This window comes from Hermetia illucens, chromosome 4 (genome assembly GCF_905115235.1).
Source record: "Hermetia illucens chromosome 4, iHerIll2.2.curated.20191125, whole genome shotgun sequence".
NCBI lineage: Eukaryota > Metazoa > Arthropoda > Insecta > Diptera > Stratiomyidae > Hermetia > Hermetia illucens.
In genome coordinates, this window is record NC_051852.1 from 127008267 (window position 1) to 127070395 (window position 62129).

At 43.0% G+C, this 62129-nt stretch overlaps 4 protein-coding genes across 4 annotated transcripts; 3 read left to right on the top strand and 1 right to left on the bottom strand.

The window, feature by feature from the left end:
* The first annotated feature begins 14108 nt into the window (after positions 1-14108).
* Positions 14109-14631, top strand: LOC119654713 (lysozyme 2-like). Its single transcript, XM_038060231.1, has one exon. The coding sequence runs from the start codon at positions 14163-14165 to the stop codon at positions 14583-14585; it is 423 nt and encodes a 140-aa protein (XP_037916159.1). The 5' UTR covers positions 14109-14162; the 3' UTR covers positions 14586-14631.
* An 8198-nt stretch (positions 14632-22829) lies between these two features.
* LOC119654070 (lysozyme 2-like) lies at positions 22830-23252 on the top strand. The gene has a single exon (XM_038059233.1). The coding sequence runs from the start codon at positions 22830-22832 to the stop codon at positions 23250-23252; it is 423 nt and encodes a 140-aa protein (XP_037915161.1).
* Positions 23253-40096: 16844 nt separating this feature from the next.
* LOC119655024 (lysozyme 2-like) lies at positions 40097-40636 on the top strand. The gene has a single exon (XM_038060699.1). It carries the CDS (start codon positions 40145-40147, stop codon positions 40565-40567), a length of 423 nt encoding a protein of 140 aa, XP_037916627.1. The 5' UTR covers positions 40097-40144; the 3' UTR covers positions 40568-40636.
* Positions 40637-47496: 6860 nt separating this feature from the next.
* On the bottom strand, positions 47497-47980 carry LOC119655160 (lysozyme c-1-like). The gene has a single exon (XM_038060908.1). It carries the CDS (start codon positions 47955-47957, stop codon positions 47538-47540), a length of 420 nt encoding a protein of 139 aa, XP_037916836.1. The 5' UTR covers positions 47958-47980; the 3' UTR covers positions 47497-47537.
* Positions 47981-62129: the final 14149 nt, after the last annotated feature.

The following is a 62129-nucleotide window of genomic DNA, read 5'->3' on the forward strand; positions in this document are numbered from 1 at the left end:
CTGCACTTGCGAGGTAAGTTTAGAAATATAAGCCTCATCAACGTTCACGCCCCTACAGACTGCAGAGTCGGAGAAGGATACCTTCTGCGAGGCAGTAGAACGAACCCTCGAAGCCTGTCCCAGATATGATATCAAAATCATACTTGGGAATTTTAACAGCCAAGTAGGGAAGGAGCCCGTATTCAGGCGATACGTTGGCTACCATAGCTTACACGAAAAAACAAATGATAACGGACTGCGGACTATTCAATTAGCAGGGTCACACGAAATGGTTGTTGGAAGTACCTGGTTTGCGCGGAAAGCGGTCCACAAACATACGTGGGCCTCTCCAGACGGGATCACTTTCAACCAAATTGACCACGTGTTGATCGAACGCTGTCACCTCTCAGCCTTGATGAATGTCAGAACATATAGGGGGGCCAATATAGACTCGGATCACTATCTCGTTGGCATGGTGCTCCGAGCTCGAACAACAATACCACCTAGAATCCCCTCTGACAATCAGGTGAGAGTGAACACTGAAGCCATCCACAACACAACCCTCCGCGACACCTATAAGAGGGAAATGGATGCCGCAATAACCGCAGTCAACAGAGGACCTGGAGATGAAGCAACAACAAATGATTTTCACAATCACCTGAAGAACGTTATCATAGATACGGCCACAAACATACTTGGCCCCAGCCGCAAAAGAAGTCGGAACGGCTGGTTTGATGATGAATGTAAGCTAGCAACGGAACGGAAGAATGCCGCATACCGAGTAATGTTGCATTCTCAAAGAACGGGGGCACGCGCAGAGACTTATCACGAACGTCGTCGAGCGGAGAAGCGACTTCACAGACGTAAAAAGGAAGCCTGGAGAACCAACAAGTCTGTGAACTAGAAAAGTACAGGGAGCAACCGCACCAGGCGCGGAAGTCTTACCAACAAGTCAGCAGGATGAAACCTTATACACCTCGATGCTCATCCTGTCGAGACAAAGAGGGAAATATGATTTTCGACAGAATGGGCATATTCGAGCGATGGGTTGAGTACTTTGGTGAGCTACTGAACAACCAGAACATCGGCGAGTTGGAGGTCCAGCCAACTGAAGACGACGGACAAATACTGACACCACCAGTTTAGGAGAAACAGTCCGTGAAATTCCTCGGCTAAAAAATCATAAGTCGCCAGGAGCTGATGGAATTACAGCCGAATTGGTTAAATATGGAGGCGACCAGTTACACCAAGTGGTTCATCAACTTGTGCTCAAGGTATGGGACAGCGAATCAATGCCTGACGATTGGCAAAGAGGCATTATCTGTCTCATACATAAAAATGGAGATATCACACAGTGCAGCAATTATAGAGGTATTACGTTGCTGTGTACCATCTATAAGATATTCTCCACTATTTTGCTAGGCCGGATAGCCCCATACGCCCAGAACATCATTGGCCCATACTAAAGAGGCTTCACTCCAGTCAAATCAGTAACAAATCAGATTTTCTCTATGTGGCAAGCGATGGAAAAACTGTTGGAATATGGACAACAGTTGCACCATCTGTTCATCGACTTTAAAGCCGCCTATGATAGCATAGCCAGGGTAAAACTGTACCGGCCATGAGAGAATTCGGTATCCCGACGAAATTAATAAGACTGACTAGGCTGACCCTGACCAATGTGTGAGGCCAGATAAAAGCAGCAGGATCACTCTCAACACCATTCGACATCAACAACGGTCTACGACAAGGGGATGCGCTATCATGCGTCCTCTTTAACCTGGCCCTCGAGAAAGTGATCCGTGATGCCGAGGTAAATGCAAGAGGTGCGATCCTCTGGAGTTCCTTATTAAGGCAGACCTAGACCGGATACCGGTTGTTGCGCCGTTGATGATGATGAATAATTCCAGCTAAGGAAATTGCACACCACACTGTGACTTTGGGTGAATGCAAAGGCTTTTGATGCAATTCTCGAGGGTTGGTGTCAGCCCAGTAGCGCATGTTTTGTTTGTTAACCGACCCACACAAATGAAAATGGGCTTCATCGCTAAAAAAAACAATAGCATCCTCGGGAACGAGATCAAGAAGAAGCTCACACTCGTTCATCCGAGAATTGAAGTCACGTTCTGAAAGTTCCTGCACTATCGAAGAATTCTTCTCACAGAACGATCGGATAGTCCAAGGGCAGATGCATGTTTGCGCGCAGAACGCCGTGGCGATCGCAACATTGACGCTCTCACTGCTTCAATGTTCTCAGGTGATCTAATGGGACGAGGGACTCCAGTTCTTCCTTTTGTCGCACTTGAAGTTTGTCTGAATGTAGTGACCTATGTAACAATTGATTTGCGGTCTGGGACGGGAGCCAACGGGGCTAAATTAAAGCGACTCCGAAATGCAAGCTGTGTTGCAATAACCGAACATCCACTTGAAAAATAAACCTCAACGGCAAAGGCACGCTCCTCACTATTCCAACGCATGATGGCGACTGAACCGTGTCGGGACAAAACTTTACAGTATCCCCTCTTGAACGAGACCACTGGCGCTCCGCTATGACATCAACTAACTGAGTGGCGCGCATTTTAAAAAAGGAAGTTATGCTGCCGCACCCTGTATAAAAACGAGCATTGTCAACCTGATGCAACTTTCGGTCACGGTGCTCCGAGGGCAGAGATTAGGTGGCATCTGATGAGTTGCCTCTACCCTGAATGAAACCGTCAGTTGTTTTTTTTTTGGCCCCCGTACAGTTTTCACAACGCGGACGATCACACTTTTTGTATACTGAATAAAGTACACTTTTCCTCGAGTCATCAGGTATTTGCTTGGTTGTCCAGGTTCTGTCCATTAGTTTATAGATTCGACTAGCGAGCTCTGTACTCCTTTCTTTTAAGAACTCGCCTTGAATGCCATCGATTCCGGGAACTTCATGTGATTTTTATTTAAACAAAGCTGCCTCTCCTTCATACAAAGCCAGTTGCATGGGTACTTGGTCTCCGTTTGGGTCATCAAAAATGACAGAGGAGTGGAGATGTGTTGTCATTGGATTCAAGAGGTATTGAAAATGCCGCACCCATCTTGCTTTTATTTGATTCGCGTCGCTGATGATATTGCCATTCCGATCTCTACAGAGTGTTCTTCGCAATTTAAAACCTATCTTTATCTGTTTGACTGTGCTAAATGCTACTCATATATCGTTCTTCTTCAAACTATTGTCAGGTTGGTCTTTCGATTAGTTGGCTCCCATTGCCAACATCAAAACACCCAACGATAATGGACTGCGGATTATTCAATCAGGCGTATCTCAGCCGGAAGTATCCAGTTTGCACGGAAAGCGGTCTACAAACAAACGCGGGCTTCTCCAGACGGGACTACATTCAATCAAATTGACCACACCTTAATTGACCGCTGCCATCTCTGAGCGTTGATGAATGTCAGAACATATATGGAGACCAAAGTAGATTTGGGTCATTATCTTGTTGGCATAGTGCTTCGGGCTGAAATTACAACACCGCCTTGAATCCCTTATGGCAATCAGATTAGAGTGAATATTGATGACATACACAACGAAACCCTCCGTAATACCTATAAGAGGAAAATGGATGCCACATCAATTGCAGTTAACAGAAGTCCTGGAGATGAAGCATCGACAACTGATTTCTAAATTTATCTGAAAAGGTCGGAATGGCTGGTTCAACGATGAATGCAAACTTGCAACGGCTCGAAAGAATGCTGCACATGAGGCAACGCTGCAATCTCAGAAAAGAAAAGGAAAGTCTGTACGAGCCAACTGATCTGTGAACTTGAAAAGTACCACACCAGGCGCGAAGTTTTACCAACAAGTGAGCAGGATGAAGACACATACACCTCGATTTTTATCAAGTGCAGGAAAAGATGCAAAACTGGTTTTCGACCACATGGGCATATTGGAGCGATGAGCTCCATGAACTGCTCCACAACCAAAATGTCAGTGAGTTGGATGTCCCGCCAATAGAAGACGACGGGTAAATGCCACTGTCAAGCATGGAAGAAGGATCAGCTCAACAACGCAAGGCTTGTTGTGCGATATGGAGAAATTAGTTTTGATGGATCATTTTACATATAACATTATGCCTGTTCGTGTACTGCACAGGTGCCATAAAAGAGCAACTAGAAATTATATAGTCCAAAATCTCTAATGCCGTACCATACATTCTGCACTGATCGTTGCTCAGTCGTTCTTTAGCAGCTCGTCTCAGGAAAGAGCTAATAGGCTCTGAGTTATTGGTACCCGCAGATCAATGGCATGATTTGCGCACAAAGTTTTATTGGTTTCGGATCAATGCGATATAGATGTAGGACACGATTATCCAAGTGTACACGACGTTGTCAAAAGCGATAGCGTTATCGCTTTGGGCTCTAGCTGCCTCTCCTACAACTACCGAGTCGATAACGAGTTGCTCTTTGCTCTTGATCCAAATCGACAGTTGTTGGTCTTGAGGTGTCCATTGATACTCCCACTAATGACGGCCGTTATAAACTTGGGGAGGGTTGGTAAGCAAGTAACCGATCTTATGCTTGAGGGCCCAACACTATGTCCTTTTTAGGGACAAGGTAGGTAATTACCGCAGTGTCTTGGAAATTTTTCTGGCCGACTAATGACCTGATTTCTGCTGTGTGCTTGCTGACAATATTTCCTTTTTAAACCAGGAATTTGGGGCCTTTCCAGTTAATGTAGCTCTTTAAGGCTCGTCGAACTTTCTCTTCGGTAACATACACCATAGTAATAATGTAGGTGCCTTCGACGATAATCCACGCATTACATGTATTGTATGTATTCTGGACACGTATGAGGTGACTTTCGCCATGTCGCCGCAATCGATTGCATACATCAGAAAATTTCTGCTTGAGTGTGAACAGGACTTGAACTTGAACTTGAAGGGGATACTCCCGGTAAACTCTCTGAGTCAGTCTAGCAATGTCCTGCCTGGTTGTTTAAGCTTCTCTTTTTCCCTTTCTGATGGATTTGTATTTTATACCTAACTGGTAACTTGGTGATAGCTTCCTCAGTGAGCACTCTGCAAGAATGTAAAGTTCCTGCACTTTCTTCGCTTACCCCCTCAGATGCAGTGGTGGCGTATAATCATTCAGACTGAAGCTCCCATCCCTTTGCCTTTCACAACCGGGCTTTGGACAGCAATTATGGTAATGTGGGATGTTAAATGGAAAGGTTCAATTAGTACTTTCCGAAAATGGCATTGTTTCTGATATTGGGTGAAATGCAGAGAAGTGAGGACTCAAAGTGTGTGCCCCGAAAAGTGATGTATGTCTCGATCTCAGAACCTATTCAAATAGCATATTACTCCATGTTTTACCGGAAATCCCCCTTAAGTTCATTCTAGAAGTACAAAATAAGATCAGTATAAGTGATAATATTAGACATGATTCCGAAAAGTTTGAAGGCGATCCAACTATTATTAACAAAGTTATGGAAGGTCAAAGTTTTGCATTTCACGTGAATTTATTGCTCTTTAAGCCATGGAGACATATCAAGGCATATTTTGATTTTTTGGCTGCTTATGAGTGTTAAAATATCCATAGATAATTTTTAACACAACTTTTTTACCCAAAGTGTCCAGTTTCCGGCTCCCCGACTTGTTTTTTTTTTTAATCTGGATGGATTACGCCTTGGCATCAAATAAAAGAAATTGGGATCATCAGCCGATCCGCCAAAAGAAAAGTCTCCCCGTCCTCAAGAGTACGATATAGATTCATTCTTTTATTCATTTGTTCGATTCCGTTGATTATCAAAAGTAAGTACTATATACTTTCTGTTCACTTACCCTACCAGGTACTTGCTCTCACTTATTCGTAGTAGATGTCCTCCTCGCGACCTAATATTCCTCTTATGTTTTCTTTTCTTACCTCTCTATGCTCGCACACCGAGTTCTCAGAAACTTCCTCCATGACGGCTTCAAATGTCTATACTCAAATGGTAAATCATCCAGGTTCAAAGCTGGTTCCCTTTACTAAGTGAACCTCACAACTCATCAAATGACTCTCCCCAAAATTTCTTTTCTAAACTCCGCCCTCTTACCTATCGCCCAACTATCTTGCTGTCGATCAGGCGGATCGTACAAGACAAAGAAACGTTTCTCTTCGCTCGCCTCTCGGGTAGTCTATATTTTACAGTTCATCAACATTATGGGAAACAAAGAATATTGCGACTCTAGCACGTAACTGCAACAAGTAGACGCTTGTACCTGCCTCATGTAAATATTGCCATGCATATCCGCAGCTTCGCACTGAAGACGACGGACAAATACTGCCACCACCAAGTTTAGGAGAAACAATCCGTGCAATTCATCGGCTAAAAAATCATAAGTCGCCAGGAGCTGATGGAATTACAGCCGAATTAGTTAAATATGGAGGCGACCAGTTACACCAAGTGGTTCATCAACTTGTGCTCAAGGTATGGGACAGCGAATCAATGCCTGACGATTGGCAACGAGGGATTATCTGTCTCATACATAAAAATGGAGATATCACACAGTGCAGCAATTATAGAGGTATCACGTTGCTGAGTACCATCTATAAGATATTCTCCACTATTTTGCTAGGCCGGATAGCCCCATACGCCCAGAACATCATTGGCCCATACTAAAGAGGCTTCACTCCAGTCAAATCAGTAACAGATCAGATTTTCTCTCTGCGGCAAGCAATAGAAAAACTGTTGGAATATGGACAACAGTTGCACCATCTGTTCATCGACTTTAAAGCCGCCTATGATAGCATAGCCAGGGTAAAACTGTACATGGCCATGAGAGAATTCGGTATCCCGACGAAATTAATAAGACTGACTAGGCTGACCCTGACAATCAACAACGGTCTACGACAAGGGGATGCCCTATCATGCGTCCTCTTTAACCTGGCCCTCGAGAAAGTGATCTGTGATGGCGAGGTAAATGCAAGAGGTACGATCCTCTGCAAGCCCACCCAACTACTGGCCTATGCTGACGATATCGACATCATGGGAAGAACCACCCGAGATGTACAAACTGCCTTCATCCAGATCGAGCAGGCGGCAATTGGCGCGAGATCTTGGGCTGCACATCAATGAAGGCAAGACAAAATATATGGTGGCAACGTCAGCACCGAAGACGAATCAACCAACAACATCAAACCGCACTGGTCAAATACAAACACGAAGAAGAATAAGGATAGGAGAACACAATTTTGAGACCGTTGACAATTTCTCCTATCTAGGGTCGAAAATCACAACCGATAACAACTACGATGATGAAATCCGCGCACGGTTGTTGTAAGCCAACAGAGCCTATTTCAGCTTACAAAGACTGTTCCGCTCGAAACGTCTCACCATAGGGTCAAAGCTCTTACTGTACAAGACTATGATCTTGCCAGTCCTCATGTATTCCTCGGAAACTTGGGTTCTTAGCAAGAAAAATTGCGAACTCTTGGCCGCGTTCGAGATAAGAATCCTCCGAAGAATTTTTGGCCCCCTACATGAGGATGGACGATTCCGTAGCCTACACAATGACGAAATCTATGAGCGATACCATGACCGTCTGGTTGTGGATAAAATCCGGCTCAATAGGTTACGGTGGGCGGGTCACTTAATCCGTATGGCTGAGGATGATCCCACCCGAAAAGTCTATAAGGGCAAGATCTATGGTAGAAAAAGAAGACAAGGCAGACCCTGCCTAAGATGGAGCGATGGCGTGGGTCAGAACGCCAGACAGCTTTTAGTGATATCGAATTGGTGGACCTCGGCGCAAAACCGGGATGTCTGTAGTTCCTTATTAAGGCAGGCCTAGACCGGATACCGGTTGTTGCGCCGTTGTTGATGATGATGATATTCGCAGCTTCACCACAATGTAACATATAAATAAATATTTCCCCATTGCCGGCATCCCATTGTTAGGCAAAATACAGTTAATTGCACTCTGATATGGGCACATACATAGCATTATGATGCTGACTATTAGAAAAAGTGGTGAATGATCATTGCTGGTTTGATATATAATATAATGACTTGATTGCTAAATAGGATTTATGGTTTCAGGAGATTTGAACGTTAGCGGTGTTTTAGTTAAAAATTTCGAAGCAAGCTGACTAGTGGCAAACTTCCTATCCAGTCTTAAGTAAACCTTGAATTAATCTGGAAAATAAAATTTCAATAGAACTCGAAGGGTCAATTTTTAAAGCTTGCTGAGGCTTAGCATAGCGCCTAGATATATAACGATAGACATATGTATGTATTTATAGATTCAAGCTTGACAAATAAATTGCAAAACAATACTAATCATTGACTTGGAGATAGATTGATTGTTATTTTCTGTCAATCAATGTTACTAAAAAAGTGTGTCCAGTTGCAATGTCTTCCGATATTGTCGCAAATGGACAATTGACATTTATGATAACAGCACTATCTTTTGTTACTGCATACCCAGGTGTTTCTATATATATTTCCACACGTTTTTAAAAATATCGATTAATGATTAGTTTGCCAGATCAATTAATTATCCAGCAAAAAATCCAAAACTTCAAAATATCTATAAAAAGATTCACAATTCTTGTTCATTGAATTATGAACATTGCTGTTTTCCCTAATTTCTTAGAAACTTCCTCTTGTAGCTTCATAATAAGTACGAAACCCCAAACTTTGAGTTTCAGGTATGAAAGTATTTGCGAATATTTTATGTGAGAATTTTTGGATGGCTTTGTTTATATTTATCATCAAGCGCATACGCCTTTATTACGACGGATTATTCACTTTAATGTGATACTGACGTGTTATTTTTAGGATGCAACATGTTCGTTAGAAAGAAGCAACTTCGAACTAACATAACTTTGTCGATTGTAGAAGGATTGCTCCCTACTAGCTCCTATTTAGCTATATTTAACTTAACTGTATCTAACTTAACTATACAAGGAGTATCGGGAAGAGAAAAAATACATATAGGATCTAGGCCACTCAAGATGAGGATTAAATTTTAGGAATCCACTAAGTTTTACTCTTAAGAATTGGATAAATTGTTATTTGTTTGAGGGCCAAGCTATACCCTCCCTTGTTGACAGATGTAAAAGCAAAGTATCTTGGTTTTCACCGAAAAGTCCATCTGTAGTATTATTTTCAGAGATCCACCAAAAGGGTCGGGGCATCAGCCTTAAAAATAATTTACGAGGTTGAACCGGAAGCGAATCCTTGTAGTACTCCCAAATTTACTACAAATAATTGGAAATTTATTCTCTCACGCTTGGAAAAAGTGTCCATCATTAAAGAATCTTGTCATAAGTCTAATCATCGGTAAAAGCAAACTTAGTTTCCATTAATTTATAGATAGTGTGTATCCATTTGGGATTAGTTGAGCAGAATAAATTGATGCGGAATATGGAGCTTCGAGAGTGAACTTATCTCTCTATGGATGATATGTGGCTTTCCAGGAGCTAAGCCTCTCGTCTGCCGAGACCGTCAGTGCGTGCCAATAGCTACTCCTTGTACAAAGTGGTCCTAACGTTGCAAGATGCTATGGATTTTGAGGTCTTTACTTAGTGAGCTTAACCTTACCATACTACGTGAAGGTTACAGCACAGCGGACTTCCTAACCCCCATACTTGTGGGAACCAAATAATTACACCAGTAGAAAAGAATCAAAATAAAAAAAAACTAACAACAAACAAGCGGGACCTCGCAACGCACACAAACTGGAGCATAAAGTGCTTGCAGCCAAGAAGGGAGAAATGGGGAAGTCGAGCAGTGGAGCTAACATCAACATTGGACTACTATGACAATTGCAATTAACAAAGGTCCTTGTTGGGAATGTTGGAACGTCTGAAGTCAGTATATTTGATGTCAGGAAAGAGACAATCCTCGGTGGCACATTTACTAAACGGTGTATGCATTCTCTGATAAAAGGCTTGGAATCAGAAAAGGCCTTCAAGAATGCTTAGGACAGAGCTTAACTTTCAACAACGGAATTAAAGGGAGGGTAACAGCGGAAATCAGCACACAAGAGGGAAATGCTTCCGAGAAACCCAAATCCGAACCCGAGAGAGAAGCAATCCTGGGTAAGTCAGGGATGCAGAGCATTCGGCTGGCTATACTAGCAAAACTATTTCCGGAGTAAATACTCACTCGTGAGGAGTAAGTAATAATCGTAGATCTCATCGTCATGCAGATGTGGAAGGATGGAGTGCGGAGCTCGTGATTATAAGCATATGCTTTCAACTAGGTCTTATAATGGTAGACAGTGTGACGGTTGAAACGGTGTATTGACATAGGATTATAACCCCTAAATTGTCAAGCCGGAAGGAAGCAGCACGTGTGTTGCTGGTGATATACCAGGAAAATACATGATCACAGCCCGAAGTTCTATTCCATGTTATAGTTAACCAGTAAAGTTGCATAGTAGTTCTTCGCTGTGGTATTTCCTTTCGCAGCATTATTATTATTATCAGATAAGTCTGTTTGTCAACATACAATCACTCAAAACTTTTTCTTGCTCTAATGTATATGGTGCGGTTGGTTATTGTTGGTGTTAAACCGGGTGGTCACGATATCACGAAAGTACTTCTGAAAGTGCAGTCAGTTTAACCGAGAACCCCAACAGTCGCAGGGCACCGAAAATTTATGCTCCATCAAAAAGTTTTCCCAAGACTGATAGACTGGAAATGAGCCTACTGTTTTTTGGTTCGTTAAGGATACCCTTTCTTCTGAATCGAGGAGGGAAAACAATAATTATTTGTGCAGTTACTAAAAAAAATAAACATGATTGAAGTTGTGAGAAGATTCCTGACAACGAATTTCAAAACTTCATTAGGCGCAACTTTTTGACATTCAGCTTTTTGGTTAGAACACTCAGAAAATTTCCCAGGACTTTTTTTTTTATTTTAAGGGTTCCTATGAGAGAAACTGGTGGGTCTCTGGGTTTTTAAAAACCTTAACAGGCACTCTGCCTTAAAATAACTGCATGTATTATTAAAATTATGCACGAGTTGTCACAATTTCAGCAGATGCCGGATTTTACGTAATACTAGCACTAAGGCATTTAGGCTCAGCCGATCCTACCTACTTAAAAGAGGAAGGGGCGCTGGTGGTGGTGGTCGGTGGTAGGTTAGTGGGAGAATCCGTCGAGAACTTCCCGCAGCGTCGAGCGCGTATGCAGAATGGTACATTTCTGAATGGTTTAAAACAGACTGTGTGAGAGACTTAGGACATCAAGGGAAGCCGCTCGATTGACCAGGAATTGGGTATAGACCGTAAAACCGTTTGGAACCATTTGCAGTAGATTGGATTCCAAAAAAAGCTGGATGTTTAGGTGCCACACGAGTTACCGCAAAAAATCTCTTGACCCAATTAGACCCATTTTTGAAGCGGATGGTGGCTGGTGATGAAAAGTGGATCACGTAGGACCTCAAGCGAAAAAGATCCTGGTGGAAGCCAAGCCTGGACTAACGACCGGGAAGGTTTTGCTGTGTGTTTGGTGGGATTGTAAGGGAATCATCCACTATGAGCTGCTCAACTATGGCCAGACACTCCATTTGGTCCTCTGCTGTGAGCAACTCGACCGTTTGAAGCAGGCGATTGATCAGAAGCGGCCAGAATTGGTCAATAGGAATGGTGTTGTGTTCCACCAGAACAACGCTCGGCCTCACACATCTTTGATGATCCACGAGAAGCTGCGGGAGTTCGAATGGGATGTCCTATCGCACCCATCATATAGTGCGGACCTGGCACCAAGTTATTACCATCTTTTCCGGTCCATGCAAAACGCTCTTGGTGCTACTAAGTTCGCCTCAAAAGAGGCTTGAGAAAACTGGCTGTCTGAGTTTTTTGCAAATAAGGGGGGGGGATAACAAAGTTGCCTTCTAAATGGCAACAAGTTTGCGAACAAAACGGCGTATATTTGACTTAAATCGGATAATTCTAAGTATGTTGAATAAAGCGTCAAATTTTCGATCACAAATGCGGCATTACTTTTTCCCCATCCTAATTGCAAAACTGTACCTTCTACCATCATTCAGTAGCCATGAAAGTGGGTTCAGTGCCATGCAAAACTGAAGAGGACTCAACGAATCCCTTTTTGACTAATAATGGACGTTATGAATTTGTAGAGGGTTGGTAAGCAAGCAATCGGTCTTGAGTCTACAGGGTCCCGCACCGTGTTCTTTTTAGGGATAAGGTACTTAATTTCCGCAGTGAGGAAGTGTGGAAATTCCTCTGGCCGACTAATAACCTGAATCACCCGTACCAACCGACTGTGTATGCTGTTAAATTTCTTATACCAGAAATTCTGCACTGGATCCAGATCAAGGCTCGTCCAGTTCTTCGAGCCGTTTATGGCTCGCCGAACTGCTTCTTCGGTAACATCCGCAAAATTCATGCTAGGCGTAGCGGCAAGGCGGGTACCTTCAGCGGTGATCCACTCAACATGCTAGGTGGGTAACCTCCAAAGCTCACCTCAATATTCTAACGCTTCCGTCAGAGAAAACTGTGCAGTCTGGACGTTCTGTTGGGATTTGTTGATTGATCTGAAAAAAATTCTGCTGGTTTCTGGCGGAAGTTGCATTCTGAATACATCTGGAGTGACTTTCGTCATACCGTCGTAAGTGGTTGCCTATGACAGAAAGTTTCTGCTCTAATGTGTCCAGAATTTGAACAACGGATGTTTCACTGCGGATGACGTAGTTCCTGCACTTTATTCCTCACCCGTCTGCTGGTATTGCCAGTGCTGATCTGAATCAGCCTAGCAATATCTTGCCTTAGTGAGTCCCGCCGACTTTCCAGACGAATTTTCCATACGGATTTCTTCGGTCGCTCAAGCCAATAACGCGAAAGCGAATCTTCTGACCGGGCAATCTGACAGCCGTAACCGCGCCAAAATACACAGGTGATTGTAGCTGCAGCAGCGACATATCAGCACACAGTCGAGATTAAATCTCATCATTGATTTGAGATAGAATTGTCGGAGTTGTTGGAGATACATAACGCTTGGGAATACCCGGTCTATGGAAAGGATCTATTTCCAAGAATTCTACACACGCTCTTTGGAATTTGTCCTGAACGTCAGCGGAAATCTCAGCTAGACGGTCGAGAAGGGTGCTTCGGCGAGTATTGAAACTATTGCCTGCAGTACAGTGTGGTGCCCCGATTGGATGAAGGCTACGGGCAGAGTCATTGCCTCGGCAGTGTTTCAAAATAGTTTGACAACTGGCTTACTTACCTTGAATTATTGAATTCACACGCATATTTACATTTGCACCATGAAACATTTCCCTTTCGACAAATCGCCAGGGAAGAGAATGGTTCGTATCAATGTCTGATACCGGTTAATAAAATGTTTATCTAAAATCAACTGATTACCGGTAATGGATGGCGGAATGTAATAATACAAGCTCAAATATGCATGGCATAGACGTTAAAATTACCAAAAAGGCTTGGAAAACCCGTTTCTTGTCTCTAAAGGAGGTCGAATATCAGCAAGGATTTTAAGGAATGATTATTTGCAGCTAGCCTTAAGTAAAGGTGTCGAGTAAAAGTTCAAGTCTGGAATTCACAAGGACTTTTCAGTGTAATACGGTAATCAATGTAAGGGGAATTAGTGGCCATAAATACTTTTTGTCTCTGTTTCTAATCTAGAAGAAAAACTTTTGAAAACGCTCTTCAATGACGATTGTAGGCAACAATCAATGACGGTCAAAGGCAGTCATCAACCCGTCGTGGTCCAGATTACATCGTTGGGGCAATAAAGGATCCACCAGCCGTAATGATGTGGTACTGCATCTCAGCTGATGAACCTGGAGCAGTATATTTTATAGAAAGTATTAAGAATGGTACCAATATCACGAAATTTCATTTTATTTTTACCACTACCTTTACGCATGACGGCTCTGGAGGACAAGAAAAATTCTTAGTAGTGTTAATTCAGTGAACACAGACTGTACCCACATACCTATCTTATCCGGAAGAAAAAAATTGTCTAACAATACAAAAATTAAATAACACTTTATTAGTATCAGTATTCGTAACTACTAAGAACTGAATTGCGCTTTCAGATGACATCTTAGATAAAATTTTGAAACAATGGATTAACAATTTTTTTTTGAGTTTCAATCGGGTATAAAAGAAATGGGAATTGAATGAATTTTCATCAGTTCCTAGAGTTTTCCGGAGAACCGAACTATTCACAATGAAAGCCATCGCAGTTATTGCCCTGCTCGTTCTTGTTGCCTGTGCCCAAGGCAAGGTTTACACCCGTTGCGAAATGGCTCGCATCCTCTACCACGACCATGGTGTAAAGAATCTTACCACCCTTGCCAATTGGGTTTGTTTGATTGAACACGAATCAGGATTCAACGATGAAGCCGTGGGTGCCCTCAACTCCAACGGAACCCGTGACTACGGTCTCTTCCAAATCAACAACAAATACTGGTGCAAAGGAAACGTTGCTTCCAGTGACAGCTGTAAAATTGCCTGTACCGCTCTTCTCGGAAACGTTGATGCCTCCTGGAAGTGTGCTCAACTCGTGTACAAGGAACAAGGATTCAAGGCCTGGTACGGATGGCTCGACCATTGTAATGGAACTGCTCCAAGTGTTGCTAGCTGCATTTAAACTTTTCTTCAAACGTGTTAATAAAGAATGAACTTCTTCAGCAATATCTGTACTTCTTTTACTTTCACCTTTCAATAGCAAATTCGTCATTTATCTTTGTCATAGGCTTGGTCCCCAAGAAGCTGTCAAAGCATCATCTAGCGTTTTAAACCACTACAGTTCCGCCGACCTTCTGGTTGTTTCCCATTAATTTTAATGTTGAGCCCCATCTTAGCTACTATGTTTTCGTCAACGTTAGTCACATGACTTTGCCTCTCACAATTGGGTGCAACTTCATATTAACCGAATGTGATCATAGCATGTTACGTCACTGCTCTAATGCAGGTTCAGCTCAACTCTGGGAAAGTCACTACCGCTGACAATGATAGGGTCTGTTTCATTGATAGACCAGTAGCTTACTCCAAACTACAATTGTATTTAATTATGTATATATATATTTCGGGAGCAACTTTCTCCCTTCATCAGTACAAAGCTGAATGCCCCGAGCACTATTCAATGGCTAGTCCGCAAAAAGTATTTTCAGTACCCTGGTGTCCGTGCTAGCATCCGTATGGATATATTAAGAAGGCTTGCATGTTTGCCCCTGGAGAAGACACCTCAGCGATATCTTGACAGAATCCTAAAGGGCTGCCCAATTATGTTTTTCATTGGCTTTCTACTTCACATTTCCCCAAGGTCTTTTGCAGTGCGAGTAATTATCGGCGAAAATGCGTTCGTCCCGTTTGGTTAGGTGTGATTAATATCAAATGTTGCTTCAACTTGGAGGGACCATAATGTCATGTCGTCGTCAAAGAAGAGGGGTAGGGTTTGGAAGCCCCAGCGTTTACAATCTCCTAATTCATCTCCTAATCGTTGTTAACACATTCATCATCATCAACGGCGCAACAATCAGTATCCGGTCTAGACCTGCCTTAATAAGGAACTGCAGACATCCCGGTTTTGCGCCGAGGTCCACCAATTCGATATCCCCGAAAGCTGTCTGGCGTCCTGGCCTACGCCATCGCTTCATCTTAGGCAGGGTCTGCCTCGTCTTCTTTTTCTACCATAGATATTGCCCTTATAGACTTTCCGGGTGGGATCATCCTCATCCATACGGATTAAGTGACCCGCCCACCGTAACCTATTGAGCTGGATTTTATCCACAACCGGACGGTCATGGTATCGCTCATAGATTTCGTCATCGTGTAGGCTACGGAATCGTTTATCCTCATGTAGGGGGCCAAAAATTCTTCGGAGGACTCTTCTCTCGAACGCGGCCAAGAGTTCGCAATTTTTCTTCCTAAGAACCCAAGTTTCCGAGGAATACATGAGAACTGGCAAGATCATAGTCTTGTACAGTAAGAGCTTTGACCCTATGGTGAGACGTTTCGAGCGGAACAGTCTTTGTAAGCTGAAATAGGCTCTGTTGGCTGACAACAACCGTGCGCGGATTTCATCACCGTAGTTGTTGTCGGTTGTGATTTTCGACCCTAGATAGGAGAAATTGTCAACGGTCTCAAAGTTGTATTCTCTTATCCTTATTCTTCTTCGTGTTTGACCAGTGCGGTTTGATGTTGTTGGTTGATTCGTCTTCGGTGCTGACGTGGCCACCATATATTTTGTCTTGCTTTCATTGATGTGCAGCCCAAGATCTCGCGCCGCCTGCTCGATCTGGATGAAGTCAGTTTGTACGTCTCGGGTGGTTCTTCCCATGATGTCGATATCGTCAGCATAGGCCAGTAATTGGGTGGACTTGAAGAGGATCGTACCTCTTGCATTTACCTCAGCATCACGGATCACTTTCTCGAGGGCCAGGTTAAAGAGGACGCATGATAGCGCATCCCCTTGTCGTAGACCGTTGTTGATGTCGAATGGTCTTGAGAGTGATCCTGCTGCTTTTACCTGGCCTCGCACATTGTTAACACATTGTTCTGCATTAAACCTGTGACGTTGACATCGAACGTCTGAGAACCACCTAGGGAAATATTTGATCTTTAAAAGTTGGAACAAGAAGAGAGTGAAAAATTGCTAAATCGATGACTCGCATGATTTGTCTGCTGACTTAATTTCTCTAATACTCTACGCCTAGTGAAATGAGGAAAAGGATCAGTTCGGCCAATAAGCCGGTCAAGTGCTCTAAGAGAAAGCCGAGTTCATCGAGAGCTCTCTCCCCTTTGGGGGTGATACAGTATTAAGTGTATTTTTTATATTTCTTTGAAATGTCAGCATGTCATAGATCCGGCGCTCATCTTGCAGAATTGTATGAATAGCCAAAAGTCACAGAGGACCATGCTTGACTAATAGAAGCATCTAGAAGATAGAGGATGGAACTCTCAAGGGTGCGAACGCAATGGAGGTCTTCGTGGACATTGAAGGGGCGTTTGACGGTGCGCCTTTTCAAATACTTTATGATGCTGCCAGGCGCATGGTGTTCGTGGTACTTTAGTTAAGTGGATCTATACTATGCCAACGCAGAGATTGCTGCGTGCTGAAGTGGGTGTCCATCGCTGCCTAACAGCAGGAGCAATGAGATGTTCTCCTTAAGGAGGTGTGCTGTCGCCACTTCTGTAGAGTATGCTGGTCGACTCACTACGATGCGAACTGTAAAATTTGACAATACACGCCCAAATTTATGCTGATGACGTGACTGTGCTTGCTGTTGATCGGGATATTGGAACGGTATGTAGAAATATACTACGTGCCGTTGATCTGATAGACAGTTGGTACTTCCGGCAAGGACTTTCAATTAATCAAAATAAAACCACAAGGGTATTATTTACAAAAAGGAAAAACCTGAATGGACTTTGACTTGCAGAAATGAGAGGCACAACCGTTCAACTCTCTGGAGTCTACCTCTCGAATGAAAACGAGAAGTGGGTTTTTCCTTTGGGATAATATGCAAGGGGTTTTCAAGCGAAAGTATATGCGATCCTCAGAGCGGCAAACTGGGTGATTGACGATTGCGGTTGAAGGGCAGGCGCATCGCAATCTGCAGTGATAGTCAGGCTGCATTGAGTGCCTTGAGTAGTCCTTTGATCACCGAAATCGTTCAGGAATGCAGAAACCATTTGAACTCTATCTTTAGTTTCAATACGGTGGAATTACGCTGAGTACCTCATCACTTTGGCGTAGAGGGCAATTAAATCTCAGGGTTCAATCTTCCCCATGCCCGGACCGGAACCAGCAATTGACGTATCAGTAGCATTGGCTAATCCCCCACGTACGGACGCATCACATATCAGATTTCGGTGCGGATATTCTCCAGTTTCGACGGGTAGCATCACATCCAGCGGAAATCCTGCGATACTTTAATGAATCCGAGATATTCAGTGAGACGGGGGTGTCGAGTACAATGGGCCACCACGGTCTGAGTGCTCAGAAGCTATAGCTTCCTCCACACTACATACACACAATAGAAGCCTGACGAAGTTATGTGATATGGTGCTGTGCCTAATCCATTGCAACAACATCATCATATCCAGGAAGCCAGTCAAAAAGGGGCCTTTTTGACTGGCACACAGTATGAACAGTATGAATATTATTTTTATTCTATGAAAAGATTGTATGACGTCTTTTCATAGGATGCAGTTGATATTCCTAATTTTTATCAGGCATGCCATTCCCAAAGCATATTCAAGATGTAAAATACCAATGTGCGACTGTCAACAAAAGTACGGCCCTCTTTAACTGGGGACAAAACGTGGTGAGCAAACGCCCTACTCTAAAGTTGAGGAATTTGAATTGGCTTCTCTTTCATCATACCATTATTCAGTCAAACACTTCGTGGAATTCTTTACCCCTTACTCATCGATTTCTAATACCTTTCAATTTTTCTAAGCATAATGGGGAATGACTGGGGATGCTCACCATGTTTTTACAGTAGTTGAATGATGGCTGAAGTATCATTTTATGCTTTTGAAAGATTTCAATAGCAGCCAGATTGCTCAAGTCACATGCCCACGGCTCTTGTTGCAAATAATTACAGCTCTTTTCCCGCAGCAGGAGCAGGATGAAAGAGAGCCCCAACTGGCAGCTCAGCAGGACGGTTTCTCGATCCCTGTTGCTACCGAAGAGGAAATTTGGGAAATCTGCAGATGTATTGGGGACATCAAGGCTCCGGGATTGGACGGAATTCTGAGCAGGGCTCTGAAGGTGGCGGTCAAGGCCAGACCAAGGGGGTTCGCAAGCACATTCGAATCGTGTATGGCGGAAGGAGTGTTTCCCGCCCAGTGGAAGAGTCAGAAACTGGTGTTGCTACCGAAGCCCCGAAAACCACCCGGCGTGCCCTCTTCATATCGCCCTATTTGTCTCTTAGACACCATGGGGAAGATGTTGGAGAGGGTGATATACAACAGGCTGGAATTGGGTCGAAATGCAATGGCCATGGGCAAGTGCTGTGCTCTGATGACGCTGGACGTCAAAAATGCTTTTAACTCAGCCAACTGGGGCTGGATTAAGGGCGCTTTGGCCTAACTGGGTGTTCCCAGCTACTTGGCTCGACTCATCGAGAGTTACTTTTCGGATAGACTTCTCTGGTACGAGACGGACGACGGGCCGAAGGAGTACATTGTGACAGCAGGTGTGCCTCAAGGTTCTGTATTGGGACCGCTGCTGTGGAACATAATGTACGACGGAGTGCTTGGCCTTCGCGTGCCGGAGGAGACAACGCTGATTGGTTTTGCGGACGACTTGGCGGTAGTTGCAATTGCAAAGCACCGCGAGGACGTGGAGCTTTATGCAAATGAAGCCATTCATACCATCAAGTCATGGTTACGAATGACCAAGCTGGACCTGGCGGACGAAAAGACTTGCATCGGTTCGAGTTGGACGAGTCTCCCAACTGTCCTGAATGCGGTGCTACACTCGAGGACCCGGAGCACGTTATGTTCTATTGTCCCAGATTTCTGCAGTAGAAAAGGAGATTGAACAGCATCTTAGGGGCGGACATCGAGCCCTCCAACCTGGTGGAAGAGATGTTGAAGTCGGAGGAAAACTGGATGGCGGTAAATGAGGCAGTAGCCGTGGTGCAGACAAAACTCCTGGAGTTGGATCGAGTTCGGAAGGCGGCGCGACGGAGACGTGACATGGACGAGGTGGTATAGCGAACCAGAGCCTCCCCCGCGAAGTAATACTTCACGGTGGTCCCGCGGGGAGGGGTGGAAGAGTGGGGGTGGTTTTAGTGGGTGTGAATCCCACACCCTGCTGCAACCTGGTGCAGCAGCGTCTTACTAAGATTTCCACCTCCATCCATAAAAAAACAAAAAAACAAAAAAAAAAAAAGATAAGTCTGTTTGTCAACATACAATCACTCTAATGTATATGATGCGGTTGGTTTATTGCTGATGTTAAGCCAGGTGGTCACGATATCACGAAAGTACTTCTGAAAGTGCAGTCAGTTTAACTGAGAACCCCAACAGTCGCAGGGCACCGAAAATTTATGCTCCATCAAAAAGTTTTCTGAAGACTGATAGACTGCGCAATGAGCTTAACGTTTTTTGGTTCGTTAAGGATACCCTTTCTTCTGAATCGACGAGGTAAAATAATAATTATTTGTGCAGTTACAAAAAAAGAAACATGACTGAAGTCGTGAGAAGGTTCCTGATAATGAAGTTCAAAACTTCATTAGGCGCAACTTTTTGACATTCAGCTTTTTGGTTAGAACACTTAGAAAATTTCCCAGGACTTTTTTTTTTACTTTAAGGGTTCCTATGAGAGAAACTAGTGGGTCTCTGGGTTTTTAAAAACCTTAACAGGCACTTTGCCTTAAAATAACTGCATGTATTATTAAAATTATGCACGAGTTGTCACAATCTCAGCAGATGCCGGATTTTACGTAATACTAGCACTAAGGCATTTAGGCTCAGACGATCCATGCAAAACGCTCTTGGTGCTACTAAGTTGGCCTCAAAAGAGGCTTCCGAAAACTGGCTGTCTGAGTTTTTCTGCAAATAAGGGGGGGGGGGTAATGAAGTTGCCTTCTAAATGGCAACAAGTTTGCGAACAAAACGGCGTATATTTGACTTAAATCGGATAATTATAATTATGTTAAATAAAGCGTCAAATTTTGATCACAAATGCAACATTACTTTTCCCCAACCCAATATTATGATATTGCAAAATTGTGCCTTCTACCATCATTCAGTAGCTATGAAAGTTTCAGTGCTATGGGAAACCGAAGGGGACTCAACGAATCCCTCTTTCACTAATAATGGACGTTATGCATTTGTAGAGGGTTTGTAAGCAAGCAATCGGTCTTGAGTTTGTGTATTCTTTTTTGGGATAAGGTAGTTATCATAATTTCCGCAGTGTGGAAGAGTGGAAATTCCTCCGGTCGACTAATCATCTGATTTAAGCTGTGTGCCAGACTGTATACTGTTAAATTTCTTATACTAGAGATTCTGCACCCGATCAAGATCAGGGCCTGTCTAGTTCTTCGAACTGTTTATGGCTCGCCGAACTTCCTCTTCGGTAACATACGCAAAATTCATGCTAGGCGTAGCGGCAAGGTGGGTGCCTTCGGCGGTGATCCACTCAACACGCTTCCGTCAGAGAAAACTGTGCGGTCTGGACGTTCTGTTGGGATTTGTTGAGTGATCTGAAAAGAATTCTGCTGGTTTCTGTCGTAAGTTGCATTCTGAATACATCTGGAGTGACTTTCGTCATACCGTCGTAAGTGGTTGCATATGACAGAAAGTTTCTGCTTTAATGTGTCCAGAATTTGAACAACGGATGTTTCACTGCGGATGACGTAGTTCCTGCACTTTATTCCTCACCCGTCTGCTGGTATTGCCAGTGCTGATCTGAATCAGCCTAGCAATATCTTGCCTTAGTGAGTCCCGCCGACTTTCCAGACGAATTTTCCGTGCGGATCTCTTCGGTCGCTCAAGCCAATAACGCGAAAGCGAATCTTCTGACCGGCCAATCTGGCAGCCGTAACTGCGTCAAAATACACAAGTGATTGTAGTTGCAGCAGCGACATATCAGCACACAGTCGAGATGAAATCTCATCATTGATTTGAGATAGAATTGTCGGAGTTGTTGGAGATACATACTGCTTGGGAATACCCGGTCTATGGAAAGGATCCATTCCCAAGAATTCTACACACGCTCTTTGGAATTCGTCCTGAACGTCAGCGGAAACCTCAGCTGGACGGTGGAGAAGGGTGCTTCGGCGAGTATTGAAACTGTTGCCTGCAGTACAGCGTGGTGCCCCGATTGGATGAATGCTACCGGGAGAGTCATTGCCTCGGCAGTGTTTCAAAATAGTTTGACAACTGGCTTACTTACTTTGAATTATTGAATTCATACGCATATTAACATTTGCACCTTGAAACATTTCCCTTTCGACAAATCGCCAGGGAAGAGAATGGTTCGCATCAACGTCTGATACCGGTTAATAAAATGTTTATCTAAAATCAACTGATTACCGGTAATGGACGGCGGAATGTAATAATACAAGTTCAAATATGCATGGCATAGACGTTAAAATTATTAAAAAGGCTTGGAAAACCCGTTTCTTGTCTCTAAAGACGAAAGGACGTCGAATATCTGCAAGGATTTTAAGGAATGATTATTTGCAGCTAGCCTTAAGTAAAGGTGTCGAGTAAAAGTTCAAGTCTGGAATTCGCAAGGACTTTTAAGTGTAATACGGTAATCAATGTTAAGGGAATTAGTGGCCATAAATACTTTTTGTCTCTGGTTTTAATCTAGAAGAAAAACGTTTGCAAACGCTTTTCAATGACGATTGTAGGCAACAATCAATGACGGTCAAAGGCAGCCATCAGCCCGTCGTGGTCCAGATTACGTCGTTGGGGCAATAAAGGATCCACCAGCCGTAATGATGTGGTACTGCATCTCAGCTGATGAACCTGGAGCAGTATATTTTATAGAAAGTATTAAGAATGGTACCAATATCACGAAATTTCATTTTATTTTGAACTTGTCACTACCTTTACGCATGACGACTCTGGAGGACAAGAAAAATTCTTAGTAGTGTTAATTCAGTGAACACAGACTGTACCCACACACCTATCTTATCCGGAAGAAAAAAATTGTCTAACAATACAAAAATTAAATAATACTTTATTAGTATCAGTATTCGTAACTACTAAGAACTGAATTGCGCTTTCAGATGACATCTTAGATAAAATTTTGAAACAATAGGTTAACAATTTTTTTTTGAGTTTCAATCGGGTATAAAAGAAATGGGAATTGAATGAATTTTCATCAGTTCCTAGAGTTTTCCGGAGAACCGAACTATTCACAATGAAAGCCATCGCAGTTATTGCCCTGCTCGTTCTTGTTGCCTGTGCCCAAGGCAAGGTTTACACCCGTTGTGAAATGGCACGTATCCTCTATCACGACCATGGTGTAAAAAATCTAACCACCCTTGCCAACTGGGTTTGTTTGATTGAACACGAATCAGGATTCAACGATGAAGCCGTGGGTGCCCTCAACTCCAACGGAACCCGTGACTACGGTCTCTTCCAAATCAACAACAAATACTGGTGCAAAGGAAACGTTGCCTCCAGTGACAGCTGTAAAATTGCCTGTACCGCTCTCCTCGGAAATGTTGATGCCTCCTGGAAGTGTGCTCAACTCGTGTACAAGGAACAAGGATTCAAGGCCTGGTACGGATGGCTCGACCATTGTAATGGAACTGCTCCAAGTGTTGCTAGCTGCATTTAAACTTTTCTTGAAACGTGTAAAGAATAAACTTGTTCAGCATTATCTGTACTTCTTTTACTTTGACCTTTCAATATCAAATTCGTCATTTATCTTTGTCATAGGCTTGGTCCCCAAGAAGCTGTCGAAGCATCATCTAGCGTTTCAAACCACTACAGTTCCGCCGACCTTCTGGTTGTTTCCCATTGATTTTAATGTTGAGCCCCATCTTGGCTACTATGTTTTCGTCAACGTTAGTCACATGACTTTGCCTCTCACAATTGGGTGCAACTTCATATTAACCGAATGTGATCATAGCATGTTGTGCTCTAATGCACGCTCAGCTCAACTCTGGGCAAGTCACCACCGCTGACAATGATAGGGCCTGTTTCATTGATAGACCAGTAGCTTACTCCAAACTACAATTTTATTTAATTATGTATATATATGATATATTTCGGGAGAAACTTACTCCCTTCATCAGTACGAAGCTGAATGCTCCGAGCACTATTCAATGGCTAGTCCGCAAAAAGTATTTTCAGTACCCTGGTGTTCGTGCTAGCATCCGTATGGATATATTAAGAAGGCTTGCATGTTTGCCCCTGGAGAAGACACCTCAGCGATATCTTGACAGAATCCTAAAGGGCAGCCCAAATTATGTTTTTGATTGGCTTTCTACTTCACATTTCCCCGAGGTCTTTTGCAGTGCGAGTAATTATCGGTGAAAGTGCTTTCTTCCCGTTGGTAACGTGCGATTAATATCAAATGTTGCTTCAACTTGCAGGGACCATAATGCCATGTTGTCGTCAAAGAAGAGGGGTAGGGTTTGGAAGCCCCAGCGTTTACAATCACCTAACCATTCATCTCCTAATCGTCGTTAACGCATTAAACCGGGAACGTTGACATCGAACGTCTGAGACCCACCTAGGGAAAGATTTGATCTTTAAAAGTTGGAACAAGAAGAGAGTGAATAATTACCAAATCGATGACTCTCGTGATTTGTCTGCTGACTTAATTTCTCTAATACTCTACGCCTAGTGAAATGAGGAAAAAAATCAGTTCGGACAATAAGCCGGTCAAGTGCTCTAAGAGAAAGCCGAGTTCATCGAGAGCTCTCTCCCCCTTTGGGGGTGATACAGCATTAAGTGTATTTGTTATATTTCTTTGAAATGTCAGCATGCCATAGATAAGGCGTTCATCTAGCAGAATTGTATGAGTAGCCAAAAGTCGCAGAGGAGCATGCTTGACTAATAGAAGCATCTAGAAGATAGAGGATGGAACTCTCAAGGGTGCGAACGCAATGGAGGTCTTCGTGGACATTGAAGGGGCGTTTGACGGTGCGCCTTTTCAAATACTTTATGATGCTGCCAGGCGCATGGTGTTCGTGGTACTTTAGTTAAGTGGATCTATACTATGCCAACGCAGAGATTGCTGCGTGCTGAAGTGGGTGTCCATCGCTGCCTAACAGCAGGAGCAATGAGATGTTCTCCTTAAGGAGGTGTGCTGTCGCCACTTCTGTAGAGTATGCTGGTCGACTCACTACGATGCGAACTGTAAAATTTGACAATACACGCCCAAATTTATGCTGATGACGTGACTGTGCTTGCTGTTGATCGGGATATTGGAACGGTATGTAGAAATATACTACGTGCCGTTGATCTGATAGACAGTTGGTACTTCCGGCAAGGACTTTCAATTAATCAAAATAAAACCACAAGGGTATTATTTACAAAAAGGAAAAACCTGGATGGACTTTGACTTGCAGAGATGGGAGGTACAACCGTTCAACTCTCTGGAGTCTACCTCTCGAATGAAAACGAGAAGTGTCCTAAGAGCGGCAAACTGGGTGATTGACGGTTGCGGTTGAAGGGCAGGCGCATCGCAATCTGCAGTGATAGTCAGGCTGCATTGAGTGCCTTGAGTAGTCCTTTGATCACCGAAATCGTTCAGGAATGCAGAAACCATTTGAACTCTATCTTTAGTTTCAATACGGTGGAATTACGCTGAGTACATCACTTTGGCGTAGAGGGCAATTAAATCTCAGGGTTCAATCTTCCCCATGCCCGGACCGGAACCAGCAATTGACGTATCAGTAGCATTGGCTAATCCCCCACGTACGGACGCATCACATATCAGATTTCGGTGCGGATATTCTCCAGTTTCGACGGGTAGCATCACATCCAGCGGAAATCCTGCGATACTTTAATGAATCCGAGATATTCAGTTAGACGGGGATGTCGAGTACAATGGGCCACCACGGTCTGAGTGCTCAGAAGCTATAGCTTCCTCCACACTACATACACACAATAGAAGCCTGACGAAGTTATGTGATATGGTGCTGTGCCTAATCCATTGGAACAACATCATCATATCCAGGAAGCCATTCAAAAAGGGGCCTTTTTGACTAGCACACAGTATGAACAATATGAATATTATTTTTATTCTATGAAAAGATTGTATGACGTCTTTCCATAGGATGCAGTTGATATTCCTAATTTTTATCAGGCATGCCATTACCAAAGCATATTCAAGATGTAAAATACCAATGTGCGACTGTCAACAAAAGTACGGCCCTCTTTAACTGGGGACAAAACGTGGTGAGCAAACGCCCTACTCTAAAGTAGAGGAATTTGAATTGGCTTCTCTTTCATCATACCATTATTCAGTCAAACACTTCGTGGAATTCTTTACCCCTTACTCATCGATTTCTAATACCTTTCAATTTTTCTAAGCATAATGGGGAATGACTGCGGATGCTCACCATGTTTTTACAGTAGTTGAATGATGGCTGCAGTATCATTTTATGCTTTTGAAAGATCTCAATAGCAGCCAGATTGCTCAAGTCACATGCCCACGGCTCTTGTTGCAAATAATTACAGCCCTTTTCCCGCAGCAGGAGCAGGACGAAAGAGAACCCCATCTGGCAGCTCAGCAGGACGGCTTCTCGATCCCTGTTGTTGCCGAAGAGGAAATTTGGGAAATCTGCAGACGTATTGGGGACAGCAAGGCTCCGGGATTGGACGGAATTCCGAGCAGGGCTCTGAAGGTGGCGGTCAAGGCCAGACCAAGGCGGTTCGCAAGCACATTCGAATCGTGCATGGCGGAAGGAGTGTTTCCCGCCCAGTGGAAGAGGCAGAAGGTGGTGTTGCTACCGAAGTCCCGAAAACCACCCGGCGTGCCCTCTTCATATCGCCCTATTTGTCTCTTAGACACCATGGGGAAGATGTTGGAGAGGCTGATATACAACAGGCTGCTCCCGTTCATTGAGCTTGCGGGTGGTCTTTCGGAGCGGCAATATGGGTTTCGGCGAGCCCGTTCTACGGTTGATGCAGTAGCAAAGGTCGTGGAATTGGCTCGAAATGCAATGGCCATGGGCAAATGCTGTGCTCTGGTGACGCTAGACGTCAAAAATGCTTTTAACTCAGCCAACTGGGGCTGGATTAAGGGCGCTTTGGCCAAACTGGGTGTTCCTAGCTACTTGGCTCGGCTCGTCGAGAGTTACCTTTCGGACAGACTTCTCTGATATGAGACGGACGACGGGCCGAAGGAGTACATTGTGACAGCAGGTGTGCCTCAATGTTCTGTATTGGGACCGCTGCTGTGGAACATAATGTACGACGGAGTGCTTGGCCTTTGCATGCCGGAGGAGACAACGCTGATTGGTTTTGCGGACGACCTGGCGGTATTCGCAATTGCAAAGCATCCCGAGGACGTGGAGCTTTATGCAAATTAAGCCATTCATACCATCAAGTCATGGTTACGAATGGCCAAGCTGGACCTGGCGAACGAGAAGACGGAGGCGATCCTCATTACCAACCGTAGGAAGAACAACACGGTTACCATCCGGGTTGGTAATCGTGAGGTCGTCTCAAAATCGGTTGTTAAATATGTGGGGGTGATGATCGATGCCAAGCTGAGTTGTAAGGGACACTTGGATTATGCGCGAGAGAAGGCAGCAAATGCCAGGCAGCAGGCTACTCATCGCGGGAGTGGTGAGGTCGATCCTGCTATACGCGGCCCCTGTCTGGGCGGGAGCGTTGAACCACGCTGTCAACCGGAGGAAGATAAGTTTGGCATGCCGGCCAATTGCGCTAAGGGTGTGCAGCGCATTTAGGACGGCGTCGACGGAGGCAGTGTGTGTCACACTGGCTCCACGAAAAACGGAAAGTAAATCCAGCCGAGGTGAATGCGGATTTCCGAAAAGCCATCAGGAGAGAGTTGTGTGGCAAGTGGCAACAACGATGGGATAACTCCGACAAGGGCCGGTGGACCCATACATTGATCCCGTGTATCGAGAAATGGGTCAACCGAAAGCACGGAGAATTGAATTACCACCTGACACAGTTCCTTACGGGACACGGCTATAGGAAGTACTTGCATCGCTTCGAGTTGGATGAGTCTCCCAACTGTCCTGAATGCGGTGCTACACCCGAGGACCCGGAGCACGTTGTGTTCCATTGTCCCAGATTTCTGTAGCAGAAAAGGAGGTTGAACAGCATCTTAGGGGCGGCTATCGAGCCCTCGAACCTGGTTGATGAGATGCTGAAGTCGGAGGAAAACTGGATGGCGGTAAATGAGGGAGTAGCCGTGGTGCAGACAAAACTCCTGGAGTTGGATCGAGCTCGTCACGTCTCCGTCGGCGCGACGGAGACGTGACATGGACCAGCTGCTATAGCGAACCAGAGCCTCCCCCACGAAGTAATTCTTCACGGTGGTCCCGCGGGGAGGGGCAGAAGAGTGGGGGTGGTTTTAGTGGGTGCGAATCCCACAGACTGCTGCAACCTGGCGCAGCAGCCTCTTTCTAAGATTTCCACCTCCATCCATAAAAAAAAAAGAAAAAATAGCAGCCAGATTGAGATGGCATGTTATACTCAAGGAATATTTATGTTAAAAAGGATAAAATTACTGCTACAAGAATTAAGCACTTCATATGAACATAAGAAAAGCAAAATGTAATTTCGAGCTATTGACGGTTTTGATCATACAAGCGGGAGCAGTAAGTATCAAGAACACTAGTTCAAAGCCTACAGGTTCGTCAAATCCAATACGTAAAGGGTCCAGTTACGAGTATGATTTATAATAGCGGGGAAGTGCCGGATTTGTAAGGATTTTCACAAACTTACTCCATACCGGATCCTCCTGTTTTTGGATTGGAAGAAGCTATGGCGAATGGTGAATGAGTACCTGAGTCAAATCAGTGTAATAATCTCGGGCGAGCGCAATGCTGACCACATTGCCTCCTATAGGTTACTATAATCCTGTAGTGTCCCATTGCGGTCTTTAATAAAGTGCTCTAACACACTTCAAGGCCCTGATCCAATTGGATTGTTGCGCCAACTATTATTATTATAAAAGCTATAGCGAAGGATTTTCCCATATCTAACTTTGCGTGTACTTTGGAGGATCATCAAATTAAAGGTTGAAGTCACAAGAAGTACGCAGGACGGCGTAGGGGATTCTAATTCGGCTTTTTCTGAAACAGGTTAAGTTTACTCGACGGCACCCTCCGATGACAGAGTGGGGATGTTTCAACTAATTTTTAATTTTTGGCTAGGTTTTATATTTGTCTGCTTTCAAGGATACTATCTTTTAGATGAAGTATAGGTAGAATGAGGCGACCTTTTGTCATAAGGCCAGTTGGATTTAAACTGATCCACTCCGTACGAGCAATCAGATTGACCATTTTATAATCAGCAGTAGATTTAGGATAAGTCTTGTGGATGTACGTCGAAAGGGACGTTTTCCTGCATTTACGTGCTGCGTCTACTATTTCTCGCAGGATGGGGGAGGTACCTCCCAAAGTTCAAGACTGGGCGCTTATATGACCCAGCTGTCGCTCGACAGTTGGAAATTTGCCGATCGGATGGCGGATAGACTGTGCAACCCCATCATCATCAAGGTACTTAACGGTATCACAGCGTGTAAAGATCTTCCTCTTGCGGATGAAATGGCTAGCAACCGTAACATGCGGTTACGGATTGTTCCCCCAAACAGAAGAAACATCATCTCGACCATCAATGCACTGAAATGGAATACAGCCGCTGGATGTGATGGTCGCCCTGCTAAGTTATTTCTTCCCATACCTACAGTTACTATAAATCGTTGAGATTCCAAAGAAGGAATTGAAATAATTAGATGGTGTTTGCTGATGAAGGGTGCGAGTGGTCCTTGTAATATAGGTATTTACGAATAAACTAAAAAAGTCTAGCGAAAAAGCAAAAACCGTTTAATTATTTCAAGTAACTTAATTGCAGGAAACACCGGAAAATCACAGTTAGATCCAAAAAAGGACACCCGTATTGAGTGTGACAATTGGAGGGTTAATCCTGGGATGCAAAAATGAAAGGCGATTAGTGTACGACAATCGGAATGGCAAATCCTCTTTGAACTTGACAGAAACCATTTGACCCTCAAAGATATGGCATAGATTTATTCGTTCGAATCTGGTGATAATAAAAAGTAATAAGTACACAGATTTCTCGAAAATTCCTCCACAGTGTCTTCAAACATTTATATTAAATACTCAAATTGCAAACTGTCCCAATTAATTCAGAATTTGTCTCCCGTTCCGAATTCAAGTGACTCTCCTCCTTTCCTTTCTCCTCTTACCAATCATCCAACTGCCACCCTGTCAATTAAGTAACCAGGGTCGTCTCAAAAAAAAGAACTCGTTTCTTTTTGTTTCGTCTTACGGCTAACCTGCATTCCAGCAAGTCATCAATGTGATGGGAAACAACTTGTGCCTGCCTCTGCGCAAATATTAAAACCCATTTCCAAAAAGGACGACTGGCGGTTTTGTGGAGGGCAGAGAATACGGACTTAGGACTCCTCTTCCTATGCTGAAATAAAATAGTCTCGCTTCGCCCTCGTTTAGGTCTGGATATAAAGTGGTTTCCCCGTGGATATAATTTGCATTAACGTCATGTTGCCACTTTCGTCCAATCCCAAAAAAGGACCTCAACCCACTTAATCCTGATAGCTACAGGTCTATCTCAAACCTGTCTTCTTGCACCAAAATTTTCGAGCGAATCATTAAATCTCATATAACCGAGCACTGTGATTCCAACAACACTCTTCACGAGTTCCAATTGGCCAACCGAACTAAACACTCGGTTGAGCACGCACTTTTTGTCATCAAGGCTGATATTCTTCTAGGTATGAATCGGAGAACATCCATCATAGCTTTGTCTCCTTGATCTAAGGGAAGCTTTCGACTCCGTATGGCGCGATACGGACTCGCGTGTAAGCTTTCTGAAATCCTCAATTTCCATCCGCACCTTTCTAGACGGGGGAAATCCATAGTCAATATCCAACAGTACCTTTCTTCGCCTTATACTTGTCCCGGCGGCATTCCTCAGGTTTTAGTCCTTTCTGCAAACCAAACGAATCCTACACCGGTGTCCTATCCGAATCCTTTAATACGTAGACGACCTCATCTTTTATACTTCCACGGTGAAGCTCGTCTCCTACGGTGAAGCTCGTCTGAATTCTTATTTAGATGAGCTTGACCATTATTTCACTCGTTGGAAACTTTTCTTAAATATCGGCAAATTCGAAACCATCGTTTTTTCTGGAAACATGAGAATGATGCCGAAAGCGTTGTCACTTAAAATTCACGACGATCCTATCCCCTTCCCCTAAATGGAGCGACTCTCCCTTAAAAAGCGTAGAATCTTTCGCCACTGCATCAACAATTTCAACAAGTCGGGAAACCGGAAGCTAGGCGCTTCAGGTATGAAACGTTTTGTTTGCTTCTTCTGTGAGTATATTTAAGTGTATTCCATTTGGACGTACACCTTTATGTACATGCATTTAGCATGTCTGACTAGCTAGTTACTGTAACTTTGTTACTAATAGTATGATTTTGATCAAACTTGGGGACAATATGCTTCATATTATATTTTATACTACTATCTACTTTTATCACTCTGGGATGCCCTTAATGGTAATATACTATTATTAACTTAATTTGAACGGATATCGATTTGGAGAGTATTTTGAGGCCTGGGAACCATATAGAGCCAGCTTCATGATTTTTTCAAATTTTTCGTTTGAGTAGGTTCTGAGAATAGGTCCATTAAAGAAATCATCACTTTCGACCCCTCCCACTCCTCGCCTTTCTAATAAATCTGGAAACTAAGACTGGCTTCGAAAAGTACTAATCGGGACCTTTCATTTGATACCCCACATGACTATATTCGGGGAAAAAAAATTTACACCTCCCTTTTACATGTAAATCTCAACGTAGAAGGATATCACTCACTGCATGTCTGGGCGTCTACAGTTCTCATCCTCTCACCAAATTTCGTACTAATCGGTATAGCTGTTTCTGAGAAAAGTGCGTGTGACAGACATACAGACAGACAGACAGGCTATTCCCCTAGCAAGAGGAGGGCATAGACAACTTCCAGCGACCTCTGAACGACGGCAATATCGTCAGTCACCAGTGACGAGCTGCTGGAGATCTGCGCTAGGATAGGAGATAACAAAGCTCCGGGTCTGGAAGGCGTGCGAATAAGGGTCCTTAAGCTTGCGTGAAATCCAGATCGGACATGTTCGCTGAGTTGTTCGAAGCGTGCATGTCCGAGGAGATATTTCCTGCATCATGGAAACGACAGAAGTTGGTGCTACTGCCTTAGGCTGGCAAACCCCCAGGTAAACCAACCTCCTACAGACCTATTTGTCTTTTGAACACTGTGGGGAAAATGCTAGAGCGAGTAATCTATAATAGATTACTCCCGGTTGTTGAGAGCCAGGGAGGTCTTTCAGATTGGCAGTATGGGTTCCGTAAAGCCAGATCAGCCTTTGATACGATCAAAATGGTTACTGGCTTGGCCGAAGATGCAATCCACGGAAAGGGCAGTACTAGCAAATATTGCATAGTAGTGACCCTGGATGTGAGAAATGCATTCAATTCGGCCAATTGGAATCTAATACGGGAATCGCTGGCGAAGATTGGTAGTCCCGCTCATCTTGCAGCTATTATCAACAGCTATTTACAAGAACGGAGGCTTTGGTATGACACTGATGACGGACCCCAGGAGTAGGTTGTCTGCGCGGATGTCCCACTAGGCTCCGTACTAGGCCCACTGCTGTGGAACATCATGTACAACGATTTTCTTAATCTGCCCCTTCCGGAGGAAGCCACGGTGGTGGGCTACGCCGATGATATAGCGCTGGTTGTTGTCGCAAAGCATCTCGAAGATGCTGTTGCTGTTAAAAGTTGGCTAGAGAGTTCTGGTCTGACACTTGTGGAAGAAAAAAACGGAAGCGGTCCTCATCACCAAGCGGCGTAAAAGAAATTTTGCCCTTATTCAAATTGGGAATCATATCATCATTTCTAAGCCTGCAATCAAATACTTGGGAGTGATTATAGACAGGAAGCTTAGCTATAAGCCACACGTGCAGTATGTCTATGACAAAGCATCCATTGCGAGTGTGACCCTGGCAAAAATGATGCCGAACGTGGGAGAGCCACGGCATGCTTCCAGGTTGCTTATAGCTAGGATAGTGAGTTCGATCCTGCTCTATGCAGCTCCAGTTTGGAGAAAGGCATTGCAGGTTACCTTTAACGCTAACAAACTGAGTTCAGTCTACAGAAGAACAGCCCTAAGGGTGTGCTCGGCATTCAGGACTGTCTCAGATGATGCCGCGTTCGTCATTTGTGGAATGATGCCCATTGACATCTTGGCAGATGAGATGATGAATATATATAATGCGAAATCTATCTCTCTCTTATCGCAGACGAAGAACGCCGAAAGGGGGCGATCGCTAAATAGATGGCAAAAGCGATCGCTAATAAATGGCACGCTCGGAAAAGGGTCGGTGGGCACACAGGCTCATCTCTGCCATCAAGGAGTGGTTGAAGAGACGGCACGGAGAGATTAATTATAATCTTACTCAGTTTCTCACGGGGCATGGAGGATATCGCCAGTACCTGTTCAGGTTTAGACAAGATACCTCACCCGATTGTCCAAACTGCGATGGAGTCCCAGAGGACCCAAAGCATGTATTCTTCCACTGTTCAAGGTTTGTGGATGAAAGGGAGAACCTAGAGGAGACTCTAGAAGAGGTGCTCGTATCAGAGAATCTGGTGCGAAGAATGCTAGCATGTCAGGAAGACTGGGATGCGATCAACTCAATGGTCGTATCTATCCAGAGCAAACTGCGAAAATGCAGAGGGGAGCAAAAAGGCGCGGTTACGTACGCCGCGTAGAGACGAAAGGGGACCAAGCTAAAATGAGCTGACTCCGCCTTGTGATGTAATACCGTACGGTGGTTCCACGGGGCTTGGGAGGGAGTCGGGGGTGGTTTTAGTGGGTAAGAATCCCACACGCTGGCACCTCCAGGCTAGTGTCTTTTGAAGATTTCCACCTCCTCAAAAAAAAACAAGTCGGAATACCGGAAGCTCGTGCTTCGGGTATAAAGGTTTTGTGTTCATCTTATCTAAGAAATTTCAACGCATATTTTTCTACCCGTATACAGCTACAAAATTACGAAACATACGTACATATTACGAAATTCACAAAAAATTGTAAAGTTTTACCCCCTATAACTTTGTTAATAATAGTTGGATTTTCTTTAAACTTGACCAAATTGTGCATTATGTTCTTCATTATAGGTATGCCAAATTTTGTACTTCTGGGATGAACATAAGGGGGGTGCCGGGTTAATTTCTAAAATGTAGAAATATACTATTATTAACTTTATTTGTGCAGATATCGGAACCGGATATATTTTGAGGCCTAGATTTCGTAGAGATGCACTACTGAGATTTTTTTCAGATTTTTCGGTTGGATAGGTTCTGAGAACGAGACCTGTTACACTTTTTGGGTGTCATATTTTGAGCCCTCACTCCCCTATGTTTCACCCAATATCAAATATTGAACCAGTTTCAAAAAGTACTAATTGAGACCTTTCATTTGATACCCCACATGGCCACATTTTATGAAAAAAAAAATTGCACCCTCCTTTCATATGTATGGGGAGCCCCCCCTTACACTTAACACAAAATGGCGTCAGTTGCTGCATGTAAAGGGAACGGTAGATCACATACTCCTGCCAATTTTCGTGACAATCGGTTCAGCCGTTTCCGAATAAATCGGCTGTGACAGACAGACAGACAGACAGACAGACAGACAGACGGACAGACAGACATCGAATCGATTCTAATAAGGTTTTGTTTCACACAAAACCTTAAAAAGGCAGATAGACAGGCAGACAGACAGACAGACATTGAACCGATTTTAATAATAATCTTAAGACCGAAGACCGCTCTAAACACATCTCCAACCTGCTCGCATGCAGTGTCTGGGAAATTGCATCCGCTGCGGACAAAACTGATAGTCGCCCTTATTGTCGTGCATATTCGGCGCTTCACAACAATATATAAGAAAATATTTGCCCAATTAGGGCATCTAGTTGTTAAGTAAAATACACTTAATTGCATGTTGGCAAGTACATAACATTGTGTTTATTTGAAATAGGGGTCAACGATAATTTTTTAATATGTGTAATGATTCCATTATAAAATTGGATTCAACCAAAAGACTTTTTCCACTAACTCGACACCAGAAAATGGCCAATCAAAATTATTACATGACGTGAAACTACTGGTACCACAAATTGTGAAGTAAAGTGCTGCTTATGGTTTTGGGAGCGGAGCTCTGCTTTCTAAACAGTCTCAAAGATTCCTTGAAATGGAGATCGAATTAGCCACATTTTCACTAACACTGAAGATCCAACTTGACGTGACCCGTAGGCATATAATGATCCTTGATATATTTATAAGTTTGAAATTGATAAATAACTCTCAACACAATACCAATTAGTTTTGCATGTTCCAGAAAATCACTTTTTGGAAGATAGATTGATAGATTGTTATTTTCTGTCAATCAATGTTATTAAAAAAGTGCGTTTAGATGCAGTAGTCTTCCGATACTGTCGCAAGTGAGGAGTTGACGGTAATGATAGCAACACTATCTTTTTTATTGCATACCTCGGCGCTTCTATATATATATTTCAAAATTTAATTTGACTTTCTGAAAAATCATGATTAGTAACAGATTAGTTTGCCAAATCAAGTAATTATTCAGCCAAAAATCAAAATATCTATAAAAAGATTTACAGTCACTGTTTGTTGAATTAGGACCAATGATGTCTTTCCTCATTTTATTAAGTTTCCACCTATAGCTTGACATCAAATGGGGAATTGGAAATTTGTGGCTTCAGGTATGAAAAGGTTTGTGGATGTTTTATTTAAGAATATTTGTTGCAAGATGGTCCTGTTCGTAAATAGTTTGTAGTACATTGAGTATGAAGGACTATTCGCTTTAATGTGGTACTGACATTTTACGTTTTAAATGCAGAAATAGACATTGAGGGGAGGAAATTTAAGTATTTCCCTCCGCTTAGTTATATTTAGCTATATCTAACGCGATTCGATTTAATCCACCGAGAGGATTAGTAAGACATAATTGGGCGTATGAGATATTTGGGTTTTGAAGCTAAAACTCTAATGATGACGATATAATAGTTTACATAGATGCTATTCAATGCGCAGCATACTGTACTAATAACGAATTCAAAATGAGAACCGAATTTTAGGAATTAATTTAATAGTCTAACTCTAAATAGGGAAAACCACTATAGAGCCGTAGGGAAATTTATTTTTTTCTTTAGTTACTATACTTTAATGTCTTAAGAATCATATAGCAGAGCTTCACTCAGGAAAGAAAACCGAAATAGGTCGAATTGCGCAATTCCTTTCATTGCTGCATATGAGAGCAATTTAGGTGCTTAAACGCCTTTTTCTGAAAACAACAAATTGGGCGAACCGATACTTCGAACAATTTCCGCTCAATTGGCTTCAATTTTCTCTGTATATTCAGGATAATTTGTTCCTTAACATTCCGTAGGATTTTTTCTTTATATTTTTTTTCAACGTTTTTTAGTGAAAACACGTCATTTTTGCAAAAATTAATTTAGTATCGAAGCTGCTATGATAGATGTCGTCGAAATGTCATGGAAAACATTGAAGCACACGAATGATCATTTTATCTATTCGAAATAAAAAAAAACTTTCTTAAAGCTGCAATGGGAGGGCCACGGAGTTCATCTTCATTAAGAGAATGTTCCTGGTTGGTTACACTTTTCTTTTTCTATTGAATCCGGTCACTTTTTGCAGCCTCACTAACTCCACGCTCGTAGTGGTCTATCCGTTTCTCGCTGAGCAGAGCCGCATGCATTTGCGCCAAAGTAATCCCCAACACATCCACGACTTGCAAAATGGATGAAAATCCATCGTTCAAAATGATGACTGCTATGTGGGTCGCAATTTCAACCATCTGTTTGCCTGAGAGCAAATGTTTTGGGCGCCACATTCCCTTGAGGTATTCGATGTCAGCACCTAATAAGCTACCAGAAAACAGACTCTCTTCTATTGGTTTCATCAACTGTGCAATCTTAGGATCGATGGGAATTCTATCATGATGAAAACTTGTCAAAACCCTTGCGCCTTAGCCTGACGCCACGGTGGACGGGTGACAAGTGCTGAGAGATTTCTCGGCAAATGATCTCCAATACATTGGGTTCCACGTAGTTGACGCTACTTGCTGACGTGAACCAACTCGGCGCTCTCCGTGCGTGTAAGATGTCGCGAGGGTGAACATCAAGTTTGTCGAAGCCCTTGGGACAGACAGTGTCACTTTGGAGGACGTTTCGGAGTGTGGTAGCGTTGCAGCTGATACTGTCGGAAAACTAAGTGATCAGCCTGATAACTACAATGTGTGAGGCTTCCATGCCCCGGAGGGGTCCCAGACACGACAAGCCTTCTATGTACTGGTGGACGGCAGAAATTGCTGTCCTATGGAGGAGTGAGCTCCGCCGTTTGGCACAAAGTTTATGCGCCAACAAGGAGGCATGCACTGTCTTTCTATCTTGCCACAGTTTAAATCAGGAAAAAGGAGACTCCGCAGTGCGATAAAAAAAACAAAGCTCGTGACTGGCAGAACCTGGTAAATGAGGTGAATGTGGACCCGTGGGGACTTGTCTATAAACTTGTCATTTGGAAAATCAGGGTTCTGCGGAAGCCCTTCTTACCAAGTACCGACCAGATGGACCGCATTGTACGAGCGTAATTCCCTAGACATCATTAATGGATTGATGTCGTTAGAGCGTAAAGCGCTGGAAAGTGGCCAGACTCGCGCTGATCAGCAAGGGTAAAGGAGACCCGGAGCTGCCGTCTTCATACCGACCGCTGTTTATGCTTGACACGGCCGGAAAGTACTCGAAAAGCTTATCAGGAGTATACTCGCTGAAGCAATTCGTGCTGTCGGGGACTTATCCAGATCCACAGATCCACAGTGGATGCAATAATCGAGGCCTTGGATGCAGTTTATCGAGCCAAGACACACAGCCGTTGATCTCAGCGGATAGCGCTCCTAAAACGCTTGATGTCAGAAATGCCTTCAATTGCGAAAGATATTAAAGGCAATGATCAGAAACACTCCAATTACATATTGTCGCCAGAAGAAGGAGAAAGGAGGAGGAGCACGTATAAGAATTTAGCGTACCAGGTTGTGATGTGTCATAGGAACGACATAGCCACGGATTCGGGGAGTGGATATAAACAAATCCAACTCTACGAATGACACTTCGAAAGTTCCGGCGTTGCGAGTCCTAAACCAAGTCAGAAAATGTGGGGCAGTCCATTAGGCCAGTAGAAAGATATAGAAAGGGGAAGCTCATTTCAAAGAAGGTTTGGCGTAATTTCAAGTAAAGTATAAATAATATAGTGGAATCGAGTAAGACGGTCCACAAGAGGGAAGTTCTTCTCAAAAAGAGGAATCGGGTAAAATTGGGTTGGACCACGTTTCCAGCAGGTGAATCGCAGTTGCAGATGGTGGAGCAATATTGAAGGATGCTATGTACGGGGTTGTTGAAAAGCAGGAGATAAGTAATATGAAGCCATAAATTTTGGAAGCGCAATTGGAAACATCTAGGTAGTTTTGTTACGCCGAGGTTTCTGATGCGGCTCCGACACGATACAGGGTGGTCGTCGAAAGATTAAGAAATCTGAATGGGAGAGGATTTCAGACAGTAGCACAACGAATCGCATTTGATAATTTTAATCCCTATTTATTTGTAGAATATCATTGAAGCTGCAGATAAAAAAACATAAAGCCACTGACATAAAGCAAGCAAGGGACCGTGAGGAAAAAGGGAAGGTCGTTAATTAAAGCAGTAACAGTAATGGACTCAGAATGGAATGCTCAGAAACGCTAGGAGAAGGGTAAAGGAGCGGGATATGCAACCATTGAGAAAACTGGCGGAGAAGCGGTTAGATAGATAGCAGGCGAGCCATGTAATGAGTGGTAGGGGATGTTAAAAGAGGCTAGTTTGGGAAAAAGTACCATGTGAATAACAGAGCAAAGGCCTTAGAATGGAGATGTGTGCACTTCTTCAGACATTTGGCTTCGAAATTGGCGAAGTCTAGTACGTTAGTAATGCTGGACCAACGTTTTACAAAGCCGTGTTACTCTTTTGCTATAAGTGTACAGTTAACCATTTGTCAATAGAAAGGAGTGGAATGGAATTGGTTTTTAGCAAAAACTAGTTAGGAAAGTTGTCAGGACGGTCAAGGCTACCAAACGTACCGAAACTGGGAAAATATATTTACATAGGAAACAACAAATGACAATGCGTAGGGTAATACAGTACTAAGAAGATGATCACGAGGAAAAAATAGGTTAAAAACGGAAGAAAGACTTAAAAACGATTAGGAGGCATTTCTTGTCACAGATGTTATTTGTTCTAGTTGTTGGTGACGTTCTTTACGCTGTCTTGGCTGGAGGACATGGAGGGCTTCCAGGATCATGAAATATTTCCTCAAAAGTTTCGACGACGCTGACGACATTTGTATTATATATTCTCTCACCGGGTCATGGATTTTGGCCAAATGGATCTTGTTGGAAGAAGGTACAAGTCGAGTCGGACAGAAGATAAACACAAACAAAATCAAATCTGACGGGTCCTCGCAATTTGCCTATCTGTTAGTTCAGATCAGAGCATCGAAGGCGGCGTGGCTTCTGCCAACGGTAGCACCGAACTGGATATCGTTTGAACGCATCAACAGTGCCAGGTCTGCTTCCGCTGGTTCGTCTACAATCTAGAAATACAGTTCTCTGAACATCTGGATCAAGTTGAGACTGTTCTGTGCTAATGTACCTTCTCTGTTGGCATATGGGAGTGGCCCATGAGAAGTAACCATCACTATTACTTAAAAGCTCGAAATTTTCGTGCACTCTTATCTGCAAAACGTCATCGGGGTACGCTGGCCTGACACAACACTATTCTTGATCGGCCCACAGATCAGTCGCCCATGGACATGTTGATGAGTAAGCGAAAGTGGCAATGGATAGTTCATTCAGGGAGCGCCTGCACTGCCTCGAGAAATCCTGGAGGCAGCAGAAGCACACTTTGGAAAAGGGAGAACGATGGCGCGTGGGTGTGGACGCTCTATGCTCCATGAAGGCATAAACGAGCACAATGTAAAAACGATCATTTTAATTTTTTTCGGGATTCGCAGGGCAAAAAAATACATAAAATTTTTTGACAGTTCTAATTCAATGAACAGAGACTGTACGTACATTCCTCTCGAGCCTATCTTATCCCAAAGAAACAAAAAGTTGGCTAATAATGAAAAGCAAATTAATAAGATTCAATGCATGCCACTGTTAAATTAAGTTACTACTATATTAAGAACTGAATCGACGCAAAAGTTGGTGATAACTAAGATAAATTTTAATACAATAGGTTAATAATTATTTTTGAAATTCCAACCGCCTATAAAAGAAATGGGTGTGGACTGAATTTTCATCAGTTCCTTGAGTTTACCCAAGAACAGACTATCCAAAATGAAGGCCATCGCAGTTATTGCTCTCCTCGTCCTCGTTGCCTGTGCCCAGGCCAAGGTTTACACCCGTTGTGAAATGGCACGTATCCTCTACCACGATCATGGCGTAAAGAATCTAACCACCCTTGCCAACTGGATTTGTTTAATTGAACACGAATCAGGATTCAACGATGAAGCCGTCGGTGCTCTCAACTCCAACGGAACCCGAGATTACGGTCTCTTCCAAATCAACAACCAATACTGGTGCAAAGGAAACGTTGCCTCCAGTGACAGTTGCAAAATTGCTTGTACCGCTCTCCTCGGAAACCTTGATGCCTCCTGGAAGTGTGCTCAACTCGTCTACAAGGAACAAGGATTCAAGGCCTGGTACGGATGGCTCTACCATTGTAATGGAACTGCTCCAAGTGTTGCTAGCTGCATCTAAACTTCTCTTGAAACGTTTCAATAAAGAGATGGGCTGAAGAATAAACTTCTTCAACTCTATGCATATCTTCCTATTCTTCTTTAACTTTTGTCCCATTTGGAAGTGGGGTCCAGGTGGAGTCGAGAAACTCTAAAATCAGCATCTTTGGTATGGGGACATCATTATTTCCGTAGACCTTAATCATTTTCCATCGACTTCGATATTCAGGTCAGTTATAGCTGCCATGCCATCGAAAACGCCCCCTTCACAATATTTCAGAAGGGATGCAAACCTAACATATATGTCGTTTTACGCCACTGCTCGTCTCCATTATCGCAAGGTGGCGTTCATTATCTTTGATAATCGACCACCAATCTAAACCGTTGAGATGTTCGTTGACCCGTCAAATGCAAGGAACACCAGCTGTGAAATGTCATTTCATCCAAGTTGCGTAGATCTGAGTTGCTTTGCCAAAATTTAACTTAGCTGATTTTCGGACATGGTTGCATTTAGGCCGATAGAGTTCTGCTTCAGATTCAAGCGTGGGATGGTGAGCGTCAATTTTGAGAAATGGGGATGCATAAGAGATTAAGGAGAGGTAGCACTCGAGTAGGCTGGAACGTGGAAGATTGCGGTTGAAGCGGTTTTTAGTGGTTTAGAAGAAGGGAAAGTTATGTATTCATAAATGAAGAGAGTAAGATTGAAGAGTGGAAGTGGAAGAGTTGTTGGAAAGCTAGCAGTTGAAGATGGGGATGTAAAAATCCCCGGAGACGGCAAAAAGTAATAAGGGAACCGGACAGTAAGAAGTTTGAACTGGCTGGTAAATAATTTCTCATAGAGGCGAGAGGGACAAGTAGAAGGGGAGAATTTGATAGATATAATGATTGCAGACCTTTTCAGAATAATTTCATTGGCTCCAGCATACTAGGCAGTGGGAGCTAGAATTGTAAAAAGCGCTAATTAAAAAAAGGGAAAGAAGGGCCTCTGTAGATGGCATATATAACGTAAAATATCGTATATTGGAGAGCACAGTGCTATTTTGCCCAGCAAATGTGCATTCAAATGTTAAGGTAATCGGCCCGTGGCAACAACGCAACACGACAGAATATTGCCTGCTGTATTTGCCAGGTATATATATTATGAACACTAATATTAACGCATATTTGGCATTGGCATGGTCTGCCTCATGGCATGGTCTGCCTCAGACGAATGTTTGTGACTGTTTCGGCTTTGGTTGTGCTTTGGGTAAATATCTGTTTTAGAAAAACCTCTGTGTCTGCCAAATATCTGTATTTGAATTAGACAAACGTCTGCGTCTACCTCAGATATCGTGATGATGATAATAGTAGTGCTCATAATACAATATATATATTTTACAAATACATCAGGCAATATTCTGGCGTATCGTGTCCTTCCCAGTGCACTTTAACCAATCCGTTGTGCCGTGTCTTACCGTGTCGTTCCCAGTAGGCGCGTTCCTTACACGGCCGAAAGCACTAGTATAATAACACACGCCTGAAGGTAGGCAAACAATTGGGCCAACGGAAAATAAGCACGGAAAAATAATTGGAATTAATCAAAGAAAAGTTTGCACAAGGAGTATACAGTAATACCCAAGGCCAGCAAAGGTCAGTGATCGGTAATGGTATCACTAATATTATAGTTGATTAAGTCACTGCATGCAATATGGCTTGGTTAAAAATGAACAAGTCGGGAAACCGGATGCTAGACGCTTCAGGTAAGAAAGGTTTTGTGCATTTCTTTTACAAAGAGATTTGAGTGTGCATTTGCCCCATTAGTACGCAGCGCGTAATATATGGATATATTATGTGAAAGTACCCAGTTTCCACTGATATTGACATTCAAAGTCTTGAATTTATAAAGAAGCGACAACTTTGACCAGTTATTATTTTGTTAGGAATAGTGCGATTTTGACCAAATTTGGTAGGATCTATGCTGTAGTCTACATTGCTGCAAAATTTCGTGATTCTAGGATGCACTCAGGGGAGGTTTCCCTTTCAATTACTAAAAATTATAGTAATGTGCTATTACTAACTGTATTTGAAAGGATATCGGTATGGAGGGTATTTCGGAGCCTAGGCGCCATATAGTGGCAGTCTCTTGATTTTTTTCAGATTTTTCGGTTGGGTTGGGTTTCTGAGAACGGATCCGTTAAAGACATGATCACTTTCAACCCCCGCACTCCCCACCTCTCCAACAAATGTCAAAACTAAGGCCGACTTCGGAAAGCACTAATCGAGACCTTTCATTTGATACCCCACATGACTATATTTAAATTGCATGTATGGGGACTCCCCCTTAAATTCGACGTAAAAGGATGTATCTCACTATATGCGTGAGCGTTCACAGTTCCCACCTTTTCATCAAATTTGGTGTCAATCGCTATAACCGTCTCTGAGAAATGTGCATGTAACGGTCAGATGAGTGGCTCAGGGTACAGAAAACCTTAAAAACGAACGCGACAAAAGATCAAGTAAAAAGTCTACAAGGTTGAAAGGAATTAATCAAGTCTTGGTGAAAGTAGTAAAATACACTGCAAAACTGTAACTACAAATCTGCTAAATGAACAGTTTTGAAGTAATGAAGTAATGCCGATGCCATATTGAGTGTTATAGCTTTTGGCGCCGCATCATTGACAACGCCCCGCCTAATTTCTGGAATGTTCGCATGCAACTCGATAACAGTATCGAGTCCCTTCTTGGGGCTATGTGCTTCTGTACTCTGGAAAGCCAAATTGTAGCAACTTTGAATCCGATGTCGGATGGATGCTGACAGGTACGACGAAGGGCGCTCTCTGGATTTGAGAGCCCGTTTCTTACAAGATTTTGACTGTGAGATTACGCTCCAGGTGAAGGGGCATCATAATTGTACAATGCTATGTACCAACGCAGATTTCCGATATAGTGGAGAAGGATGCTGATGGGAGATTTGCAGATTTCTGCCGTTTCTGCTGCCTCGTCGTTTGTACCACATTGTTCGAACACAGAGCATAAGGTCTGTTTGGTTTCACCTGACTGACACCTTAGGAGCAATTAGATTGGCCACTTTGTGATCACTAGGGATTGCCTTTTGGATGTGCGAAACAAGAGATGCGTAAACGCCAGAGTTGAGAAGGATCACCATCTGATGATCGCTTTCCTTCGTTTTCGTGTTACGTTGACGGTTTTCCGTAAGATTGGAGAGTTCCGATCTCCAAAGTTCAACATCAACCATTTATATGATCCAGTTGGTGTTCAACAGTGGTGACTGGACTCTTGTTATCTTGAGGAATCTATCTAAAAATATGATGAGGAGAGGAGAGGATGAGAATTGGGCCGCCTCTTTCCTCGGGTGTTACACATTTTCGATCTGGTTCGGCGAAATGGATTAACAAACGAATGGGGAGTGAATGGTCCATTGATCGGTGCGAGTAATGGCCAGCGTGACGTGTTCGTAATGAATCATTGAACGTCTAACACCGTGTGCACCCTGGCAAAGGGGATTTATTACGCTAATCAAGGAAGCTTCACGAAGGAACTTGTTTGTGGTCCCCAATTTCTCGATGATGGCGAGCGGCCGAATAGTTGGAATTTACATCCGGTGAAGTCCCACCACTTCTGGATGAAATGGCGAGCCATTGTAACATACCTGCTGCTCCTGCATAATAGAAATGAAACCATTTCGGTCGTCAATGCACCCAAACGGAGTAAATTCGCTAGGCTTGGCCTCTCTCCATAGAAACATTGATCGCTGTTCCAGCTTAGTCGGCTGGCTTCCGTCATTTAGTCATTTAGGAAGACTCAACCACTGGCGAAATAGTGCATTGGCTACCCAGCCAGACGAACAGTTCTGAGAAGGGTAGGTAGGTTCGATCAAAAGGCATGCCTATAAATAAAGCCGCAAAATCTTGAACAAGCCACCCAGCGTAACAAGAGAGAATAGTTTAAGAAAGTCTGTCCGGAGGGGGAAATAAACCCGAGAAGAAGCGCCTACTGAATCGTAAGGAGACGATTTAGAGACCGTTAATTTACGCTGATAATACCCTCTATCCTCCGGTTGAAAATAATCCAAGGGATATCACTGCAGGAAATGGGGACAGTGACACCTTTCAGCGACTTCTGAATGTAACACCAATCCCGGTAATCACGATAGACGAGCTTCTGAAGACCTGCGGTATTATAGGCGACAGTAAAGTCTTTGGTCTGGACGGGATAATGAATAAAGGCATGAAATCTAGATTGGAAATGTTCTCTAGATTGTACGAAGCGTGTACGTCCGAGGGGAAAGGTCCCCGCACAGCAGCATCGGCATCTGGCTTGGCCGGAAATCCAATTCACGGACAGAGTAATAGCACAAAATATTGCATGACAATGACCACGGGCGTGAGGAATGCAATCACTTCTGCCAATTAGAGCCTGATATGAAAGTCTTTGGAAACGTTGGGCGTTCCCACCTCGTTTTGTCAATAGCTGCCTACCAGAACGGAGGCTCTGTTGTGACACCTTTGTGGGGCCCAAGGAGTACGTTGTCTACACGGGACTGTGAAACATCATGCACAGTGATGTACTTAATCTTCTGGTTCCAGAGAAGGCCATGCTGGTTGGTTACGCCGGCGACATAGCACTGTTTGTGGTCGAAAAATAACCGAAAATGCTGAGATAAACTCATGCGAAGTCAGTACTGGCATGAGAATGCTTGACTAGCACTTGCGGACACGTCCTGGTGGGTTTACGTGAGCAATTGGCAATTAGATCTAACCTCACGGTCTTTTTAAGAAGCGTATTGATTTTGTGACCATAATCAGAATCCCACTGTATTAAACAACAACGGTAGCAGTTCATACTGAGTGCATGACTTAACATTCATACTCGTGGATGCAGGATCTGTCTAGATATCTACTGAAGTTTGGAATACGACACCCGAGTTATAAACGCAACTCCGCATTTGAGGCCTGAAGGTGTTTTGTCCGCTGGGACGTGAGCAGAACCTCCATCAAACTTTACTAGGGGATCAAACGCAGAGACCGGGCTGAGAATACGTTAAACGGGAATTCTCCTGAGATATATGGACTTGGAAGGCTATTCCGGTTCCATGATACTAAATAGCCTGGTGAGGATTCGTGGCCGAAGTCACTTCAGGTGAGTCCCTATGCAGATTCGGTCTTTATCGCCCTAATTAAGGTTTGGAGCATTTTTCACACACTAACGACTAGGAATTCAAAGTAAATACGGCACTTCCTGATGCCACCACTGGGTTTTGCCTCGGCCGGCAGGGCAACTGCCCCGTCTTCCTTCTCGTTACCGTAGAGCACTTGTCACTTGCGGACAAGAATACGGAAGCGGTCCATATCACCAAGATCCGTAGGAGACACCACGTTTACCCAGCGTATGCAGTACGATCTGCAGAAGAACAGCCCTAAAGATGTATTCTGTCTTCAGGACCGTTTCAGATGAATCATGAATGTTCATCATCTCGAAAATGATGTGGATGGACATTTTAGGAGACGAGATGACGAATATACATATATAACATCAGGTCTGTCTTTCTTTAATAGCAGGTAAAAAAAGGTGAAAGGGGTTAGTTCCATAAGTAGACACAACAACGAGAGGACAACTCAAAAAAGGTTCTTTGGGCATACATGTTGATCCCTAACAACGTGAAATGGCTAAAGAGATAGCATGGGGTCATCAATTATAATCTTACCCAGTTTCTCGCCGGCCGTGGAGGATGCCATTAATACCTTTACAGGTTTAGATTGGACACCTCACCTGATTCGCCAAACCATGATGAGATCCCGGAAGACCGTATTCTTCGAATGTACAAGATTGATGAATGCAAAAGAGAAACTTTGGGGAAATGCTATCATTGGAAAATTTTATTCATAGACTGTAATCATGCCTGGAGGATTGAGGTGTTATCAACTCCATGAACCGCGAAAGGCGAAAGAAGTCAGGACAATGTGACTACGAATGCCATATCCACTTCGATCGGTGATGTAATAAGTAATAGCGGTTCTATGGAGCAACATGGAGCTATCTTACTGGACTGGATAGCCCAATCGTCTAAACCATCACAGGCAGTTCGGCAAGAACATTTTCTCTGTGCAGCAATCGATGACTGTTTGAATATGACCATCTATTCATCGACTTCAAAGTCGATTATGATTATACAGTCAGGTTAAAATTGCACAGTGAGCGAGGCCAGATAGTAGAAACAGCATCATTCTTGAGATTTTCTCCCATCAACAACGATCTAAGACAAATAGATACTCTATCATACATTTTTTTAACCTGGTGTAAATGCCAGGGGTGCTACCTTCTACAAGTACAACCAACTACCATATTGGCCTGTGCTGATGATATCGACCCACAACACAGAATAAACAAACTGTTTCATTAATATCGAGGAAGCTACGCGAGATCTTGGATTGTACATTAATAACGGCAGGATGAAATATAACAAAGGTAACAATATAGCATTGGTCGACACAAACAATAAAATTAGGACAAGCGAGAAGCGTTGAAAATCACAACGATAATAACGATATCAGCGAAATCCATGCACAGTTGCTAGTAGCTTTTCAGGATACGAAAGCTAATCCGTTCGAAGCGTCGCAGTATAGGGTCAAACCTCTCACTCAACAAGATCATCTTGCCAGTCCTCATGTATTTCTCGGAGACTTGGGTTCTTAATGGGAAAAATTGCGAAGTCCTAGCCGCGTTCAAGAGACGAATCGTCCGGAAAATTTCCAGCCACTTCCCCCATGCTAGAAGATCGTTATTAAGGCTGATCTAGACCGGACGCTGGTTGTTACGTCGTTGATCATGATGATGAAGCCGACAGCTAAAGACAGCGTAAATAGAAAGGGAAAGACGACTGGCGTATCGATCAGGCGTTGACTTTAGACCTTGTTTTCTCTGCTATAAGATATACTTATGTAAAGACGTTCATTCCTCAGCAAATCTCTTTATTGAAACTTGTTACAAGAAGCTTAGATACAGCTTGCGACACTTGGAGCAGTTCCATTACAATGGTTGAGCCATCCGTACCAGGCCTTGAATCCTTGTTCCTTGTAAATGAGTTGAGCACACTTCCAGGATGCATCAAGATTTCCCAGGAGAGCGGTACAGGCGATTTTACAGCTATTGCTGGAAGCGACGTTTCCTTGGCACCAATATTTGTTGTTGATTTGGAAGAGACCATAGTCACGGGTTCCGTTGGAGTTGAGGGCACCGACGACTTGATCGTTAAAGGATGATTCGTGTTCAATCAAACAAACCCAATTGGCAAGGGTGGTAAGATTCTTTACACCATGGTCGTTGTACAGGATACGTGCCATTTCACAACGGGTGTAAACCTTGGCCTGGGCACAGGCAACGAGGACGAGGAGGGCAACTGCGATGGCTTTCATTTTAGGTATTCGGTTCTTTAGTATACTCAAGGAACTGATGAAAATTTGTTGAAGTCCCCCGGCTTTTATACCCGATGGAAATCCAAAAAGAAAATAATGTACCTATTGACTGCGCTTTATCGCGGATATGATCAAGCAAGTCAATTCAATTTTTAATAGTCATTAATTAAACACTGATACTCATAGAGCCTTATTTAATTTTTGGACAATTTTACTTTGATCTGATAAGATAGGCATTAGAAGCATCCATACAGATATTTTGAATTGTTTGATTTTTTGGTGAATAACGACTTGATTTGGTACACTAATCTATTATTAATCATGATTTTTAAAATATTTGTAGTTGAATAAGATAACACTGACGGTATGTTATAACGGGACAGTGTTGCTTATACTAACGTCAACTGTCCATTTACCACAACAACGGAAGACACTGCAGGAAAACACAGTTTTTGTTAACATTGATTAAGAGATGATAACAATCGATATTACCTCCAAACTTTCGGGAATATTCAAACGTAATTAGTATTGTTTTGTAAGTTCTTCTTACTTCTTCACGAAAATATGTCTATCAGAATATTTCTAGGAGTTTTGTAAACCGCAGAAAATTTTAAGAAGTTTGATGTTCGGATGTTCTCTTGGTTTATTCTATTCTATCTCTCGGATTCTATTTTTTAAATTAGTTCAAGGATAATTTGATATCGTTTAGGAAGTGCAGCGCGGGCAAAATCAAAAACGGAACTCTACTGCTTAATTCTTATGGTAAATATTCGTCCATCTTATGAGAGTTTCAAATAGCACAAATAAAGTTCGAACTCCTCCAGATTTCACTTTCTTTGAAAACGTTTTAACAGGAACAAAAAGAGAGCCCGTGACTTTTGGCTTAATCATGCGAATCCGCAACCACTGTTGATACTAAAAACATCTTTATAACAGACAAACGCGTTTTTCATCATTAAAAGAGAAGGATATGATTTCAAAATAATAACCAGAATTATAGTGTTTCAGATGGGGGTGGCAGGTACCATACCATAACGGTATGCCCGCGGATTACCCACTAAATACCTCCCCGCCATAAGATAATGCAAGAGGTACGATCCTCTTCAAGTCCACCCAACTACTGGCCTATGCTGACGATATCGACATCATGGGAAGAACCACCCGAGACGTTCAAACTGCCTTCATTCAGATCGAGCAGGCGGCGCGAGATCTTGGGCTGCACATCAATGAAGGCAAGACAAAATACATGGTGGCAACGTCAGCACCGAAGACGAATCAACCAACAACATCAAACCGCACTGGTCAAACACAAGCACGAACAAGAATAAGGATAGGGGAATACAACTTTGAGACCGTTGACAATTTCTCCTATCTAGGGTCGAAAATCACAACCGATAACAACTACGATGATGAAATCCGCGCACGGTTGTTGTCAGCCAACAGAGCCTACTTCAGCTTACAAAGACTGTTCCGCTCGAAACGTCTCACCATAGGGTCAAAGCTCTTACTGTACAAGACTATGATCTTGCCAGTCCTCATGTATTCCTCGGAAACTTGGGTTCTTAGCAAGAAAAATTGCGAACTCTTGGCCGCGTTCGAGAGAAGAATCCTCCGAAGAATTTTTGGCCCCTACATGAGGATGGACGATTCCGTAGCCTACACAATGACGAAATCTATGAGCGATACCATGACCGTCCGGTTGTGGATAAAATCCGGCTCAATAGGTTACGGTGGGCGGGTCACTTAATCCGTATGGATGAAGATGATCCCACCCGGAAAGTCTATAAGGGCAATATCTATGGTAGAAAAAGAAGACGAGGCAGACCCTGCCTAAGATGGAGCGATGGCGTGGGCCAGGACGCCAGACAGCTTTTAGGGATATCGAATTGGTGGACCTCGGCGCAAAACCGGGATGTCTGGAGTTCCTTATTAAGGCAGGCCTAGACCGGATACCGGTTGTTGCGCCGTTGATGATGATGATGATGATGATGAAACTCTCTCGCGTTTCCGACTTAGCGAATCTTCAAGCCAGAAAGTTCGTTTTATCAACGTGGAAGGAGAGGAGCAAGGGAGTTAGTTCAATGAACCCCTTGTCATCCAGTCCCTCCAACGGTTGAATTTAACCTTCTTCATAGGAGGCGGGACCCGGACGTATTGCGCAGCACCCTCTTTGACAACGTTGTCTGGAGACGACTGTCCTGTATCTGCTGAAAGTTGTCGACGAATTCTACCCCACCTTCCACAACATCAATCGTGCGCAGGTAAAACTGAAAACCTCTATCCCCATTCGACGGTCGCAGAAAGCAGACTTTGTTTTGGAATGGAAGAAAATGCTAGGATTTAAACCCGCGCAAATGCTTGAGTTAAATGGAAGTAGTAGTAAGTAAGTAATTCGGATGAGGGCTAGCAGGGCGGAGATCACTTTTATTTTGCAAGGGCTGAGATGAAATTACCACGAAGGAAAGGGGAAGTCTTTTAAATGGAGTTCGACTTTATCATGCCTTAAGGGTCAACCCTAAAAACGCTACAAAAAGCCTATGGTGGGACACAAACTGTCATCATCAGCTTTCCAGTGGAGGCAATACTCACACTGATGGTAGTAGGAAGAGTAAAAATAGGCTCGATATGTATGCGTCTAGGAGCGTGACGGCACTAAAACGGTACTTTAGATGACTTGACTTTGATTACATCGCGAAGGCATGAGCCAGTGCGAATGACAGGTCGAAGCAATGCCTGGGATTCCGTGCTGAGGACACTATGGAGCTGATCCAAAGTACATACTGTGCAAAGAGAAAGAGAGAATGAACCTCCGGCACAATGTACGCAGCAGCAGGTACAAGGTAGCCTCAACGCTAATCACAGATGAAGGTCATATATAGGCTTCCGGAGAACAAGGAGTTTGAGTTCTGATGCGCCAATTTAGGCACAAGAGTTGAAATAAAAATTCTGAAATTGTTTCCTTTTTGCTTTACTATTTACTGCAGATATGCTTATTATTTGCAAATTTGCACACTAGCTCTACAGGAAACTAAAGGATAATAAACGAATCATCCTTAGCACTTTCTTCATCAACAAAAGTCACCAATCATATGATAAAATGAATGCGATTCCTTCTTATGTCCTCGGAAGGCGACAGATTCAAAAAATCAAGTAGGTGAATACCTTTGAAATTTAATCATATCTCCCTTTTATCAAAACGAAAGCTAGGGAAATATGGCTTGAACATTGTTTTCGGTATCAAAACCAAATAATTCAAAAATCCTCATGGATCAACCAAGGATTCAGTTGATGAGATGGAATGTCCGGATAGACGACGTGTGGGGGATACGTTTTCCACGTATGGCCGTTAAAAAGTCACCAATATCATCCAATCGGTGGCGGAAGCCTACGATACTATTAAGCCCAGAAGGCGACTGTTCCCCAGTAAACAACCCAATTATGGGTGGAACAACGAAATCGCAACTTTCGGAACCGTGTGTTTTCGGGCAAGAATTCTTTATCGGAAACTCAGGAGGAAAACCTAGTAGCAAAGGGTGTCAGGAGGTACACAGAAAATTACAAGGTAGTTTAACACCTGCTATTCGAAAGCGTAAAGGCTATTACTTGGAACAGGTTTACAAATGTGCCGACGTAAACCTTTGGGGTAAGGCTTAAGGATTAGTAATATCATTTGTAATGAGGTGTCTGTTCTCCATCCCAGAGGTGGTTACAATTGTTAGTATTGGCGATAGCCGGACTGCAGTCGTTATAGCAAGGAACCCAGAGGATATGGAAATCTGTGCGGCGGAGACATGAACGGTGGTCAAATCTTGGCAAAAAAGTGGTCCTCCTTAAGTCGACTATCGAATATCAAACTAAGCTTTACAAACCAACAGGAATATGATTCAAACATTGCAAAAATATAGGCTAATGTGGGTAGGTCGAAACACTCCTGGCGGTTGTTTGTAGCCAGGTGTTGAGTATGGGCCCAGTCGAAATTCTGACGTGTGAAATTATGCAAGATGCATGAATGTGTATACATTACACATAAATTTAGCAAAGCAGGTGGGACTTGGTTTCAAAGGGTGGGTGGATGGGTAGATTCATTTCTAAAGTTAGGGTATGACTTGAGAGGAAACAGGAAGAGACCGACTACCGTTTGATATTTGCACAGCTCGAGAAACAGGTTAAACCTGAGCTGAAGTACGAATGCAGTCCAAACGCAGATGATGATAAAAACCTGTTACGAATATCACAGGTTAATATTATAAATACACAGGCTGTCTCAAAGTAAACATGACTTTTTCAAAATAAGAACAACAAATAGTTTTTTCGGCAAAATTCATTTATGTTATTCAAAATAATCTCCTTCCGCTTCGATACACTGATTTGCGCCACTTAACAACTTTTCGAATGACGATTTTAGGTCGCTGACCTGCATGGCTGCGATGATGTCGGTACATGCCTTTTGAATGGCCGGAATGTCAGCATAGCGCATGCCTTTCATCGGCAAATGAAGTTTCCTGAATAGATCAGCAGCGATCGATGAGACGGCGCTTTATCGTGCAACAAACGCCAATTCCCTTCCTCACGATATTCTAGCCGAATGCGACAAAAGCGGTGCAAAACCCACCTCAAGATACCAAGATAATATGGCGCAGTAACCCTTTGAATCGTAAAAACAAATGAGCATTGTTTTCACTTTTGACTTCTGAAAACGAATTTTCTTAGTCGCTGGCTCGTTTTGTGGCCTTTATTCAGCACTTTGACGCTTTGTTTCTGGATCGTATTGAAAACACCACGTTTCGTCACCAGTAACAATGCCGTAAAGGAAGTCTTTTTCCTTTTCCGACTCTTTAACGATATCCTTACAATGTTGGATTCTGAGCAATTTTTGGGCGTCAGTGAGTTTGTGCGGCACAAAGTAAGAACAAACCTTTCGATAGCCCAATTTTCCAGTCACAATGCCATGAATCGAATCTTTGGACATTCCCAATTCCATTTTCATAGAACGCAACGACGATTTAGGCTGAATTTTGAGAAAATCCGGATAGCTGAGTGGTTAGAGCGCAAGGCTGTCGTACGGAAGGTCGCGGTTCAAATCTTACTAGTGGCAGTGGAATTTGTATCGTGATTTGACGTCGGATACCAGTCGACTCAGCTGTGAATGAGTACCTGAGTCAAATCAGGGTAATAATCTCGGGCGAGCGCAATGCTGACCACATTGCCTCCTAGTGTACCATTACGGTCTTGAATGAAGTGCTCTAACACACTTCAAGGCCCTGATCCAACATGGATTGTTGCGCCAACGATTATTATTATTATTATTATTTGAGAAAATCAGGCTTTTTTTCGATGTTCTCTGGCATAATTACGAATTTCGCTTGACCAACATGACGGTTGTCATTGATGTCTTCACTACCGTTTTTAAAACGTGTAATACCACTCATGAACTCTTCCACCATAAACTTGTTGCATCAATTGAAACATTTCGGTAAACATTTTATCGAGTTCAAAAGAAAATTTCATATTGGCTCTTTGCTCAATGCTCATTTTTGTATCGACAGCGCAAACATACTGTCTTTTTAGGCGCAATAACTTCCAGTGAACCAAATCTCATCAAATTTTTTAGTTACATCTAGATTTTGTCACCATGAATATCCCTGTTGAAAAACTCCTTTTTACTTTGAGACTGACTGTTAAGTAGCCTTCCGATTTTACCCATTTTACCATTTGGGGGAGTAAACCTCTTTCTGCCTGACGGACTTAGAATGGAATCGTGCGTGGTGCAGACAATGAGTCCTTACCGCGTTCATTAACCATTTTCCAGAACGATTCATATTCCAGGTTCCAATTCATAGTGAAAAACAACAGAGTTGTCCTTCCAACTAGACAACAAACCACATAGGGTGTGGATTCATCATTTACCCGGATTGATCAAAGTGCGACTCGAATGTAAGACACTCCATGAATCTATTAGTCAGGAGCCGCTTAGTAACTGAGGATATCGCCACAATTTATAATTAGGCTTCCGCATTCCAAGTCGCATTCGGAGAGTATGTTGAGATACGGAACGCTGCGTCAAAGTAATGAATGGAGGCCACAAAACGAGCCAGCAACTAAGAAAATTCGTTTTCAGAAGTCAAACGTGAAAACAATGCTCATTTGTTTTTACGATTCAAAGGGTTACTGCGTCATATTATCTTGGTGTCTTGAGGTGGTTGTTGTACCGTATTCGTCGCATTCGGCCAGAATATCGTGAGGACGGCAGTAGGCGTTTGTTCTCATCGATCAACGCTCATTACCGAGCCTGGAACGGTTCCATTACTTCAGGCTAGCCCCCGAGCCCTCACGCCTTGCGGAATGGATTCCTTCCCGCAAACGGGGGAGGGGATTAGGAAGGGAACTGTTAGTTCAAGGAATTCCCTACCACTCGACCCCTCCACTGGTCGAGCTCTACCTTTTCTGCAACGTGAAGAACCCGAACGTAATGCGCAACACGATTTCATCTGTCAGCGCTCCTCAGCAGCTCCTCGTCAATGTTGTCTGGAGAAGAATCTTCTGTGTTTAAATAGAGCTGCCAATCCCCATTGCCTGGAACTAAGTCAGTAAGCAGAAAGTAATTAACCAGTATCAAGCGATAATGAAAACTAACAAAGTTTTCTTTGCAACTGCAAAGAAAAACTAAAAACTAACAAAGTTTTCTTTGCAACTGGGCAATAAATTGTTCGACAAATTTCACTTGAGCTGGATGTGGAGTCGTCAATCCACCGGATCAGGTTGGGAAAGCGCCCTCAATCTAGATCAGGTAGCAGACTTCTGGAGAAGTACTTGAAGCCGTTGCAGCAGCCATAATTTAGAAACAGGGTGGCCAACACATATTAAGGATGATGTGGACTCTCCTCGAAATAACCAAGAATGATTTAACTAAAAACGATATTCTCATTCTGAAGGGACTAAGAGCTTCTTGTCCTCCAAAATCTCAATCATTTATTTGCCTTCCCACCATCTAAAAGTTTCTAAATTTCTTACTTCAGTTATCTACGCAAACAGCTGAAATATCATAAAGTTTATAAATAAATAGCTTAAGAGCAAAAATGACGCAAAGAAGGTTCCAGTGTCTCCCTTTGTAAATATCAGAACATATACGGGACGCATCATTCAGACTTGGATCACTATATCTTTTACATATTGCTCTGGGCTCGAATAACAACACCAATTCGAATCCTCTCCGCAATCCACAGCAAAATCCTATGTACCAATTCTGTATAAGGAGAAAGTGGATGCGCAATAATCCCAGCCATCAGATGTTATGGACATAAAGCATCAAAAAAAGGGACATCATTTCGTATAGGAATTATAGAGGCTTCATGTTAGTGAGTACTTATCTTAAGATATTTTCGCCTATCCTGTTAGGCTGGCGGCCAACGGGCCCATCTTAGCTCACAAAAACTGTTTCGCTCGAAATTATCATCCCAATCCTAAATATCTAAAGCTCCTCCTGAAAAAGGCCCTCTACAGGAAGATTGTAGCCTAAATAACGAAGAACTTGATTATCGCTGTTGGATGGAGGATGAAAAACGGCCGAATGGGATGTAGTATGTGGGTTGTCTAATCCGTATAGGCAAGGACAATTTATACTGAAAAGTCCATTGAGGTAAAATCTACTTTGCCTCACATCGCAATGATGCCAGACAACTGTTAAGGATATCGAATTGGTAAACCTCATCGCGAAACCGAAACGTTTGGCGTTTTTCATTATGCTGACGTAGAGCAGCAGAAATTAGCAGGAATGGAAAAGAGGAAGGAAAGGATTTGATACAATGCTTCACCTAACAGATGACTAAGGCACCTATCAGGAGTTGAGTTTTCTCCTTCTGATCAAGTTTTCTCACTATCATAAACTTGGGCCTTAAATACCCTTTCTTCATAGTACTAAGCCTTGAATCCTTGTTCCTTGTAAGCGAGTTGAGTACACTTCTAGGAGGCATCAAGATTTCCCAGGAGAGCGATACAGGCAATTTTACAGCTATTGCTGGAAGCGACTTTTCCTTGGCACCAATATTTGTTGTTGATTTGAAAGACACCGTAGTCATGGGTTCCGTTGGAGTTGAGTGCAACGACGGCTTGATCGTTGAAGGAAGATTCGTGTTCAATCAAACAAACCCAGTTGGCGAGGAAGGTTAGATACACCATAGTCATGATAGAGGATACGTGCCCTGGACACGGGAAAATAGAACGAGGAGGCCAATAACTGCGATAGCTTTTATTTTGGATAGTTTAGTTCTTCGGTAAACGCAAGGAACTGATGAACATTTTTGTAAGTACCAGATAAAAAGCAAAAAGAAGAGGATGGACCTATTGACTGCAATTTATCTCAATTATGATCTATAATGCAGGTTAATTCAGTTCAGTCAGTGATAATCATAGAATCAGGGTGATCCTTTTAGATAAGAAGGCAGGAGCTGTGTTAACATTAAACCGCCGAAAGAAAAACACTGTGAATGTGGAAGTTGGGGGTAATAATTGATGCCAAACTGAGCATTCGGGATCAATTTGAGTATGGATATCAGAAGGCAGCTCGTTCCCCACGCGAATTTTGACGGTCCGAAACACTGCGGAGGTTGCTTTAGGAGGTTGAAGAGCTTTTAAAACTACATCTGATGAAGCAGTACTGGTCTGAGGGTGGCATGAGCTCAGTGGATATTCTGGCAAAACGTAGGAAGCAGTATACAGAATGCCAAAATTCCGCAAAGCCAGAGTCGTGTGAACTCTGCCAACGTAAATTATACTTATTTTCGAACGGTCGGTGAATGCTGAGGTTCATTTCCTAGGGATGACAGGGAGACGCCAATTACCACTTTACTCGCTTTCTTATGAGACATGGTTGTCATAATTAGTAACTGCGCTGCTTTCTGCTGGATGATTTGCTCATTCTCCTAGACATGTTGACATACCGGGAAATAAAGAAAATGTGATGTTTCATAACTCAAGGCTTTAGATGGAAAGACGGAATTTAAATGGAGCGTTAAGAAGTAGCTCGGATTGCGAATCAGTCTTTTCTTGATCTGAACATTTAGGGCCATTTCACCTGTCAGCGCAACTGAAGTCGAGGAAGCAATAAAACGAATGAAATTGGTCAAAGCAACAAGACCTGACGACAACGCATCTGAATTCTCGAAAGCGCAGTGAATTCTTCAACTGGGTTATTCAGGAAGGTAGAACACCATCTGACTGGCAAAACATAAACGCAGAGCTGCATGTAACCAGACGCGGATAATCTTGTAAACAAGCACCTGCGGGCAAGCAGAACGTCTTCCCTGGTGTTTGTTCAATTCTACTCATTCTTCCCTTTTTTTAGAATAAACCTTCTTAAAATTTCCGGTGTGAAGGTGTCAATTGCCGTAACGTTGTACTGTAGTTGACTACTTGCAGGTAAAAAGTTGTGGGGGGACCAAGAAAGTATCTAAAGGTCTCTTCGATATTGCCTATTGTGCCGGAGGGACGCTAATCCTCATGTAAGGGGCCAACAATTCTTCGGAGGATTTTTTTTCTCGAACGCGGCTAAGAACCCAAGTCTTCAAGAAGCATTAGGGCAAGATCATTGTCTTGTATACTAAGAACTTTGACGTTTCTAGAGGAACGGCTTTTGGATTCTGAAATTGTTAATTGCCACCAAACCGCGCGCGGATTGCTGCGTCGGATCTGTTACCAGTTGTGAGTTTCGACACTGTACTGTACTGTTTCATGGTTGTAACCCACTATCTTTATCGTTCTCAATTGATCAGCGACATTTGGCGTTGTTGCTTCTTTGGTTTTTAGTGCTGACGTTGCCACCATATACTTTATCTAGTCTTCCTTAATGAGCTGCTTAATGCTCGATCTAGATGGAGGCAATTTGTACGCCTCGGGTTGTTCTTGACATGATGTTATTGGGTGGATTTAAAGTGGATGATACCTCCCCCATTTACCTCAGCGTCGGTGATTACTTTTTCCAGAGTCAGTTTAAAAAGGATGTACGATAGGGCATGTCCTTGTCCTAAATCGCTGTTGATATTGAATGATCTCGAGAGTGATTCTGCTGCTTTTATCTAGTTTTGTACATTGGCTAGATTTAGCCTAGTTAGTCTTATAAATTTCGTCAGGATGCCGAGTTCTCCTATGGTTTCGTTTTACCCTCGCTATACTTTCATAGATAGCCTTAAAGCCAGTGAGAAGATTGTGCAATGAAGGGCCATATTCCAAAAGTTTTTCCATCGGTTTTACTTTTCCTACTAGACAAAAACTTTCTGTAGTCAGAAGATGCTTAGTACTTGCGAATTGCAAACTTTTGGTCGCGTTCGAGAGAAGAATACTCCGAAGAATTTTTGACCCCCTACATGAGGATGGACGATTCCATAGCCTACATAATGACGAAATCTATGAGCGATACCATGACCGGTTGTGGATAAAATCCGGCTCAATAGGTTACAGTGGTCGGGTCACTTAATCCGTATGGATGAGGATGATCCCACCCGGAAAGTCTATAAGAGCAATATCTATGGTAGAAAAAGAAGAAGAGGCAGACCCTGTTTAAGATGGAGCGATGGCGTAGGTCAGGACGCCAGACAGCTTTTAGGGACATCGAATTGGTGGAGCTCGGCGCAAAACCAGGATGTCTGGAGTTCCTTATTAAGGCAGGCCTAGATCGGATACCGGTTGTTGCGCCGTTGATGATGATGATGATGATGACTTGCGAGTGTCGATCCAATTTGTAATGAGGTTTGGACCACATTTCAAGTCGTAGATCCTAAAACTAAAGCTTATTTTCACAACTAATAATAGCTGCCGTGAACAGAATTGTAAGTGATAATTTAGCTAAGGACATTGCTCGGGCAGAGATTCAGAGTTACCACAGTTGTTCAACTCAATAATCAACATCTTGGAGCGAATAATAGAGGTGCATGCAAGAAAAATTCATCCTTCTAGTGAATTCGATTCAACAAGCAGGATTTTTGAAAAAAATTGAATAATTAATTCGGAAAACTAATCTTGATTTTTATCAGGCGGAAGACTCCAAGTGTTTGAAGTGTTTGAAGTTATTCCAGCTATCGCGATTTAGAAGCAGGATCCAATGCGGTAATGCAAAATCCTTTCCAACGGAAATAGCCATATCTCATGGAACTGCGAATGATATACTCATCCCCCGAGGAAATGATGCTCCGTGCCCCCAAAATACCGGCCAAATTACCTGTGTGGAAGTTTTTTACTTATTATCAGTTATCTGTTTATAAATTGACAGCTAAGGAGAAAAAAGAAAGCAACAAAAGGTCCAGAGCCTTGCAAAGTGTTAAAACATGTAGGGATTGGTCAATAAAGTCTCGGGTCCTTTTGGCATGCTACACGGTCGAATAATAAGGCCACCACGAATTTTCTCTAACAATCAGGTGAGAGTAATCATGGGAGTCATCCACAATAAAGGCATCCGTAATACATATAAGAGGGGAAAATGGATGCCACAATACCTGAAGAATGCTATCATTGGTAAGACCCCAAACATATGGTAGTTTAAAAAAAGTCGGAACATGTATTTAGTAAACCTTAAGAACGTGGGTACGCCAGGGAGTTATCACGAATTCCGTTGAGCGGAAGTCTGTACTCTCATTAAGTACAGAGGGCTACCACACTAGGCGCGGATGTTTTACCAACAAGTCAGCAGGAGAAAGCTTCACAGCTCATGCCGCTGAGTTAAAGAGGGATAAAACTATATGGGCCCATGAAAGAGAGTGAGTATTTTGATGAACCAAGCCTAAACGACACGGTCCGTGCAAATTCTTGGCTTAAGTATCATAAGCTAGGGAACCGGAGTGATTGGGATGCCTTATCGAGGCAGATCTAGGTTGTTGTGCCGTTGATGATGATGAAACCAACACAGATTGGACGAGAGTTGACAAAATGCTTCATTTAAAACTGGGGTATCAATCAAGAGTTGATTCTACTTTTTTTGAAGTTTATATTCTCTGACATATCTGTATATGTATATATATCTGAGGATCATGTTTTCTTTGTCCGTGGCCGGCTAGCTGAGTGGTTAGCGTACAAGGCTGTCGTACGGAAGGTCACGGTTCAAATCTTGCTGGTGGCAGTGGGTTTTGTATCGTGATTTGTTCCCTTTCTTTCATACCCGACGGAAACTCGAAAAAAAAGCGTTGAACCTATCGACTGCATTTTATCTCAGATATGATCTATAATGCAAGTCGATTCAGTTTTTAATTGTCATTAATTAAATACTGATATTCATGGAGTCTTATTTAATGTTTGTATTGTTGGACAATTTGACTTCGCTCTGATAAGATAAGCGTGGAAAAAAATTATATAAATCTTGATATAGATGTCTTGAATTGTTTGAGTTTTACTGAATAAGTATTTGATTTGGCAAACTAATCTGTTATTAATCGTGATTTGGAAGTAGCTCAACTTATTTGGTGTTGTATAAGATAACACTGGAGGTATGTTCAAGAAAAGGTAGTGCTGCTATTATTAACATAAGTTGTCTATTTGCGACAATATCCGCCAGTATAAGCCGCAGATTTTGAGAAGTTTGATGTACGGCTATTTTATTTATATTGCAGGTTAACTCCAGGGTTATTAGGCATTGACATTTCATTGCTCAATTCCTATTCTACGTAATTATTTGACCACCCAATGAGAGCTATTCGAAGGAAAACAATGTTCGAATTCTGCAGACTAACTTTTCCAAAAACCAATGATTTGCAATGATATAAGCTTTCTCGGGGAGGACAATTTTACTGGAGCCAAAACGGGTAATCACGTCCAGCGATTATCACTAACTTCTTATGTTTAGGCACTGAAAGAGCAAAAACGACCAAGGACCAGTGGCTCACGGGGAAAGCAAGTAACACTTACACATGACGAAGTAAGCGAAGAAGCGAGCAAACGAAGTAATGAGGCTGACAATGAGCCCTGAGCAAACTAGAAAGAAGGCGAAAGCTGGACGCTTCAGCTATGAAAAGTTTTGTGTATTATATATAAACATATATACGTATTATATAAAAACATTGGAATCGTCATTTGCCCCATTAGTACCTAACACGTAATGTATATGCACAGATTATATAAGAATTCATCACTTTCGCGTGCTATTGACATTTTCACTGAAGCGATAATTTTGACCTAATGTAACTTACAGGATTTGCAGTCAATTACTAAAAATTATAGTAATATACTATTACTAACTTTATTTAAAGACATAGGGAGGGAATTTCGGATCCTTGGTACCGTTGAGGGGCAGCTTCGTGATTTTTTTTTCAGATTTTTCGGTTGGGTATGTTCTGAGAATGAGTCCGTGAAATAAATTACCACTTTTCAGTCACCGTCCTCCCTCTTCTGCATTAAATGTCAGCACTGATATCAGTTTTAAAAAGCACTGTTCGAAACTTTCATTCGATACCCAACATGACTATATTCGGTTAAAAACATTTTACACCCGCCTTTTGCATGTATGAAGACCTGCCCTTAAATTTCACGGAGAGTGATGTCATTCCCTTTCCCACCAAATCTGTTGTCAATCGGTATAACCGTTTCTGAGAAAAAACTCTTGTGACACTCTTCACCGAACAAATCTGAGTCGATGTAAATAACCCTGAAAGCAGGTACTTTCTCGGCTGTGACCTCAGCGCCTGCAATAGTGGAAAAAATAACCCACATCCTACTGCCCGAAGAATAGATAAGGTATAATACTGGAAACCTCCGGTCAGGCGTCGTAAACCTTTAAAGTGAGCCACGTGGACATCCAGGACCATCGATTGACAACGAAGAGCTACGTTTGCTAGTCGAATCCAACACACGTCAGTCTGTGAGAGGCATTACAGAGAAACTGGTCGTACATCATTCGACAGTTTGCCGGCACTTGCAACAATTTGGAAAGGTGAAAAAGCCCGACAAATGAGTTCGGCATGCCCTTACGGAGCAAAACATGGCGCTTCGAATGAAAATTTGCAGTTCTTTACTCTCCCGCAACAGAAGCGATCCCTTTTTGCACAGAATAGTGACATGTGATGAAAAGTGGATATTATGCGACAATCGTCGTCGATCAGCACAAGGGCTAGATGCTGATGAGCCACCGAAGCACATGCCGGAACCGAGCCTCCATCCGAAGAAGGTAATGGTGAGTGTTTGGTGGTCTAGAGCTGG

Coding starts and splice junctions, on each gene's coding strand:
- LOC119655024 (XM_038060699.1), top strand. CDS start 40,145: ATGAAGGCCATCGCAGTTATTGCTCTCCTCGTCCTCGTTGCCTGTGCC.
- LOC119654070 (XM_038059233.1), top strand. CDS start 22,830: ATGAAAGCCATCGCAGTTATTGCCCTGCTCGTTCTTGTTGCCTGTGCC.
- LOC119655160 (XM_038060908.1), bottom strand. CDS start 47,957: ATGAAAGCCATCGCAGTTGCCCTCCTCGTCCTCGTTGCCTGTGCCCAG.
- LOC119654713 (XM_038060231.1), top strand. CDS start 14,163: ATGAAAGCCATCGCAGTTATTGCCCTGCTCGTTCTTGTTGCCTGTGCC.